Here is a 71,199-nt window from a genome sequence, read left to right as displayed (position 1 = left end):
ACTGTGACTGTACTTGGAGATGGGGCCTCTAAGATAGTCATTAAAGTTAAATGAGGTCATAAGGGTGAGGTCCTGATTGGTTAAATCAGTGTCATTATAAAAACTAATGTTTTTGTTTTTTTACTAAAAACCAGAGTGCTTGCTCTTTCTCTCCCACCTCTCACATGCGTCAAGGAAAGGCCATGTGAGCGCACAGCAAAAAACGTGGCCATCTGCAGGCCAAGAAGAGAACCCTCATCAGCCACCCAATCAGCTGGCGTCCTGACCATGGACTCCTAGCCTGCAGAACTGTGAGAAAATAAATGTCTATTGTTTAAGCCACCTGGCCTGTGGTATTTTGTTATGGGGGCCCTAAGAGTCGAGTACACCTTGGTTCCCTTCTGTTCCTCTCCTGAAAAACCACTTACCCAGGAAGCAGTTGAGAACATACAAGGCCTGGACGAAGCTGGGACAATAAAATGGGAAAAGAGGAAAAGCCCAGACTCATTCCAAAGGAAACCAGACAGGGAGACGAAGAATAGATCACGTACCAAGGATAAAGGAAAGTAAACAGTCACAGATGACCCCAAGGTCTCTTTCTAGCCTGGGAGACCAAATAAATCACTGACAGAAATGGACAGGTGTCAAGAGGAGATGATTGGGGAGAAAAAGAGAAGACAGTTTTGCATATGTTGCATTTAAGGTGCTAACAGAACATCTAAATCACGAGGGCAGCTGGAATATGGAACATGAATAGGCAAAGATTTCAGAATTCAAACTTAACAGTTTCACTCACTCAGGGAAGCCCAGAATATTATGGTCAGAAAGAACCTGAGAAATGATCTAACCCAATCCTTTAATATTTTTTCATGAGAAAACCAACACCAAAAGAAGTTAAGCTCATTAGAAAAATGGTAGTAAAGGAAGAATGAGAGCAGAGATCTTTTTAACTGTTCTTTCTGCTACATACTTTCAATATTCTCTCACAGATGAAATTAAGGCTTTGGAAACAGCCACAGCTGGAAGAACAAAGGAAAACAAACAGAGATGGACTAGAACAGTAAGGGGAACAATGAAATCCAAGGAAGGAAAGTGTCAAGAAGGGGGAGTCAAGTGTGCTATGTGACAGAAAGGTCAGGCTGGATGGGAACTGAGGAAAGGCCGTTGCATTTTGCAATGAGCTTATTAGTTACTTGGCAACAAGCTGTTCTTTCTAATTGTGCCTATCATTCCAGAATTCTCTAAAATGTTTCCCTTGACGTCCTTGCAATTGGAACACCTCAGACATATAATCCACATGCAATGAGGTTCTCTTATTTCAGTAACTAAATTACCTTGTACTGAGTCCAAAAACAACCAGTTTACGTGAATTTCAAATCTAGAGTGACTCATGTTAGAGCAGGGTTCCAGTTTGTTCAGGCTCTCATCTGATTCTATTTTATCAAAGTTCTTAGAGCCTAGCCACACTTTTAAAATTTATAGATTTTATAGAATTCACATGTATATAATCCTAGGAATTTCAAGCCTTGCAGCAGTTGGCTAATTGCTGCATAAAGCTTTCCAAAATAACATTACTAATTATATTGCACAGTATAGTGAAACGCACAAACATGGGGACTTGAAAGTATAAATGCCTGTTTTCTCAAGTCAATGGGTGATGATTTGTAGGCAATTTCTGACACATTTATCCCCAGTTCTGTATCTCCCATTCTAAGAAAGTAAGTGGCATTAAAACTATCTGCATAATGAAAACCACATTATAATACAGAGAAACACGTAGCAGGATTTGTCTAAATGTAGAAATTTTCAGTAACAGCCATCTGGGAAATAGGAACACTAAGAGTGGGGGGGGGGTGCTGTTTACATCATCTGTATATCAGATGACCTATAATCTTAAAAAAACAGGGCTTTTCTATTAGGTAAAAGGAAACATAGTTTTGTCATTTTCGGACTGAGTTTTGAATTTCTTTTTAATTCAGAGTTACAAACTGCATCTGGTAGGAAGAAAAAGAACATGAAAATGGCCTTCATCTGAGTTTTATAGGCATGGTATTAAAATGTTTGAATTTTCCACTTTAACAAAGCTATGTTCACACAAGTATCATATCACTATACAACACACAGATGTTTAACTGGCATATGCATACAGGCTAAACTTTATCTAGAAACAGATAAAGATTAGAAACTGAATTTGGCACTTGAGACTACCCTTCCTGGTACTCTATTACTGTAACAGGAACAATTCAGCCACCCGCCTTCTCCCCTGAGGGCGGGCCTCCCCCAACTTCCTTTTGTTCCCTCTACCTGATCTTTTCCTTCATTTCTGCATAAGTCTTAAACCCACCAATGACACTTAAAGCTAACGAGTCTTCTCATCCCTATTCATGAGAATAAAAATAGATCTTGTATAACCTTGAGGACATAATGAATGTGAAAACTCACATGTGAGTTTTGTAAGGCTATTAGTAGCAAATTCTTAGAGAGCTTTCCATTAATGCTGTCTACTCCCTTTTGTATCTGTGCAAGCAGTTCAAGCTGGCTTGGGTTCTCTGTGTACCTTGTTCAAATCACGCCTAAACTCAAGTCAAGTAGAAGTAAACCGGATATTCCGTTATAGATTGTTCCGGGGACAAAGTTCAGCCACCTCTGCTTAGAAATGACAACAAGTTAAAGGGTCTATCGTGAGGAGACTCCATCTGAATGTAATGAATGCTGTGGGAGAGCCCTGTTCCCACCTAACCCAAATCGTATCCTCCCTTCAAAACTCAGCTCAAACAGCACCTCCACCATGGAGCCCACCCTGCTTTCCCCCCCTCATCCTGACACCTACTGCCTCAGAACTTTCATCAATTATTGCCACTACTCATTTTAGTCCTTAGTTATATTCCATCTTATATTGTTATTTAATATATCATCTTGGGATTTATTTTAAGGTAGCCTTAAGCTCCTTAAAAGTAGGGCCAATGTCTTAGATGGTTCTGGATCCTCCACAGTACCTCACACAAGCAGTGACTGAATATGGTCAATTGTGGAAAGCATGAATTAGGCACCAAAAGAATGAAATAACATTTAGCTCTGGAAAGTGGTTATCCTCTTCACCTAAACTGCTTTCATTTCCACCACCTGCTCATATTCTCCCTTTCCATCCCTCCAGCTCTTTCCCGTTGTGAGCTCCTTAGGCACTGCCCGAACTGCAGGAGCGGGGGGATGTCAGAACATCATTGGTTTGGGCTTCCAACTAAAGGCCAAGAGGGGACAGCTACAGGGGCTTTTTCCTGAAGGAATGCGTATTGCATGTACAGGGCCGACCCAGCAAGGGGAGGAGCTGCGGGGTATCTTCCACAGCCCCAGGAGTTCTGCCAACAGAGAGGCCCGGATCAGGGTAGCGCAGACCTGCATTTGGCTTTTAGTCTCTCTGATTTAGAAAACTGTGTTTGGCTTCTTTCTTTGCTATTTTAAACAGCTACATGCTGATGTTATTGCCATGTCTATTTCCCTTTTATGGGGTCATTTACTTTACTTCCTGTAATATTTTATCTATTGCTTTATTCTTGGAAATGAAGAACAGGGAGTGAGTTAAGGGGATAGTTCTACGGAAATAGCTTGACCCCAAAGAGGGGGGCTGCAGCGGGTTTTGCCTCCACTTAAGCTCCTTCCCTGGTATCACGGGTAGGACCTTCATTCTGCCACAATGACTCCCCTTGCCTCAAAAATCAGCTTGCCGGGAAAAGCTGACAGCGCCCCATCCGCCCTCAGTCACCCATTCTTCCTGGCAGTTCAGCTAAGCAGCAAACTGAAACTGACACCTGTTCTGGAGTTGCAACAAGCAGCTCAGGACGACTGAAGGAACATACCACCCTTACGTAACACAAATAAATAAATAAACAAAAAGTTACAGTAACCCAAAATTCATGATGCTCAGTATATATACTATTCATATTGTTCAAGTCTCTCAAGCAGTTTGTATTATGTCGAAAAAAGAACATATATTCGTATCAGGGGATAATCCTTTCGAATTCATTTTAGAGCAAAACTCAGTGTACCTGAACATCCCCATAAAACTCCATGGCAGGGGCGCCACAGAGAGCCTTAATGAAGTGGTTTACCAGTCTTATTCTACGGGACACTCCAAAGTGCGTGGCATAATCCTATGGCACCAATTTCTAGCAAACGTTATTTCCCCTTTGTTCATGGGTTATCTTTAATATGAAATCAAGCTTTGGAGGGAAGAAGTTAGAGTCAAAAGTTCCACTCCTGTTCCCAATTACCTGGGAAAAGAAAGAAAACAAAGAGGCCTAAGAGAGAGATTACACACTCAGTATAGGAAACTAAGTTAAAACTGAGAAAACAATCAACCATCATATGCAAACTGGACGAGTTAAAAGGCTGTGACCCTACAGTGTCTTCAAAATGGCCTGAGAAAGGGACGTAAGCAATGAGAAAGTTTACATTAGTGTAAGACTGCCTTCCAGGCTAGCCAATGCCACCACTACATTTTTTATTTCTGAAACCACTCATTTAATCAACAAAAATATATTAAGCATCCAGTATATATGAAGCATCTTGCTATGAGCTGAAAATACAATGATTAGTATGACACATCCATCAGACTCAAGGAAAAGATACAGAAAAAAAAAAGACTTAATGATCTTTACAGAAAACACAATATATGCATAATCTAAAATCTTCCAGTGAAATTTCTTGGTAACAATTTCTTTTGGAACTCAAATACCACTTTATTATTACTGGAATAAAAACATCAAAGATGCTTAATTCTCAAAAGACACCTTCTCTTTACTAGGGAATTTAAGGAGGTACTCATTCTCAGGGTCACGCTAGCACTGGCTCCGCACTTGCACACACCTGAGAACACACGCCTCCTTAAATTCTGTGCCCCAAGGGCCTCATTCCCTTCACCCTGGCCCTGGCCCTGCTCTCCACCTCTACACTCAATGTCCTCCCGGTAGACAGCGAGCTACTTAAAAAAACAAAAAAACTTAAAAGCATCATGCTAATAGCACACTGGGATTTTCTATAAAATGCTAAGAAGAAATCTGACACAAATGGCTTGAAGACAGAACAAGACTTTAAGACCCAATGGTAGATGACCATATACTAGACGCAGAACACTTCTAGACATCTTTCTGATATGCAGATAATAACCACCTCAACTCCATACACCCCCAGCCCACTGATTTATTTTCTCTTCTAATTAGGATTTTGTTGGATGAGAGAAAATCTATAGACTATGGAAGAGAAAGTCTTAAAATTATGGAAAAATATAATAACATGCTTCTTAAAAAACATTTCAAAAAATTTTTAAATAATTTGCATTTTTAAAAAACCTCTACTTTAAGGTTTTTCCCAAGCTACCTTCTTTTAAATAAAAGAGATCCAAACATAATCCCCATGTTTCTGAAGCATACAAATAAATGTGTCTACTCAGAAATATCCAAGTACACTCACCAATTAGCAAATAAGAGTTTATGTTTTCCTACCTCTTCCGGCAAAAATAACAGCAATAAGTGGGCAGGCATCCCAGGATGATCATGCTGGTCACACTAAGCACAAACATCTGGAACATCTGGATATCCTCTGTTGGGGTAATTATATCCTGCTACTTTTATGACTTAAGCAAGAGAGGCAAATCTGAGCTCTTTCATACAGTCTTTATTTAAAAAACTATTAGTTAATAAAGTAAAATAAGGGGGTATTCTTATATGACAGGTAAATATCACTGCTACTCTGTAAGTAGCAGGCGTTTATGACATGTTCTTGATTACACATCCTCCAATGGAAGTCTTAATGAAATGATCCTACCGTTTTTGTTATCAGATTATTATGATTCATACTACACATTTCTTCCCATGGCCTAAATGTGTTTTCTTCTCTGCACATATGTTATACATCCTAGAGCACTCAAGGAGTGAATTTATCTATGAATAGTTAACTTGATGAAGGAATGGCTTCTTAACTGTTTATTTCCAAATTATAAAACATTAAATTAAACCAGAAATCAAAAATTTGCAGGTGAATAAGCATACTTTATTCTTATATTAATTTGGAAATACATTCTAATATGATGTGGGAATTGTAAGTCACGGTTCAATTTTTACCTCTACAAGAACCAAATGTGTCTTCACACATAACATAAAGACTACACTGATGAATGAATTATAAATACCATGTGACAGTGTTAACACTGTAATACTATATTCATGATCAGGTTTCAGTTTCCATTTTTAATACTAGATGCTCAACACAGAGCTGTAATTGAATAGGGACTTTATTAACCTAAGGCATTGTTTTGCATGCATCCTTTTGTAGTATTTGTTGGTGTTTAGTCATATCAAATAAGTCTATCATGGAACCAACCGGTAATACATCCCCACTATCCAAATGAAGGAGCCAAAACAGATGGTCTAGTTCTCAAAAATTTGTGGAGGAAAAAAGTTTTAAGAACCTAATTCAAAAACAATAGAAAAAAAGAGAAACTAATAAAGAGACTTCAAGAAGAAACATTCAAGTCTACAGTCCCATACTGACATGCTGAAGACAAGTTAAATAGGAAGACTTCTCCTCAGGAAGAGAAGATGGGATAAGTAGAAGATGAGATAAGGCATGCCCAATGCTGTCTTCTCCCAGGCGTTGAGAATTACATTTCCTAGAGCCTGGAATCTTTGGGACAAGAGAGATGATAACCAAAGCAAGAGAAAAGAGACTAATTTCAAATTGCCCAAGTCACATTTAAGGGCTAAGCAAAAACTGCTCATGAATAGCGGCCTAAGCACATCAGGACTTCCTACAGACAGCATTGCTGTAGGGCTGGTTGCCCCCTTTAAGTGGTAACCTGGGAGATAGGAATTTAAACGTAAACCACTGTGAGCTGTTCGTCAGATTTTCTTAAATAGAACGATAAGAAATGTAAGAGGATGAACTTATCATCTTTTAAAGGGGCAAAACATCTGAAGCTGCTGGTCTGGGATGATGAATAACGGCATTTCTCTCTCAAACAGTCACACTTATTAAGATCTTTTCTCTCCCTGCAAGGCTTCGCCGCCTGACTCCCCTTTGGAATGCATGCTTCTGGAAACAGAATCCAAGAAAGAGAATCAGCACAGTTAATAAGTACTTTCCCTAATGAAATAATTACTGCAGGACAAAACAAAAAAGAAAGAAAAACATTTAAGCTGGGCACACTTAAAGAAGTGATTGAATGGCGTATACAAACAGTGATGAACGCTGAAAAAATACAAGCTAAACAAGAAATTACCACAAAGTTATTTAACATAACATTTTCAATTCTAGATGAACTGCAGAAAAATATAAATTGTTAACAGATCACTGGTAAGTTAGTTTTAAGTGAAGGGATGGAAAAAGATATTTCATGAAACTAATAGGGAGAAAAAAGCTTGTGTTGCAGTATTTGTGTCAGACAAAACAGACTTCAAAACAAAGAAAGTCACAAAAGACAAAGAAGCACATTATATAATGATAAAGGGGTCAATCCAACAAGAGGATCTAACCATTAGAAATATCTATGCATCCAGCACAGGAGCACCTACATATGTGAAACAAACACTAACAGAATTAAAGGGGGAAATAGAATGCAGTGCATTCATTTTAGGAGACTTCAACACACCACACACTGTAAAAGACAGATCAGTCAGACAGAAAATAAGTAAGGAGACACAGGCACTGAGCAACACATTAGAACAAATGGACCTAACAGACTTCTACAGAACTGTACACCCAAAAGGACCAGGATACACATTCTTCTCAAGTGCACATGGAACATTTTCCAGCATAGACCACATACTACGCCACAAAAAGAGACTCAGTAAATTCAAAAAGATTGAAATTCTACCAACCAACTTCTCAGGCAAAAAGGCTCACAAACACATGGAGGCTTAACAACATGCTCATAAGTAATCAACAGATCAATGACTAAATTAAAATAGAGCTCAAACAATATATGGAAATAAATGATAACAACAACACGAAGACCCAACTTTTGTGGGACGCAGTGAAAGCAGTTTTAAGAGGAAAGTATATAGCAACCCAGGCATATTTAAAGAAGGAAGAATAATCCCAAATGAATAGTCTAAAGTCACAATTATCGAAATTGGAAAAAGAAGAACAAATGAGGCCTAAAGTCAGCAGAAGGAGGGACATAATAAAGATCAGAGAAGAAGTAAACAAAATTGAGAAGAATAAAACAATAGAAAAAAATCAATGAAACCAAGAGCTGGTTCTTTGAGAAAATAAACAAAATAGATAAGCCTCTAGCCAGATATTAAGAGAAAAAGAGAATCAACACACATCAACAGAATCAGAAAAGAGAAAGGAAAAATCACAACAGACCCCACAGAAATACAAAGAATTATTATAGAGAATACTATGAAAACCTATATGCTAACAAGATGGAAAACCTACAAGAAATGGACAACTTCCAAGAAAAATACAACCTTCCAAGACTGACCAAGGAAGAAACACAAAATCTAAACAGAACAATTACCAGCAACGAAATTGAAGCAGTAATCAAAAAACTTCCCAAGAGCAAAACCCCCGGGATAGATGGATTTACCGTGGACTTTTATCAGACATACAGAGAAGACATAATACCCATTCTCCTTAAAGTTTTCCAAAAAATAGAAGAGGAGGGAATACTCCCAAACTCATTCTATGAAGCCAACATCACCCTAATACCAAAACCAGGCAAAGAACCAAACAAAAAGAAAATTACAGACCAATATACCTGATGAACATAGATGCAAAAACACTCAACAAAATATTAGCAAAACGAGTTCAAAAATACATTAAACGGATCATACACCATGACCAAGTGGGATTCATCCCAGGGATGCAAGGATGGTATAACATTCAAAAATCCATAAATATCATCCACCACATCAACAAAAAGAAGGACAAAAACCACATGATCATCTCCATAGATGCTGAAAAAGCATTCGACAAAATTCAACATCCATTCATGATAAAAACTCTCAACAAAATGGGTATAGAGGGCAAGTACCTCAACATAATAAAGGCCATATACAATAAGCCCACAGCCAACATCATACTGAACAGCGAGAAGCTGAAAGCTTTTCCTCTGAGATCGGGAACAAGACAGGGATGCCCACTCTCTCCACTGTTATTCAACATAGTACAGGAGGTCCTAGCAATGGCAATCAGACAAAACAAAGAAATACAAGGAATCCAGATTGGTAAAGAAGAAGTTAAAGTGTCACTACTTGCAGATGACATGATATTATACATAAAAAACCCTAAAGACTCCTCTCCAAAACTACTAGAACTAATATCAGAATTCAGCAAAGTTGCCGGATACAAAATTAACACACAGAAATCTGTGGCTTTCCTATACACTAACAATGAACTAATAGAAAGACAAATCGGGAAAACAATTCCATTCACAACTGCATAAAAAACAATAAAATACCTAGGAATAGACCTAACCTAGGAAGTGAAAGACCGATACCCTGAAAACTATAAGACACCCTTAAGAGAAATTAAAGAGGACACTAACAAATGGAAACTCATCCCATGCTCCTGGCTAGGAAGAATTAATATTGTCAAAATGGCCATCCTGCCCAAAGCAATATACAGATTCGATGCAATCCCTATCAAATTACCAACAGCATTCTTCAACGACCTGGAACAAATAGTTCAATAATTCATATGGACCAAAGACCCGAATAGCCAAAGCAATCCTGAGAAGGAAGGATAAAATGCGGGGGATCTCGCTCCCCAACTTCAAGCTCTACTACACAGTGACAGTAATCAAGACAATTTGATACTGGCACAAGAACAGACCCACAGGCCAGAGGAACAGAATAGAGACTCCAGACATTAACCCAAACATATATGGTCAGTTAATATACGATAAAGGAGCCATGCACATACAATGGGGAAATGACAGTCTCTTCAACAGATGGTGCTGGCAAAACTGGACAGCTACATGTAAGAGAATGAAACTGGATCACTGTCTAATCCATACACAAAAGTAAATTTGAAATGGATCAAAGACCTGAATGTAAGTCATGAAACCATAAAACTCTTAGAGAAAAATATAGGCAAAAATCTCTTGGACATAAACATGAGCGACTTCTTCATGAACATATCTCCCCCGGCAAGGGAAACAAAAGCAAAAATGAACAAGTAGGACTATATTAAGCTGAAAAGCTTCTGTACAGCAAAGGACACCATCAGTAGAACAAAAAGGTACCCTACAGTATGGGAGAATATATTCATAAATGACAGATCTGATAAAGGGTTGACATCCAAAATATATAAAGAGCTCACTCACCTCCACAAACAAAAAGCAAATAATCCAATTAAAAAATGGGCAGAGGAGCTGACCAGACAGCTCTCCAAAGAAGAAATGCAGACAGCCAACAGACACATGAAAAGATGCTCCACATCGCTAGTTATCAGAGAAATGCAAATTAAAACCACAATGACTTATCACCTCACAGCACTAAGGATGGCTACCATTCAAAAGGGAGGGAAGACAGGGAGAGAAGGCCTTCCTGGGGGATCTGAGGGAGGAAAGGCCTTTCTGGGGTCACTCAGGGAGGGAAGGCCTTTCTGGGGGAGCTGAGGGAGGGAAGGCCTTTCTGGGGGAGCTGAGGGAGGGAAGGCCTTCCTGGAAGCGCGGAGGGGAGAGAGGGAGGGGCAGGGAGGACTGGGGGTGGCGCCCGGGCAGCTCGAGGCCCCCCTCCCCCCTTCCCGCAGAGGCCGCCCGCCATCCGTCCTGGGCCCACACTCACCGGGTCCCAGGGAGTAGCCCAGCAGGGAGACGCAGATGGCGGCCACGAGCAGGCAGAGGTGCCTGCGGGCCCACATCTGCGACAGATGGCGTCGCGCCGAAGCCCTGAGGCCCTGCCGTGCGGCAGCCAGGAAGGCCTGGCGCCGGGGCCCCTTGCGCCCAACGTGCGGCCTGGGGCCGGGCTGCTCGGCACTGCCGATCGCCTCAGGGTTCATCCGCCTGGAGTGCACTTCTGCCTGGGCGTCCCACCAGGAGTTGCCCTTCCACAGCTCTCCGTCAGAAGGCATGGCTCAGGGGCCCCTGGGTGAGGTGCCGCCTCAACACTAACGGTCGACCTGTAACCCAGAAGCCCCCGCGGCTGGGACGCCTACGTGGCCCCACCTCAGCGGCACGTGCCAGCAGTCAGCCCAGGCCCCGCCCTTTTAAACTTTCACCTCGCTCTCGTGCTCCCCCGCCCCCACTCAAGGCCCGGCCCTTCTAGTGCTTGTTAAATGTCGTTGAATGAATGAATGGGGCCTGAATGAATGAGCGGGCCAGTAGCCCAGTAGGGTGACTTCTTGTCACAGACCAATAAAAAGTGCTTACTGGAATTCAGATGTAAGCCATGGCTGCTAAATCCTCCTCAGATTCAATCCTACGACAGGAACTGTAGCGCTATGGTCACTGCAGTCAGTCACTGGGTGCTTCCCACAGGAGGCTCTAGCCAAATGTGGTTAGTTAGATGCAAATTTTAGGTATACTTAGACAGAGTTAAGGAATCAGTTCCTCAGTCACACATGTCAAGTCCTCAACAGCCATAAGTAGCTCATGGCACCACATTGGACAGTGCAAATATGGAGCACTTCCACCGCGGCAGAAGGCTGTGTTGGGCAGCACCGGATGTGCACAGTGACTAGGAAATGTGGTAGATGCTCAAATGTTATGATGAAGTAGGAGCTTTTAAGTGGATCAAAATGGTATTTGCCTTCACAGACCTTAAGGTTGAGTTACAGTTAAATGACACAATAGGACACTCTGAGAACAAAGAGCATGTGAGGAACACTCAAGAGTGACTCAGAACATTTAGGTTGTGTTCCCATCATTTGCCAACAGTGAACTGGAGGGGCCTTCAGTGCTTTCCTCCTGTTGAGTGTTGGGGCTGCATGGGTGACATGAGAGTTAGCATTAGCTGACTACAGTTAACTAACTTTATTCTAGTGTTCTTTCCATGTTAATTCCACAGGGGGAAGGAGGAAGATTTCCTATGCAAATAATTCTTGAAACTTAGCACACTCCACCCCATGCCCACATCCAGAAGCAATTCATAATGCTCTTGAGTTTATTAAAGGATCTGACAGGAAAAGAACCTACTTCCCTTTCCTTTCCTTTTTTTAATCATTCCTTTTTTTTTTTTTTACCTCAGCTGTTTCAAAACTAATTAGACCGAGGACACCTGTCCCACAAAACACTAACAGCGTCGGAAACTACTGCTTGCCACCGTGAGAAACTGTGAGGTATTATCTGAGATTTTACTCTACTTGCTGGTGACAAAGTAGCCTGCTGCAGTTTCATAGATGCTGGCACTACTGGGTCAAATGCAGGACTACCAGGTCAGAGACAAAGGACAGAAGCTCCCTGGAGACATGCAAAAACTTGAGAGACCCATGAACAATTGCTTCCCCACAGCAACCTTGTTCATGTTCATAGCACATGTGGAAAATGCTCACGGTCGGACACCATGCAATCACCCCGAGGGCCCATGGAATTAAATCAGAGCACAGGAACTGGGGACTCAGCTTCCAACCACCTCATGGGTTGTACTCTCTGAGCCTTAGTTTCCCTTTCTGCAAATTGTGGACCGAAGAACCTGACAATGAAGGTTCCTTTCAGCTCTGGCTTTCTATGACTTACACTTAACTGTGGCATTTGGGGTTGCTGTAAACAGGCAAGGCACGGCAGTCTACAGCAGTGCAATAGTCCTGAGCAAGCTACATTATGCCATTGGAAACCCAAAATACTAACAGGAACTCGGGGGCACAAAATCCCTAAGGTTAGACCTGAGCACTCCCTGGATTACACAACACTAATTTGAGATTGCGGCCGCCAAAAGCTCTGTGAAGTGTTCATTGGTAGATGAGCAGATGCAGATTTAAAATCCTGCACTGGCTGTCTTCTTTTATCCTATATCCTTTAAGGGAGCTAAATTTGACACTGACCAGCCTAGACCTAATTCGGGAGGAAAATCTGTTGCATGGGCATGAATGCAAGAACTGCTTCATGAGATGGTACATAGCATTGTTCAGAATGGAACTACTGTTTATGTGAAAAACTGGGAATTGACAAAATCTTTTACATATCGTTACAGACAGACATGAAAAGGTGCTCACCCTCAGGTAATCAGGGGAATGCAAAGTAACCAAAAATGAGGTGTTTTATGCTTGTCAGATTGGCAGAAACTACTAAATATTTACAAGAATGTGCAGAAATAGGAATTCAATCACTGTTGGTGGATGTGCAAATGGGTGTAAACACTTTGGGGAGCAATTTGACAGCACTTTGTAAAGTTAAATATCCACATACCCTGTGACACAGAAACTCCACTTTTAGGTATCTTGTCACCCACGAGTACAGGGAGACATGTGCAAGGATGCTCATTGTTCACCATTATAGTGAAAACAGTGTAAATGATGCCTCCGTAGAGAAATGGAAACAAACTGTAGTTCATTCCTATAGTGAACTAATACATGGTACTTAATCATGCTCGGGACCCATCACTCTAACCAACATAATAACTCTTATTTTGTTGATTTGCGTGCAGCGGCATGAGGTGGCCGACTCAGCTTCTAGTTCAGTTGTTGTGTCCCCTGAAAGAAATATTCTTCTCTTGGATAATAAGTTTCCAAAATAGCAGAAACCAGAGTTATAAGAATGAGAAGCAAAATGAAGGATGTCTGCAAGTGGGTCATTACCTATCATCCTCCCCATGGCCTCTTAGTTCTTAGCCCCATGTATCGTGGCATGGGAGAAATTAGTTTGACCAAAAGACACCTGTCCCACAGAACACTTTTTAACAGCTTTGCAAACTACTGCTTTTAACTGTGAGGAACTGTGAAGTGTCTGAGATTTTACTCTACTTGGTAGTCACAAGGTACCCTGATGCAGTTTTGTGGATGCTGGCAGAAAATGCAAGACTTTACATGCTTTATGCTGATTACTGACCCGAGTTCAGAGTGCACAACACATCTTGTGGGACAGTACCCCAAACTCATAGGGCATTTTCTCCTTCGTGGTCTCATAACTAGGTTATCGACAGAGGGTTTCATCATTCTATTAAGTCAACCTCCTTTGAGTTTTGAGGTGTAATTGACAAATAAAATGGTAAGATATTTAATGTGTATATGTAGTGATTTGATATGTGTATACATGGTGAAAAGATTCCCCCCACCTCATTAGTTAAGACATCCTCCTTAATTAATAGATAAATATATTCACTCTTTTTTAAGAAAACATTTAAATTCTACTCCGCTAACAAGTATCCATTATACAATACAGTGTTATCAGCTAGAGTCACTATGTTTTACATTAGATCCTCACACTTTATTCATCTCATAGCTGAAAGTTTGTATCCTTTTACCAACCTCTCCCTGTGTCTCCCATCCCAAACTCTGGCAACTACTTTTCTATTCTGCTTCTATTTCTATGAGTTTGACTTAGTTTTCTTTTTTTAGGTTCCACATATAAGTGTATTTGTTTTTCTTGGTCTGGCTAATTTCACTCAGCATAATGCTTTCAAGGTCCATCCATGTTGCTGCCAATAGCAGGATGTCCTTCTTTCTAATGGCTGAATAATATTTCACTGTAGCATATATACACATCCTTTTATCCACTCATTCCTTGACGGATACTTCGGCTGTTGCCATGGCTTGGCTCTTATGTATAATGCTGCAATGAACACGGGGGCGCAAGTATCTCCTCAATACTCTATCTTCACTTCCTTTGGATATGTACCCAGAGTTGGGATTGTTGGATCATATGTAGCTCTGTTTAGGCCAACTTTTTCTGGGTGCTGTGGCGCATGGTAAAACCAGTGAAACCAGCTGGCCTCAGTCCCCTGTTTTACTTCTACTGGAGTAATGTGAGTCCCCTTCATGGAGGCCATGTTATGTGACATACAGTGGTGGCACATAAGGTATTCAACAAACCTATGGATAGTTAGGCTAGCAGAGGTGTGGGGGGCAGGAAAGCAAATCCAATCCAGAGGGAGAATCTATTCCAGTAAAGAAATAAAATCACTGCCCATTACACAATAGAAGGGATCCAATGTGATCCGCCTGTCTCATGGCGTCTGGATGCTACCTGTAGGTCATGATACCATTTCAGGGACCAAGGGCTGGAGGCTGTTGCTGGCAAATTGGGTACTCACGCAGCAGTGATCATCAGTAGCCCGTATTATGGAGCTCTACATGGCTTTCATCACTGCCCCCGTGGCCAGGACACGTGGGCCCAGCAATCAAGCACAGGATGATGGGGAAAGTCTTACGGACCTAATTATTTAGCACCTCTTCTATGAAAAAGAGAAACTTTCAGTGAATATTCACATGCAAGACAGATGTTATCAAAAGCTATTTTATGTCAATTCACCTCCTTCTCTCTCAAATTTCCTTGTTGTCAATCCTGCAAACCTGCTCCTTCCAAGACCCTGACCATCCAGCTCAACAGCAGCCTCTGCCAGGTATCAGCATAGAGCCTTGCCACAGCCTCCCTTTCCTTCTGGGCAAATGGAACGACTTTCAGGCCAAGGGGACAGTCAGTTCTGCTGCTCAAAGTTCTGCCCACTAAGAAGACTTCCCTTGCCTCCTATCCTGTTCATCACTTGTGAGTGGAGCTAGAAAGCTGCAGCAGTCCCCTTACTCTGAAGAGAGAAATATTGTCTTCTTTTCCTCAGATCACTGATGCTTCTGGATGAGCTGCAGGCTTCTCGTTACCAGTATAAGGATGAAGTCAATACAGAGGACGGCAGAAGAGGGGCACAGGAAAAACCTGGGTTCCCCAATGACATCACTGAGCCAACCACAAACTTGACCCATATTTGAACTTCCGATTAGGCAAGATAATTACTTGCCTGATAGTTTTAACTGCTTTGCATTAGCGTTTCTGTTTCTAGTAGCAAAATGCCTGACTAATACAGTTGTCCATCCTGTCTCACAATGAAGGATAAAGCAACGTGTACCATTTGATCACATAGCCCAGATTCAATGCTAGCAATAGAAAAAGCCCTAAATTTGAACACAACACAGATATAACTATATTACAGAGATCCATGTTAAGCATTTGTTGAACGAATGAATGAGCAAATAGGTAAATAAATGTTTTCAACAGCTATTGCTTTAAGCACATATCTCTGTTCCTCACTGTGTTAGTTAGGGATTAGCTGTAGATAACTGGAACTCATTCTAGTCAATTCAAGCAAAAACGAATTAAATACAGGGGAACAGGTGAGTAGGAAAGGCTGGAGGAGCAGGATCTCAGCTGGGTCTGGTTGGGGGGGAAATATTTTCCTCTACCCATCAAGGTTCTACTAAGTGGGCCTAAAAATTAAATCGACGTGAGACGGATGAACCAGAGAAGGTCAAACTGAATTACGTAGAAGGGGGAGTCCACAGACAGTGGGGCACAAGGAGGCCTGGCTGCCACCCCGGGCTAAGGAGCAGGTGGTGGGGCCTGGCCCTTCACAGGGAAGGAGGGCAATTCACCGGAAGATGAGAAAGAGAAAGAGTAAAGGTGTGATGAGCAGGTGCTCGCGGGGCCACACGGCAACAACGGGACCTGTATACAAGAGGAATTTCAGCAGACTTTGCTGGGCTCCTCCCTGTCTACCACCCCAGTGCTTCTTGTAATGGAGTCTTCTAGAGCAACAGCTCTCTTGCAGGGGCAGGTCCTCTAGCTAAACTCTTTTCAGGCACTCGGGGAAGGTCAAAGGTTCTTTCTCAATATTCTGGGCCTTCCTGTTTTCAGCTCCTAAATAATCTGCATGCCAAAGTGGCACATTTCAGGGCGGCCTGCCCTCGGCCACTCTGTGACTTCCTAGATCACCCCATTTGGTCACAGCAGCCCGAGGGACTAAGGGAGGGGGGCAAGGGCGCTGCCGGGAGGCGGACACTTGGAGAGGGTCTCCATGTCCAAGCGATGTCGCCCAGAAGCTTGGGGAGCGGCTTGTGCTCTCAGAAGCACAAGGCTGCACCTGACCTCATTGTGGCCGGCGTGGGGTGACGTTCGCTGGGGTACCCAGAGCAGGCAGGCTCTAGGTGGCCAAACATCTGCTAGTCTGTTTGGAACACTCAGACGTGGGAGAATGTGAGGTGGGTGACGACGGTCTCTGATACAATAGGACTCAGCCTGCAGTGACGCAGCCAATATATGCCGCAGAACAATATATGCCGAAGCCCAGAATCCAGTGATCAAAAGGGAAGGTGCCAGAGCAGACCGAATCAGGAGCGGGAGGTCAGAAACCCGAGGGAGCAGAAGCCAAACTACTCCGCCACAGGGAGGAAACTGGGCTCCGGGATGGAGGCAGGCCGCCAAGGGGTGGGGGGGCTGGAGCCGAGTGTCTGGGGCAGCTGTATGGAAAGGGCCAACGCAGGTGGTCCCCAGGCCAGCACGTCTTGGGCAGTGAGAAGAGGCTCTATGGGGAGGAAATGGCAACTAAAGACAAGTGCGTTGTGATCTGCAGAGGGACGAGATCTGGAGGCAAGCAGAGCTCAAGGGGAGCGTGCTAAGCACAGCAGAGGCACGGGGCCACCCGAGCACACGTCGGCACTGGGGGCCACCGTGGGTCTGAGGGGCTGTGGCTAGCACCGAGGTCGAGGAGCTGCAGGAGCTCTCCCGCCCTGCTCGGCACAGCCCGACTCTGCGGACAACGTGACCCCAGGGGCAAGACTACAGGACTCTCTGTTTGGGCCCAACTCTGGTGTGAGCAGCACCGACCAAGCAGCAGGAGCAGATGAGCCGATGGAAGAGACCAAGCGGGGTGGCTTGGCGGGGGAGGGGAACGCGGGGAGAACGGGCGAGAGTAGGCTGACCTGCTCGTTGGGACCGCCACCCCCGGGAGGCACAGGACCCCCGGGACCCAACCGCCGTGGGCGGTCTTGGTGGTAGCCACGCTAGGACTAAACAGGGCCTGGCCCTTGAGCAAAGCAGAGAAGGCAGCAACAGTACTCCCCCACCTCTAGGGGTGGGAGTGGGCACGGGATCATGGATTCCCAGCCCAGCTGGGTCCCGGCCTGTGAATGAAACTGGGTGCCTGGCAGCACATGGGAGCCCCCTCTGGGAACGCCAACCACACCACGCGAGGCTTCTCCCAAAGACTGAAGTGGGGCGCCCCACACCCCTCCCCTCCCCCACTCAGGGCCAGGGCTCCTCTACAGGCCGGCCGGGAGCCACCTTTGTGACATCACGTGGCAGCCAGAGGACGATGACCTAAGCAGCGGGTTGCCCCCCTACCAAGACTCTAGAATGTCGTGGGAAGTATTCACTGGGCATCCCCGCTCTGAGCCAAGGCATTTCTGACTCGAGCGTTCTGGGGTTAGGTCTCGGGTAGAAAATGCTCCTGATCTAGATTACTTCCATGGCTAGCCAGAGTACCGACAAGGTACACAAAGCCAAGCCGGCCCTGGTAGGTGACGGAGAGCCGGACACAGGGGTCCCCCGATTCATGCCCGGATACACGTTTGGGTTCCAGGGACACTGTGGAGCAGCACGGCGACCAAGCCCTAGGCCCACACCCAGGCACCACCAGCATGGGAGACATCAAGGACATTCTCAGGCTGCCCTTGCCAAGAAAGCTGTGGCTGATAGTGCAGGATGACGCCTTCACGTCTGTGCACTGGAACGACCATGGAGATGCTGTGATCATCGAGCAAGACCTCTTCCAGAGGGAGATCCCTCACCGGAGTGGCTCGGACAGAATTTTTGAAACGGACAGCCTGACGTCTTCCATCCGCCAAAAGAACCTGTATGGATTCAGCAAAATACGCCCCGACGACCCTTGTGCGTGCTCTCCAGGGAACAAGAGGATGATGGTAAAGTAGAAAGTCCTTCCGTTCCCCGTGTTGTGTCACTCCCACCCCTCCCGAGTAGACCCGGGGGACCGTCACGCTCAGAGGGTTTAGCTCCTGAGGGTGACTTTTTTTCCTCGTGAGACGTTACTTACCGAGAGATGAGACGGTATGGATGGATCCTCAGGTTACACTACAGCCCCCTTAGAGATGACCTGCAGGTGTGACCACAGGCTGAGGCCAGTTAACCCCAACTAGTGACAGTAACACCTTAACTGCTGCATTGCTGATCTTTAGCGTACTCAGGCCGTAAAGCCTAATCCAACTTGCCAGCAGTTTAAAAAAGATGTCTTCTCCAGAGTGAAATGAGACCATTTGGACCGGGGGAGTGTGGGAGGTGGTGCTGTGGGGATGGGGGGAAGGATGGGGAGAAGGTGACGGTGGGGGAAGGTGGGGAGGGAGGGCAGATGCTGGGGGAAGGTGGGGAAGGAGGGAGTGGAGAGAGGGGGTTGGGGAAGAAGGAACATTCTCTCCTGGAATGACTGAAATAATTTTGTTTCAGATCTATTGCAACTCCAACATTCAGAGAGACAAGCCTCTGCTGGTGGAGAATATGGTCCAGAGAAAAGATTACCCGAGGAGCGCCACCCAGTCAGGGAGATGCGCTGCAGCTCCAGAAAAGCCGGTAGCCGCTGTAAAAAGTGGGATTAATCCCAGGGATGCAAGGATGGTACAACATTCGAAAATCCATCAACATCATACACCACATAAACAAAAAGAAAGACAAAAACCACAAGATCACGTCTAGAGATGCTGAAAAAGCATGCGACAAAATTCAACATCCATTCATGATAAAAACTCAGCAAAATGGGTAGAGAGGGCAAGTCCCTCAACATAATAAATGCCATATATGATAAACCCACAGCTAACATCATAATGAACAGCAAGAAGCTGAAAGCTTTTCCTCCAAGATCAGGAACAAGACAGCGATGCCCACTCTTCCCACTGTTATTTCACAGAGTACTGGAGGTCCTAGCCACAGCAACTAGACAAAACAAAGAAATACAAGGAATCCAGATTGGTAAAGAGGAAGTTAAACTGTCACTATTTACAGATGACATGATACTGTACATAAAAAACCCTAAAGACTCCACTCCAAAACTACTAGAACTGATATAGGAATACAGCAAAGTGGCATGATACAAAATTAACACACAGAAATCTGTGGCTTTCCTATACACTAACAATGAACTAATAGAAAGAGAAATCAGGAAAACAATTCCATTCACAACTGCATCAAAAAGAATAAAATATCTAGGAATAAGCCTAACCAAGGAAGTGAAAGACCTATACCCTGAAAACTATAAGACACTCTTAAGAGAAATTAAAGAGGACACTAACAAATGGAAACTCATCCCATGCTCTTGGCTAGGAAGAATTAATATAGTCAAAATGGCCATCCTGCCCAAAGCAATATACAGATTTGATGCAATCCCTATCTAATTACCAACAACATTCTTTAACGAACTGGAACAAATAGTTCAAAAATTCATATGGAAACAACAAAGACCCCGAATAGTGAAAGTAATCCTGAGAAGGAAGAATAAAGAGGGGGGGGGGATCTCGCTCCCCAACTTCAAGCTCTACTACAAAGCCATAGTAGTCAAGACAATTTGGTACTGGCACAAGAACAGAGCCACAGACCAGTGGAACAGAATAGAGACTCCAGACATTAACCCAAACATATATGGTCAATTGATATATGATAAAGGAGCCATGGACATACAATGGGGAAATGACAGTGTCTTCAACAGATGGTGCTGGCAAAACTGGACAGCTACATGTAAGAGAATGAAACTGGATCACTGTCTAACACCATACACAAAAGTAAATTCAAAATGGATCAAAGACCTGAATGAAAGTCATGAAACCATAAAACTCTTAGAAAAAACCATAGGCAAAAATCTCTTGGACATAAACATGAGCGACTTCTTCATGAACATATCTCCCCGGACAAGGGAAACAAAAGCAAAAATGAACAAGTGGGACTACATCAAGCTGAAAAGCTTCTGTACAACAAAGGACACCATCAATAGAACAAAAAGTTACCCTACAGTATGGGAGAATATATTCGTAAATGACAGATCCAATAAAGGCTTGACATCCAAAATATATAAAGAGCTCACTCACCTCCACAAACAAAAAGCAAATACTCCTATTAAAAAATGGGCACAGGAGCTGAGCAGACAGTTCTCCAAAGAAGAAATTCAGGTGGCCAACAGACACATGAAAAGATGCTCCACATCGCTTGTCTTCAGAGAAATGCAAATTAAAACCACAATGAGATATCACCTCACACCAGTAAGGATCACCACCATCCAAAAGACAAACAACAACAAATGTTGGCGAGGATGCCGAGAAAGGGAAACTCTCCTACACTGCTGGTGGGAATGTAAATTAGGTCAACCATTGTGGAAAGCAGTATGGAGTTTCCTCAAAATGCTCAAAATAGACATACCATTTGACCCAGGAATTCCACTTCTAGGAATTTACCCTAAGAATGCAGCATTCCAGTTTGAAAAAGACAGATGCACCCCTATGTTTATCGCAGCACTGTTTACAATAGCCAAGAAATGGAAGCAACCTAAGTGTCCATCAGTAGATGACTGGATAAAGAAGATGTGGTGCATATACACAATGGAATTATTCAGCCACAAGAAGAAAAGAAATCCTACCATTTGCGGCAACATGGATAGAGCTAGAGGGTATTATGCTCAGTGAAATAAGCCAGGCAGAGAAAGATAATTACCAAATAATTTCACTCATATGTGGAGTAGAAGAACAAAGAAAAACCTGAAGGAACAAAACTGCAGCAGAATCACAGAATCCAAGAATGGACTAACAGGTACCAAAGGGAAAGGGACTGGGGAGGATGGGTGGGAAGGGAGGGATAGGGGCAGGGAAAAAGAAAGAGGGCATTACGATTAGCATGTATAATGTGGGGGGGGGCATGGGGAGGGCTGTGCAACACACAGAAGACAAGTAGTGATTCTACACCATCTTACTATGCTGATGCTGAAGGACAGTGACTGTAATGGGGTTTGTGGGGGGACTTGGTGAAGGGGTGAGGCTAGTAAACATAATGTTCTGCATGTAATTGTAGATTAATGGTAACAAAATAATAATAATAATTACAGTTCAGGATGGACTAATTATCTCAAGCTGTTGCCACTTTCATCAGAAGAGTATTTACCTTCTGAAAAATGCCACCAAAAAAAAAAAAAGGCAAACAGGTCAGGTCAGAAGTGATCACTGTGTAGACTTAGTCTCATGGTCGTCTAAGAAGACACATTACAGTTAGTGAGCAAACCCCGTACACTCACCATACTCACCCGTTCCAATACCCATCCCAGCAAGTTTGATGCAACGTACAAATGCCTGAACACTGGGATGTCTGCACTACATAATTGTTGACCATGAGATGTTTCTTAACCACACATATTTCACTGCTCTAACCCTAGGTAGATTGTGAACTCACTTCAAAATCTAGAACTAGGAGGTTCCAGCAGCTACCAGAGACATGGCTTATTAGTTCAAAATTATGTACACATAAGTCAAAAATATTAAATCTCTAAATAAAGATCCTGAAAAGCATTCAGAAATGGCTTGTGACAGGTAATTGTTTAAGCTATACCAATCAAAGACAGTCTCAGAGCCACACAAATGCAGAAGCCCAGCAGTCCCCTGAGGTGGAAATTCTATTGGACCAACCCACCAAAATGGTCGCTTTAAAAGACCCCAAATTTCTCCAACGTAAAAACGTCACATATTCTTCCTTAGTTTCTGTCCTTTTTATTCAACCGCAGCAGACAAACAAAGCTGTTGACTGCACCCTGTTCCTTCAAGTCAAATAAGCCAAATAACTAAGTGGACAACCAGAGCCAAGTGCTAAGTTTGGAGACAAATGCAAAAAATTTACAAATTGGCCCCACACAAATATGTATTAAGAGTCATAATGTAGAATTGTTAACATAAATTAATATTCATATTCCCAATATCCCAAAACAAGGTATATTACTGAGTAGCACAAAGATTCCAAACAAGTTAATTTTAAAGATTTTATAATTGGCCACCCTCAATTTCAAACAGCTTAGGCAACAAATATGTACCATATGAAACAGGGCAGTGTACTATTGAAAAGACAAAAAATAGCAAGTGCTGGTGAGGATGTACAGAAATGGAAACCTTCCTACACTGTTGGTAGGAATTTAAATTCGTGCAACCACTGCGGGAAGTATGATGGGGATTCCTCAAAAAACTAAAAATTGAAATACCATTTGACCCAGTAATTCCACTCCTAGGAATTTAACCAGAGAAAACAACATCCCCGATCCAAAAAGACATATGCACCTCTAGGTTTATCACCACTATGTGGAATAGCCAAGATATGGAAGCAAGCTAAATGCCCATTAATAGATGAATGGATAAAGAAGAGGTGGTACATAGACACGATGGAGTATTACTCAGCCATAAAAAGAAAATTAATCCTGCCATTTGCAACAATATGGATGGATCTAGAGGGTATTACGCTCAGTGAAATAAGCCAGGCAGAGAAAGATAAATACCATGTGATTTCACTTATTTCTGGACTATAAAAACAAAGCAAGATAAAATGAACAAAGCAGGAGTGCACTCACAGACATTTGAGAAGTGACTAGTGGTGACCAAGGGAGAGGGGTTGGGGTGGGTGGGTGAGGAAGTTGAGGGGGATAAATGGGCACGATAATTCCCAATCACAGTATAAGTTGGTCACGGGACTGTAGTACAGCATGGAGAATATAGTCAATGATTCTGCAAAATCTTTCTATGTTGATAGATAGTAACCACACTAGAGGAGGTGAGCATTTAATAATGTGGGTGACTGGAACCACTGTGTTGTACATTTGAAAGATTGTGTATCAGTGATACTTACATTTTTAAACAAGGGGAAAAAAAGCAGTATACTCCTAAATTTGAATTAGAAATATCACTATGAACTCTTGATAAATTATCTCCAAAAAAAAAAAAAGGATTTCCTAGCTCTGTCCATTACAAAAGCCTATAAACAATGACCAACCCATTAGCAATGGGCATGCTGGCACAGACTGTGGTCTCTAAATCCCATTTCCTATTACAAGAAACCAGCATCTTTGGGAAGAAAACATACCAGGTCTGGGGCAGGAAATATGTAAGATGAGCCTAAAACATCAGTCCATAGCAAAAAGCAAGGAAGCTTTCAGAAACTACCAGAGCACCAAGGAGCCAGCTGAAATGGGCGCCCACTGGACAACTCTGGGACAGTTTGGGCATCAGAATAAACGATGCTAGTAACAGACTACAACTCGTTTACTAAAATAAGAATTCACGCATATATACTGAAAAGAAAAAAGAAAATCAGACAAAGCTTCTTCCTGCGGCAGAACGCTAATTACGTAATGCCAATTCATATAGAAAAACCAAATGAAACTTTTATCACGGTTTTGCAACCATCAAACAGTAACATTTGATTCTGGCTTACTAAAGCTAGTAGCTCAAACTTTGATGAAAGAAAAGACATTAAGGAGATCTTAAAGTATCATCTCCTCACATATTATTTATCAATTAGAAGGAAAAAGTAGTAACTGCAGAGTGGAGAAACCTGGCAGATACTATCGTAACCAAGGGATCAGTGTTGAAGTCAGTATTCTCGTTATCTATTGTTGCCTAACTTCTACAAAAGGGAATGGCTTAAAACAATTTATTACTATGTTTGATGGTTCTGCAGATTGAGTGGGCTCAGCTGAGATCGCCCACACAGTTACAGTCAGATGTTGTGTGGGACTTATTTTCATCTGAAGGTTCAGTATCAGTTTGGTTAAATATCCAACATGGCTTCATACTCAGTTTCCTGGGGGCTGGAATGGCCGGAACGGTTGGGTGGTAGCCAGGCATCTCTCACCAAGCCGCTAACCTGAGCTTCCTTACAGGTTGCAGGTCTCAGTCAGACTTCTTGTGGCGGCTGCCTACGCCTAGAGGGAGCATTTCAAAGGAACAAACATTCTGAAGACAGCATTCCAAGAAACCAAGTCAGAAGCTGCAAGGCTTCTTTAAGCCTAGCAGAAGAAACACGGTCACATATGCCTCATTCTATCAGTTACCAAAAAATCACAAAGCCAATGGACACTCAATGAGAGGAATATGTGAAGCCATGAAACTTGGTGATACGGTTCACTGAGGAGCTTAGAGACTCATCATCAGTGATGACAAATATGTGCCAGTGATATGTGATCTATAATAGGAAACAGATATTTGGTTTGTGACCCCTGTTCCTGGCACACAGCTCCTAAATCCCTTGGAATTTTCAAAGTAAAGAGAACAATAAAGGTGTCTTTTGTTGCTTAACCAGGTGACTTTGTACCGCAGCTAAGGATGGGAGCTGGTTGCCAGTGGAATCAAACATGTAATTGAGAGGGTTGGAACTTCCAGTCCCAAACCACTACCCCCATCTCTGTGGGAAGGGAGGGGCTGTAGGTTGAGTGCAACCAACAGAGGCCAATGATTTAATCAATCATGCCTACGAAATGAAGCCTTAAAACCCCCAAAGATGGAGTTGAGAAAGCGTCCAGGTCAGTGAACATGTGGCGATTTGGGGAGAGTGGCATGCTCTGAGCGCACAGAAGCTGTACACCCTCGGCCACAGTGTGCCCTATGCGTCTCTGCCATCCGTTGTCCCTGAGTTATACCCGTTTATAATAAACCAATCCTCTAGTAAGACAATCACTCTACAGGGACTGGGGGGCGTCCTTACCCCACTGCTAACACAGGGCCTGCAAGTGAGCACAGGACCAGGGAGTGCCTGGGAATCATTTGTCAGGGAGCAGGGGTCTTAACTGCCAGCCTTACATGCCTCCCAGGTTCTTGAACACAGCAAGCACATTCGGGTGCCTGCATGTATTTTAGTTCTGTCAAGTGACAGATGAGAAGGAATCTGGAGCAAGAATTAACCAACTGTACTTTTATTTCTCCATTTCGGGACACCGTCCATTTTACTGCTAATTTCCATCACTTTTGGGAGGGAGTGGCGAGGCCGATGCCATGTGACCTAGCTCTGGTCACAAACTCAGATGGAAGGTGTCCCCATGTGTCTACAAAACAGCAACGCACTGAACTGGTAAACTGTCCAAACATACATGGGATACATGTCATACAGAAACAGACGATGAAGCTAACCGCCCTTTCTATGAAAAGGAACAACAGGGGGAATCACACCAGAGGTAACAGAGACCCACTTCCATGGGGTCGGGGAGAACAGGAGCCCAGAGGCTCCAGCCCACGTGGCACAGAACCTGCGCTCCTTAGAGTGCTGGCTGCTCTCTCTCCTAGGCCAGAGGGAGAAGGGGCCTGACTGCATGCCCAGCAGAAGCGCCTGCCTGACGGGGGCTTGGCCTGGGCCTGGCCCCCCTCTGCTCAGGGACCCTGTTCCTCATTGGTCCTAGCCTCCTCAGATGGGCACAGGAAAGGGCCTATAGGTGTGCTAAGGAGCCTGAGCAAAAACTGCTGGACCTGCACCCTGCTGGCCTCTGCGTGGGCCCTGGGGCCCCAGAGCAGATGGAAGCGAGCAGGATTGCTGTCGGGAACCTGCTGGTACTCCAGGTACTGCTCCTGCACCCAGACCCTGGTGATGAGCTCCCTGGGCTCCCCGAAGATGCAGTGCTCCCTCCCGGAGTACACCCCCCTGGCACTAAGTATTTCCCACATATACTTCTCTGGGATCCGGCCCCCCCACAGGAAAATCTTGCCCAGGAGCAGCGCCAGGAGGCCGGTCTTGGGGAGGCGCTGCTCTTCGGTCACCCCATCCCAGGTGAGGCCCAGGGTGGGGACCAGGACATAGGAGTGGCTGCTGGGATCTACTTCCTTTACATCAATGCCGTAGGTCAGCTCCAAGGACAAGGAGGCACGGCTGAGGATGTCAGGGAAGTGGTCCTGGTGATCCTGGGCGACCAGCTCCAGCATCTCTGCCTTCGTGGTCGGCTCCTTGGCGCGGTACTTGTGGAGCAGGAAGGTCACCAGTTGGATCTCCTTCCTGCGCAGCGCATCTTGGAGAGAGGCCCTGGCATCCCCTGCGGCCTCGTCCCCATGGCTGCTGGAGCTATGGGCGTGGGGCTCACTTCCCAGGGTGGCTGGCCCATCCTGAGACGAAGGCTGGGCCCCTTCCAGGCCCTGGGCTTCGCTCGCCTCCTGCTGGGCCTCCTCCAACAGGCACTGCACACTCCTCGCGCCCAGAGGCATGCTGACGCTGCTCAGGGGAATGGCAACCTGCAGGGGTGATGGGGGGAAGTGGGCACCGGGGACCCTGGGGCTCTGCTTTGGGGGTGGGCTCCTGCCTCCCAGGGGTCTCCCCTGCTGGGCGGGCAGTCTGTCCATGCACAACCCAAAGGATGAAATGATGGGTCCCTGGTGGTGTGCCAGCCGAGCCCGAGGATGAGGGACTGGAGGCTGAGGGGACCCGTCCCGTATGCAAGAGCCCTGAGGACACATACAGGTCGGGCGCCCCACCTTGTCTCCTGGCTCAGCCTGGTCCTCCATGGCTCTGCGACCTCAGGACAGGTGCCGCAGGACTTCAGCTGCCGTTTCCTGATGTCCCTGCCAGAGGACACGAGCAGGCATCTCAGGGTGAGGTCCGCCAGCCCAGCCCTGGGCGCCCCGTGCTGACAGGAGGGGTGGGCCTGCCTCTGTGAGGTCTCTGCCTGGCCAGGGAAGGTTGCCCCCTCCTGGCTCGCTCAGGGTCCACACCTCCCACGGATGCTGGCCTGAGACAAAGCTCTTGGAACAGGGCACACACGCCCAGAAGGGATCAGAAGGAAGTGTGGGGACCACGCGTACCCAGGCCCGGCCCAGGGCTGGCGATGCTCCTGGCATGGAGAAGCCTGTCGGGGCCTGGGGTGCTGTCTCAGCTGGCCTGGGTCCAGGCGTCACTTACAGGCCCTCCCCTCCCTGAGAACACCGACCCAGACATGAGGAGGGGCTCAGCCTGACAGGCACTGCTGGGATTTCCCAGGCCTCACAGCAGGGCCGGCCCTCTCTAGGTTCTGGGCATCGGGGTACACTCCCTGCTCCCTCAGGGTCCTCACCATGATATTGGCAGGACCCCAGACTCCTGCCTCTGTGGCCCCGCTGCCCCTCTTTAGACCTCCTGACCCGGGGCACTCAGACCAAGGTCCTCACCTCCCTGAGAACTCAGAGATGTGTCATGAGGCCCCACATGCACACTCCGTGAACCCCAGCAGGATCCCAAAGGCTGCCATTAGGGCCGGCCCCTGTCCTGGTGGGGGGGCTGTCGGCCTCCCGTAGGTCATCCCTTCACCCGTGCCGGGGCCTGCGCTTCCTCCCAGCCCCCACCGGGCATAGTGGGCATCTCCTGCTTAGACTCAGACCTCACGACCCGGGGGACTCTCCCCCTTCCCGCCCATGCGACGAAGGAGCGTGTGACTTAGGCCTTCCGCTCACTATTCATTCCAGGGCTGAGGAAAGAGGACAGCTGGACTCTCCGGAGTCCTTTCCTTTCTGAGTTGGGGATGGGGGTATGGCCGGTCCTCAGGAATGTCCTCACACTGACACGCGGCACAGCCTGGGACTCCTCCCTCTGCTGACATGACGGATCCCAGACCACCAGGGTACTCACCGTCCCCGCCCATGCGGCGGAAGGGGGAGCCTGCCTCAGACAGCCAGCCCTGCCCGGTCTCTGCACAGTCCCTCCTCCTTTCCGGGGAGCCAACCTTCATGCCCTCCCTCCTGCCGAGGCTACTCTTCCTGAGTCCCGGCAGATGCCGGGACTCCTCTCTGGCGGGACCTGGCTCAGCTCCCTCTGCCCCCTCACGTCGCCCCTCAGAACAGGGCCCACCTCCCTCAGAGGCAGAGACAGAGGTGCCAGCGCACCCCTTTAGGCCACCCCTGTCCCGGGTCTTCAGGGATCATGCCGGCAGGGCCGATTTCACGGTCCAACCCCTCTGGCTGGAGTGGGAGTCCCCTCAGCGTCTTCAAGGGTTTCCTATTTACCCCTGGCAGGGCCTGCAAAGATCCCTTCTGCTAACGTGAGGACGCATCCTGCAGGCCAAGGCCACCTTCCTGCTGACACCCGTCAGGAGCAAGTGGGGACGCCATCACTCCTCCTGACACCTGGCCTGGCCTCCCAGGATGGACCTCAGGGGCAGATACGCTTGGGGTCCCCCATTTCCTAGACAGGGTCCGTTCAGTCCTCACCCACGTTCCTGGGCACCCCTCTGTCCACCTGAAGCCACACTCCTCACACCACGGCCCTCACCTCTGGAAGAGTCCCCGCGGCAGGGGACAGGGAACACCTCATGTGCTTATCGTGCTCTGGGGCCTTCCAACACCCCGCCCAGGGGCCCTGCCGCCCTACCTGTTTGGGGTCTACGGTCCATAGGTGTTCCTCAGGGTCCTCACCTTGCCTCCCATTTGGACCCGGTCCTCCCCTCTGCCGACCCCAGGACCTGCTCCTTATGCAAGTCCCCAGTGCCGTGATACCCGGATGAGGAAGTCAGGGCCAGTTGCATAGGTTCTGAGCACCCTGGAGCTTCCCAGGCAGGCTCTTTTCGGGGGCCCAGGATCCCTCAGTCCTGCCGCGGGCTCCTCATCATGACTTCCCAGCAGGGCCTGGGCCCTCCTGTCCGATGACCCGAGGGCCTGCTCCTTAAAGCCAGTCCCAGTCCCTCTGAGGCCCGGAGGAGGAAGTCAGGGCACACCGCGTGTAATCACTCCGCCCCGGGGCCTCCCATGGCTGACAGGCAGGGGCGGCTCCTCTGGGGCCCCTTCCCCTCCTCCCTCAGGGTCCTCACCACAACGCGCGCACGGCCTGTGATCCTGTGAATGTTGATGGGGGCCCGTCCCCTCAGACCAAGGCCCTCCCTGCCCCTGAGACACTCCTGGGTGACGTCTGCGGCCGTCCCAACAGGTCACTAGGCCCAGGAGTTCCCAGGGCGATGGAAGGCAGGGCCTGAGGTCGGCTCCAGGGGCGCCCTCGGCCCTCCCTCCTGGCCTCCCGTTGACCCCCGGTGGGTCTGTGCCCCCGCCCTCAGCCCACCTGGGTTCCCTCCTCAGACCAAGGCCTTCACGCTCACGATTCAAAATGGCGGGAGGGGACATGGGTGTGGCATGTGGGAGGCGGAACCCAGCCTGAGGACCCTCCCGGGGCCTCCTTGGGCGACAGCATGGGCCCCCTGAATTCTTGGGCGGGGGCCCTCAGGCCTCCCGTGCGGTTCTACCTGGAGTCCTTGTGCGTGACCTGAATCCGGCGTCAGACACTGAGGCCGTCCCGTCCCTCAGGCCTCCCAGTCGGAAGACTAATGACATCACATCCGGAAGCTGGGTCGGAGCGCCCCCTGGAGGCTGCCGGGTGGAGCGCACAAGGATTCGGGGGCGGGGTGGGGGATCCTCGCTCCTCCCTCTGGGCATCCCTTAAACCCCGCCTTCTCCCACCTGCTGCAGCTCACGAGGCCCAGGGCTCTGCCTCCCCAGGTCCCTAGTGGATGTGGTGCGGTGGTCGGATGCGGGGAGGTGGGGCAGTGGGGGGAAGAAGGGGAGATGTGGGGGGCCGGATGTTGGGAACATGGGGGGAGGTGAGGGTGCGGGTGTCGGGAGGTGGGGGGGTGGAGGTGGGGCTTGTGGGAGCTGGGGGTTGTAGGGAGCTGTGAGGCGGGGTGAGGAGTGGGGTTTGCTGGGGGTGGGAAGTCAGTGGATGGGGGAGATGGGGGCAAGTTTGGGGGCGCGACAGTGAGAGGTGTGGGCAAGTGTCTGTGGAGGGATGTAGTAGTGAGGCGGTGTCCAGGTGGGGTTGTGATAGTTGGGGGAGTCAGGGAGGGGTGCGGGAAAATAGGGGTTGCAAAGTTTGGGGACAGGAGGTGGGGTGGTGTGCAGCAGGGCGAGGGTTTTGGGGAATGGGGATTTCGGTGGATGGGGCGATGCGGGGTGGAGGGAGGGGGGAAAGAGGCAGTGGAGAGGGGTAGTAGTGAGGTGGAGTGATGGGGTGGGGGAGGTGCGGCAGTGGGGGGAGCGGTGGGGGTATATGTGGGGTGGGATCTTGGTGCTGGGAGAGTTCTGGGGGGGTGTCAGCAAGGGCAAGTGGGTGGGTTGGAGGGAGCTGCGGGGAGGGGGGAGGGGTGGGGGGAGCTGGGGGCTGGGAAGTGGATGGGTGGGGGCGTTGGGGACCAGTGTATGGGCGCGGTGGTCAGAGGAGGGGTGGACGGGGCCGTGGGAGGTGTAGTAGTGAGGTGTTGTTGGGGTGGAGTGAGGTAAGTGGGGCAGGCGGGAGGGTGCGGGAAGGTAGGCGGTGGGAAGCTGAGGGTGTGGGAGTTGGGGTGGTGGGGGACGGGGGAGGGCTGTGTGGGGTGGGAAGTTAAGTGGGAGGGGGTATTTGGGGTCGGGTGTCGGGGCGTGCTGGTGGGAGGTGGGGCGGAAGGGATGGTGCAGAGGGTTACTAGTGAGGTGGGCTGGGTTGCCTCGGTGCCCAGCCTGACGACTGTATCCGGAGGACCATCCCGGAGCCTCAGGGCTGCTGGCGCGTCGGAGCCGGTTTCCATGACCACCAGCATCCAGCGGCTCCAGGAATCGGCAGCTGAAGTCCTGAGGAACCTGTTGTGAGGTCGCAGAGCCACAGAGGCCCACGCTGAGGTGCGCAGACTGGGGGAAAAGGACCAGGAGCGTCAGGAGCTACAGAGTAGCCAGGAAAGAGGGGGCCTGGAGAGGCTGGACTCGGCCACAGGGCACTCACTCAGTGCCAGTCCCCACGGTGTGCAGCAGCTAGGCAGGGAGCACAGGGCCAGCACACCACTGGGTCAGGGAGCCTTTCTGTGATAACAGCCAGAGACTGAGAGGGCTTTGCTGCTGTCCTTTTGCTTTCCCTTTCAGATGAGAGATGGAAGTTACTAGACAGTGTGTGCATCAGTTCGGGAGCAAATGCTCAGAGGATGCAGAAGTGGAGAGGGTCTGGGGCAAGCATGTGGCTGACCTGCCCAGGACAGGCAAAGGGCCCCAGTGACTGCTAGAGGAAGGGGCGGGAAGGGACGCCACGCAGACAGGCAGCTACCGGCTACATGGGGGCAAAGAGGGGCTAGCTCGGTGCTTCCCACCATGCTCCCATCCTCCTCCTCCAGAGGAGTCTTCTCACACATCTTTTCCTGAATCACCATCCCTCCTGACTTCTGCATACCTCTGGTAAGGGCGGGCGGGGGGGATGCAAGAAGTGGCTGACTGTGGAAGGCTTGGGGAAGTGCGCGGAGGGGAAGTGGGCCCTTAGGGCGACTGTCCGCCCAGAGTCACTGGGGCCTAGCAGCCATTCCCACCTGTGCCCTTTCCCCCGCCGTGCCAGAGGTGAGGGATTGCTCTCCTGGTCAAGGCCAAGCCCTTCCTGGTGCTCAGGGTCCTGTTCACTCTGGTTCCCATAGGAACTTGCTCCCTCACCCTCCCTGTCTATAGTGCCTTCCTCTCAAGCTTCCCATACGATGAGCCACTCCCCAGCTCCTATGCTGCCTCCTAGCCCAACTGCGGGCTCCTTCCTCTACTTGAACCTGCACAGCTCAAACCAAACATCCCAGCATCTGTCCTCCACTCCACCTGTCTGTCTAGGCTGGGGGCCCTCAGCTTCTACGTGGTTTGGTGCCCAGGCTTTGGAGTCACGCTGGCTGAAAGGGGCTCCTGGCCCTGCCTTCCAGGAGTGGACAGGAACACATTACCTTCTGGAAAACAGGGACGGCGACTACACCTACTTTTCAGGATGGTTGTGAATCTTTAATAAGATGCCAGTGTACGTGAAGTGCCTAGCCCAATGCCTGGCCTGTGCTACGTGTTCAATAAATGTGATCTGCAATTGTTGGCATCACTAGTATTACTATTGCCAGTACTGTCTTTTTTATTCATCTATGTATCCCCTTTATCTAAGCAAAAAGGGCTTAAAGCTAGCCAGTGAGCAGCTGAAGTGCTGCTGGATCTGGGGTCTGAGGTGGTGTGGGGGTGAGTTTTCTGTGTCAGTTTGGCTGGGCTATAAAGTAGCCAGTCATCGAATCAAGCACTGATTCAGGCACCGTCTTTAAGTAAAGGAGGTCACCCTTGACAACATGGGTGGGTCTCATCCAATCAGTTCAAAGGCCTTAAGAGCAAAAAATGAGGTTTCCTGGAGAAGAAATTCTGCCTCAGGACTGCAACATCAGCTCCTGCCTGCCGGCCTGCCCTAGGAATTTCAGACTTTCCAGCCCCCATGATTGCACAAGCCAGTTCCACTACGATAAACTTCTCCCACCATCCTATCAGTCTGTTCCTCGCGAGAGGGCTAGTACAGGTGGGTAAGGAAAGACACGGAGCCGGCGGAAGCCTGACGGCCGGGGTAAAAAGCCCCTGTTCTTGGTCAAGGAAGAGAAACATGATTATTGCCATCGTGTTTTGTCCCCTCACACACCATGACCTAGAGTTAATGGTCAATCTAACAAAGGGCAAGAAATCGACAATACCATAACCCACCAAGAGATTTTACTTTTTACAACATTCTTGAATATATGAACTCTCACCTCCAGTGACCTGTCATGTCAAAAGCCCCAAACACAAGCTGCAACCGAAACCGGGGAGACAAAGAAGAGCGGCATGAGGACCAGCAGCCAGAAGTGGCTTCCTCTCTCGATCCTGTCACAGACCAAGACTTCGAACATCAACAGGAGCAAGTGGATGCCCACTGCGATTAACATGGCTTTAAACTCCACACACGTTTCTCCTTCTGCTCTAAAAAGGGACATGGAAAAAGAAGAAGACACATTCAGTTCCGAATTTCCATGCTAAGCAAGCAGTCCAGGGCAAATACCAACTTCTGTTGATATGACGAACTACATTTGTAAATTTGACAAAAAGTGAAGGGAAACCAGGTAGAAAGGTAACCTGAATCTTTCATAGACAAGCTTTCAAATATCAAAGAACTGTTACATGACAACACATGAACATTACAACCAAACCACACTTAAAGTGTTAAGTGTATAAGGATATTCTCAGAGGTAATAGCCAGTAACTGTTTCCCTGACGGCATATAAACACTTCTGCTCATAACTTTAAATTCAACTACTTCCACAATTATTCAAGCTGATTGCATTACTGCTAAAAACTGACAAGCATCCCTTAAGTCTCCTCATCCTCATCTCCTAACGGATTAAAGACCACGTAAATCACATTCCATGCACTACTATAACTCCAGCTTTATGAACAAGCATGGGTTATACTTCAAGAATATATGGCAACTATTGTCAGGTGCTATTTCCTTTCTTTTCCATTAGGATGAATTAACGCCTGCAGATCAAAGAGCAGTTAAAATTGTTCTTAAACTAAATCAGTTTAATTAGCTGTTTAGGTATCATAAGCATGAACTTAAGAGATCAGCAACTGAAAAATAATAAGGCTACTATCAGGAAAATATTTAAAAATGCATTTGGAAGGCCTACGATGTTTCACTGAAATAAAGATGAACACGTATGATGTATCCTTTTGGTGACAAATACACCTGAGTTTAGGGCACACTCCTCATCTTCCTAGTGAAGGTTTCGAATAGTCCCCCAAGCTCAATTCTGCCCCACCACCCCGTTTCCTTTCTGAAGTTCCAGTCTCTGCGAGGGAGAGAGGAGAGAATCTCAGAGGCCCCAGCAGCACCAGGCTGCACAGCGGAGGGAGCCAGCGCCAAGATCATGGACCGGCTGAGGCATCCAAGAAGAAAGGCACAGAGGAGTTGAAGGTCAAGTTGCCCCCCGCTACCTGGCCCCTGAAGGCTCTGCTCTCCTTCAGAGCATCTGGGCTCCATCTTTCCCTGTCTCGGAGACTCAGCGGCAAGCTACCTCCCCCACACGGCTAAGAGTCCTAAGACCCAGGACTAGGAGACTGGGAAAGGGGAACCCCAGTTCCAGGGCTGGAACAGAAGGGCAGAGCCCTGAAGACCAGAAATAAAACTCAGGTTTGTAAAATTGCTCCTACAAACACGACAGTTCTATCCTTCCTAGTCCAGTATGGTGGAACAGTTCCGTATTTTGGATGCCTTTCGGATTACACAGGCTTTTGTGGGCTGGCTAGGAACTTAAGCACCCAAAAGAACACTTTTTTTTGGGGGGGGGGTAGGTGGAACGCCTCTCAAATACCTAATTTTTAAAAACTCAGACCAGAACTCAGTTTGCCTATATTATAGTTCTTATAAAACCCCAGCTAGGTAGAAATGAAAATAGTTCTTACTTTATCAAAAGTCAAAAACAAGGCATCACTGCCTCGGGGAAGAGACCAGTGGGTTTTATAACGCACTATTACCGATACTGGGGATTTCGTGCCCAGACTCCAGTTCCAACCGAGGCTCCGACAATGACCATTAACTTCCACAGCCATATTGGAGCAAAAACAGCCCAGTAACTCCACTGAATGATGCCATCCAGACGAAGGGCCAGTAGCACAGAGAACAGCAGCAAACAGGCATAGATGAGGAATTTACTAGGAGAAAAGTAAAACGGTTAAAGAGGATTCACTTTTATAAATATGTGATAATGAGTTGGGGAGTAGTAACAGCAGAATTTTTCAGCACATGAAATGAGGCACCAGTTCAGTTATTTATTGAAAAGTTCTATGTAGTAACGCTGTGTTAGGGATAAGAGAAACATCCGTTCCCTGCTTTCCAGGGCTGCCTGGTAGGAGGGTGTCCACACAGAAACATAATCACAATGGAGCCTGTTATGTGCTGGAACGGTGCTAGGGCAGAGGGAGATGGGAAGCCAGAGGAGGAAATAACACAGGTTCTGTGTGAGGGCACTGGGAAGCAGAGAGCTGACGACCCTGGAGCTGGTTCCAGAGGATACATGGGAAGCTGCCAGACTGGAAAGGACATGAGACGAGGAAGCATTCCAAGCAGAAGGAACTAGCCATACCGTGACATGGAGACTGAAAAAGGCTGACGTGTCCAAGATATGGTTAAGTTCTGGCTGTGACTAATTATTTCATTCTGTTTTTAAAAAGGCAGCAGCTGCCATGTTCAAATACAGTCACATTCTGGTACATGTATTATACTTTTCATGACTGAATAAATCACTCTCTTTCTCTCTCTCTCTCTCTCATACTTCACATGAAAAAGGGACTTTCTGAAGAGGATGTTCACATTCATTAGAAATTACACTGCTGAGGACATCTATTTCCAGCTTTGATGCAGTAAGAGGAATGGGGTTTTCTCCTTCCCATCTTAAACAAGAAACAGCAAAAGACATGAAATACTTTTCAGACACTAGGCAACAGGCAGCGGAGAACCATGATGGCAGAAAGAAAGAAAACGAAGGACGTAAACTCTATTTCCCCAGCTCACTGCCTGGAGCTGCAGGAGTTCCCAGGCTGCAGCAAGAAGGTCGCTAAAACCCAACTTACTGACAATAACAGTAAATGCAAATGTTCTAAATACCAATTAAAAGACAAAGACTGTCAGACTGGATAAAAAAAAGCAAGACAACTATAGACTATCTATAAGAAATACTCTTTATCTATAAAAATCAGAGATTAAAAGTAAAAGGGCAGGCAAAGCCATGCAAACACTGACCAAAAGAAAGTTGGAGTGGCTATATTAATATCTGTTAGTCTTCTATGGCTGCTGTAACAAATTACCACAAACCCTGCAGCTTAAAACAATAGAAACTTATTATCTCACAGTCATGTATCTCAGAAGTCCAGACAGGCTTGGTTGCTTTCTCTGCTCAGAGTCTCATAAAGCTGAAATCGAGATGTCAGTTGGCTGGGATTTTATGAGTGACTCTGGGAAGAATCTGCTTCTAGATTCATTCAGGTTGCTGGCAATCTGTCTCTCGTGGTTGGAGAACTGAGATCCCAGTTTTCTTTTTGGGCTGTCAGCTGGGGGTTGCCCTTAGATCCTAGAGGTCTCTGATCCCTGCACAAAGCCCTTTACATCTCAAAGCCAGTAACAGCACGTTGAGTCTTTCTCAGGCTTGGGAGTTCTTCTGACTTCCCCTTCTGCCATACTGCTCCTCCTCCAGAGAAAGTTCTCTGCTTTTAAGAGCTCGTGTGCTTAGACTGGGTCCACCTGGATAACACAGGATACTTTTCCTAGTTTAAAGTCCGTAACTGTGGTAGGCAGAATTCTAAAGATGCTCCCAAAGATTTCTGTCCTCTGGTTATTCCAGTGAAACATTAACCTAGGTACGACCATGAAAGGACTTTGCAGATGGAATTAAGGTTACTAACCAACTGATGGTTAAAATAGGGAATGATCCGGGTGAGTCCAATGTAATCACATGATCCTGTAAAAGCAGATGAGGAAGGCAGATGAGTAAGAGGGATGTGACCAAAGAGGAGAGATGAGGCAGAGGGGGTGAAGTCAGAGACATTCCAAACCTGACGACTCAACAACCTGCCTTTGCTGGCTCTGACTATGGAGGAAGGGAGCCATGAGCCAAGAAATGCAGGCAGACTCCAGAAGTTGACAATGACTCCCGGGTGACAGCCATCAAGGAAATGAGGTCCTTAACCCGACGACTTCAAGGAACTAAATTCTGAAAACAATCTGCATGACTTTGGAAGTGAATTAATCCCTAGAGCCCCCAGAAAGGAATTCAGTCAGGCCAACACCTTGACTTTGGCCTTATGAGACTCTAAGCAGAAGATTCAACTGAGCCATGCCGTTCCTGCGTCCCTGACCTACCGAACTGTGAGAAAATAAGTCTGTGTAGTTTTAAGACACTGAATCTGCGGGAATTTGTCATGGAAGCAATAGAGACTAATACTGTAACCTTAAATACATCTGTAAAGTCCCCTTTACCATGAAACACAACATATTCGCAGGTTCTAGGGATTAGGGCCTTGATATTTTGGGGGGTCCATTCTGCCTACCACAATAAAAGGTGTATTTTTGAACAAGGATTATTACCTGGAACAAAGAGGGGGAATTCATAATGATAAAGGGGTTAATCTGTCAAAGAGGATCTAACAACTCCAAATATTTGTGTACCTAATAACAAAGCTTCAAAATACATGTAGAAAATATTACTCTTTAAAATATTAGGGAGAAATAGAAAAATCAACAATTCTTATTGGAAATTAACATTTCTCTCTCAGGAACTGACAGAACACATAGAAAATTACTAAGGCTATACAAAATTATAATAACACTATCAACCACCGTAACCTAACTGATAATGATAAAGCATTCTTCCCAACAAAAGCAGAATACAAATTCCTTTCAAGCGCACGTGGAACATTCACCAAGACAGACTGGATTCTGGGTCATGACACAAGCCTCAATAAATTTAAAAGGATTGAAATCACATGAAAGTGAATCTCTACGCACAATGAGATTAAACTAAAAATCAACAAAACATATCTAAAAAACTCTAAACATTTGCAAATTAAACAATACTCTTGTAAGGAATTCATAGGTAGCAGAAAAATAAGCCACAGGAACAATTTGAAAAATTCTGGACTAAATGAAAGTAACAAAACAGCACACAAAAATTTGTGAGATATAGCCAAAACACTGCTTTTGGGAAATTTATAGCATCAAATGCTTACATTAGAGAAGCTCTGAAGTCAATGATCTAAGATTCATCTTAAGAAACCAGGAAGAGAAGGAAATTTTAAAAAAAGTGAACAGAAGAAAGGAAATGATACCTTATAAGCATGGAGAAATTAATGAAAAACAGTAGAGAGACACTAGGGAAAAATCAATGGAAGTAAAATCTGGTTCTTTGAAAAGATCAAGAAAATAAGTAAACCCATATACAACCAGAGTGAACAGGAAAAAAAATAGTTGACACAAATTTTATTAGGAATGAAAGCAGGGATTTCACTACAAATCCTAAAAACACTACAGGGATTATGAACAACTTTACACAAATAAATTTCTTGAAAGAGAGACATTACCAAAGTTCACACAAGAAGAAATACATGCTTTCATATCTCTATACCTACTTAAGAAACTGAAACTGTAGTTAAAATCCTTCTCACAAAGAAAATGTCAGGCCCTGACAAAAATCTACCAAACACATAAGGAAGACATAGCACCAATTTTCACAAACTCTGGCAGAAAAAGATGAGGGGAGAAAATCCCGATCTATTTTATGAGACCAGCATTGTCCTGATACGAAAACCTGACCAAGAAAAAAAATACAAATCAATATCCTTCATGACACAGATGCAAAAAACTAAGAAAAATTACCAAATTGAATCTAGCAGTATATGAAAAGGATATTACATTAAGGCCAACTGTAATTAAACTAGGATTGTAAGCTTGGCTTAACATTTGAAATCAACTAAAATAACCCACTGTATTAATAGAATGAAAAAGAAAAACCATAACAGTATCTCAATAGTTCCAGAAAAAGCATTTGACATAACACAACCCCAGTGAAAATCCCAGCAGGCTCTTTTGTAGAAACAATGTAAAACCTATATGAAAATGCAAAGGACCTGGAATGGGCAAAACAACTGTGAGAAAAAATAAAGTTGGAGAAACTACGTTACATGCTTTTAAGGCTTACTTATAAACCTACAATAATCAAGATAATGTGGTATTATTAGCACAAGGAGACGCACAGAGAACAGAATGTAGTTCAGAGACAGAGCCATCCAAGCACAGTCAGCTAATTTTTGATAAAGGTGCCAAGGCAATTCAATCAAGATTTGTGTTCCAACAAATGGTGCTACAACAACTGGATAGATGGGAAAATGCACCTAAACGTAACCTCACTGCATATACAAAAATTTACATGAAGTGGATCACAGACCTAGATGTTATTGCCAAAACTACAGAACATCTAGAAAGCACAGGGGAAAAAATGCTTGTCACCCAGGGTTTGTCAAAGATTTCCTACATAGGATACAAAATTGGACGTCCTCAAAATTGAAAACTCTTCCTCTCTGAATGACACAACTCAAAAAATGAAAAGTCAAGCCACGAAAAGGGAGAACATATTCTGGAAACATATTATCTGACAAAGTACCTGTATCCACTATGTATAAAGGACTTATATAACTAAAAACTGAGAAATTATCCAATTTAAAATGGCAAAGGAAACCCCAGGCACTTCATCAAATAAGCTGTACAAGAGGCAAATAAGCACATGAAAAGATACTCCATATTTTCAGACATTAAGAAAATGCAAATTAAAACAACACTGAGGTAAAACCACATACCCTGATGGCTAAAATTAAAATGATCACCTGTGACAATTGTGGCTAAGGATATGGAAGAACTGGGCTCAGACCTTGGGAGATGACTCCCCTCTGGGCCCGCCGGGGTGAAATAAACCTCAGCACCCCAAGACCTCCGAGTGCCGCTTGGTTCTTCCGTCAGTGATCCAGTCCAGGTTTTCCAGTGTTCTCCGTGACAGTCCCAAGAGCAGTGAGGGCAACACGATGGGTGACCCAAGGGCACCAATTAGTGACAGCCCTCTCAGCTTCAAGCTCTCGTGCACAGAAAGAGAGAGTGCCCGGGAAAGCCAAGGGGGCACCAGGTACACTGGGGTGGGAAGGGGCTATGCTGACCACAGGTTCAGCCCCAATGGGCTATACCCAAGGCCAATAAAGACGGTGGGTGGAGCCGAGGGGAGCAGCTGGGTTCCAGTTCATCACAGGATCCCAGGCCGGAACTTGAGACTCTCCTCAGAGGAGCTGTAATCTGCAGCTTGGACTTGGCCAAGGAGAAGGGGCTGAGCCCCACTTGGGAATTTATACCCAAAGCACCGCACAGTGAAGTGAGACAGCTTGGAAACCTGGCAGGCATCAGTGGGGTTGGGCCCTTGCCATCAATTCAGAAAAATCTTGTCCTCCTTCAGTCACCTTGCTCATCTCTGAGCACAAATTTTTAAGAGATTAAAGATGAATGTAGGCTGGGGATCCACCCCAAAGACTTAAAGGCAGAAATTCAAACCAATATGTGTACACCCATGTCCACAGCCACATTATTTTCGTAGCCAAAAGGTAGAAACAACCCCAGTGTCCACTGATGGATGAATGGATAAACAAAATGTGGTCTTTCCATACAATGGATTATTCAGCCTTAAAAAGGAAGGAGATTCTGATACCGGCTACAGTACAGATGCACCTTGAGGGCATTATTCTAAGTGAAAGGAGCCAGTCACAAAAGGACAAGTGCTGTAGGACTGTCCTTCTGTGAGGTCCCTAGAGTAGTCATATTCATAGGAACAGAAAGTCAAACTGATCGCCAGGGGCTGGGGGAGGGCAAGAACGGGGAACTAATATTTAATGGGGACAGAGCTTCAGTTTTGCAAGAGGAAAAGAGTTCTGTGGATGGATGAATGTGACAGTAGCACAACGGGGATGGAGTCAGTGCCACTGAACTAACAGTTAAGATGTTACACCTATCATACCACAATCTTTTTAAATGCATACAAAAATTTGAGAATTTCAGTAAAAAAAAAAAAAGGTTAACGTGGGAAAGGGTGGTACAGCCATTACAACTGCTACGCAAGCACCATCAGTGGCTTGGACAGTCATGCTGACGTTGAGACTGAAAAAGCAGGACACAAGATTCTCTGTGGTAGATTTCAGCTGTGTAAAGATAAAAACGTCCATATGTGCGCATATATATGCAGGCATGAAAAAGAGCAGGAGAAGATACACAAATGTCAATAGTGGCTATACTCTGGAGGGCGGGCATCTTTTCATCCTGTTAGGCAGAAAAATAGATATGAGCAGGTGGAGGGAGAATAAGGCCAGGAAAGTCCACTGAAAGGGACTCAAAGAGTTAACCAGATAAAACCAGAGAGCCAGAAAGGACTTACAGAGTTCATGAGTTAATGAGTTGACGCTCCAAAGGCCAGGAGTACCTTAGAACGCCCGGATATTCCCCAGATAAAGAAAAGCATCCCAGCACAGCCCCGCATCTTCGTTGTATCAAGTTAGATCGTGCCATTGTAACATTTACTTTAGCCTGCTAAAAGGCCCAGCTTATTCTCTAACTTAACCTATTGCTGTTTTTTCCTCTTCCTCCAGCCCCTAATCGAGTAACTTTGTAACCAGGGCAGGAGACAGACCTAGGAAGTGTAAATAAACCTATGTGGACAAAGAATACCGAAGTCCCAAATCAACACAGTCACCTAAATAACCCTATTCTTGAGACAAAAACTCCAAAGGAATTATGAATCACCCATACACATCAAGCCTTATGCTGACCCCTCCCCCAAAAAGCCCTGTAAAACCCGACCCTAAATCCTTAAGCGCATCTCCTCTCTGCGGTTGCCCACCCTCGCCTTTCTTGGACTGTGTCGCTTTCCCTGTCCTACTTCGGATAAGTAGGGAGGGGCTACTGAGAGCTGATTTGGGCTTGCAAATTCCTGTCGCCTGGGTGACCCGGACAGAACTGCAGCTGTTACGATCATACTCTTTAGTAGCCTGCCTGAAAATCTCTTTTCTTTGCCTTTGGGAACTTTCCAGAACATAATCTCACTCCGTCCAGTGCTCTGCGGAGCTCTCAAAACCTGGGGTGGTGGGGGCCTGGCTCCCACGCCGTGCAGACCCAAGCAGACACTAGACGCCACGTGACACTGGCCTTAGGAGTCGGCTGGGGTGATGCCCTATGCCGAGCGGCAGTTCCATGAGCTTCCCTTTCCTCCCTCGGTGTTTCCTTCCATTCTGATTTATTCAAGAAACCTGCCTTTGTCTACCTTGACTCTGGCTACCGCTCCTCCCTTGGAAGGTATTCAAAGAAAAAAAACTCTGACTCTGCTTCACTATTGTGTCTGTGCCCTTCAATTCTTTGTTGTTGCAGGGACAAGAACCAAGAACAAACGCAGCCCCTCCATAACAATCCTCAGCATTTTCCACATTTTCCAAATCTTACTTCAGGAGCATCTAGGACTGATAGTGGGGTGAAAAGCAGGGCAAATTAAGTGTAAAACCAAACCACAAAAAAGCAAAGGGAAGTGAGGATTTATTTGATCTCCAGACTGGGAGGGGTCCCCATGTTTAATAGGAAAAGAGTCATTTGTTTTCATGACTTAAAGAGTAAAACCCATAAGCAAAACTTCAAGGCAGATTCACACAACTGGAAGTACAAATGCCCAACAACCATACAGCGACAACGATGATCAAGGTCACTAACAAATAAGCAAAGCATTCGAAGGGATAGCAGGATGCCACTTGTTCACCTGTTCTCATCAGGGGTGGTTGGTTTGGGCTTGGTTTGAAGATTTTAATTATTTGTACGCTTGTTTGCTTTATTTTTTCCACTGTCCAGATCAAGATATCAAATATGTATGTGCTTTATTTTTAATTTGACTCTCTGACGGTAGCAGGAGAATGGGGAAAGGGGTCAAAATAGAGAAGCTTTTGACAATTTGGTACTGAGAGGCCAGCCTAAGGGAGTAATGTGAAATACATAAAAACACTTTATTCACAAAGTTGTTCGTCATAGCATTATTTACAATATTGAAAATTTGGAAATAATCTAAATTCCTACTAATTGAAAGAAGGTCAAGTAAATTACGATAAAACTGCACAACGAAATGTATTAGTAACAGCATAAAGTATCTCTGCAAAAATCTATCACATACAATACTTACTGAAGAAGTAAGAATAAAAAAATTCACGAGGAAGCATAGAGTATGATCACAGCAACGTAAAAATTTCACGCCCCAAAAAAGACAAGATATTAAGTGACTGCCTTGGGGTAAAAAAGACGGATGCGTTCTCTCAGCATTTACTACATTTCCGTCTTCCAGTTTTTCTATAATTGGCACATTAATTTTATGATCAGAAAAAAAATATGCTTTTCAAGTAAGGTGACCACAAGGTCCTTTAGTGATGTTCATTTCATCCCACCATATAGTCTAGGTTCACAAGCCCTCAGCCTCTGGAAGGTGGGGGCCTGGGAGCAGAGTGTGAAGGATGGTCATGAATGGATGACGACGGGGGTGGGGACAAGGAAGGTGAGTGGGGAGGCAGGAACTGGCAAGGGAGAGTCAGGGACCAGTACTCAAACTGGTCAGCCAAGGAAAGGGGACTTGTGGAGTCAGGGAAGACTCTGACTGCTCAGTGAAGGTCTGTGTGGACCTGGTAGTAGGCACTGACGGTGTTCTCAAAGGGCAGGATCAAAGGGGATTTTCAGGAAGACACGTGGATTCTGGAGGGTCAAGGGAGGAAAGAGGAGGGGAGGTAAGCTACTGGGGAAGGAGGTAAGAAGGGCTGGGGTGATGGCCACGGAGTGGAGAGGAAGAGGCTGATTGCCAGAGTGAATGCCCTACGCTCTGCTTAAACCAAGGATCCTTCACTCACCTCCAGACCAGTCTTTCTGGGCAGACACAGGGTAGAAGGTCAGCCCACAGGAAAAACTCGCCAATAGTCAGGCGGATCCAGCTCAAGTTCAGTCAGTCTAGGACAGCTCTGTTCAACCAACCTTCTGCCCTGACAGAAAGATGCTAGACCTGTGCTGCCCAGTATGGCAGCCACTAACCACATGCAGCTATTAAGAACTTGAAATATGGCAAGAGCACTGAGACTCTGCTTTTGAAATGTTTATTTCATTTTAATTAATTTAGTCAATGCGAAAATTGGCACACACCTAGGGACAGTGGTTCTCAAAGTGTGGTCTTTGCGGGCACAGTGACAAGAAATGCAAATTGTCAGGTCCACCCCAGCGGTACTGAATCAGCACCTCTGAGCGGAGGGTCCAGCACACTGGGTTTTAACAAGCCGGTGAGGTGGTTCCAGTGAACCTGACAGCTGCGGGTCTCTGCATTAGGGCTACTCAAAATGTCTGGGATCACTAGTTCTGGTTTCAACTGAACTGCATAAAAGCACCCCTGCTCAAGTGAAATGGGTGAGTTTTCCACAATCAGTGAATGGAGAGCTATTCATAAAACATTTCCAGCTAAGCGGTACTGGAGAAAGGTTATGCGAAGCAACGAGGATGCGGTTTCTCTCTAAGCCAAGTCAAGATAAGGAAGGTAGTCAGCTCTGACATCTGAAAACTACAAAGAGGCTGTTCATCCCAACGGGTTGCAGACATGCCAAAGGACACAAAAAGGGGCTCCAAATTGGGTTCAGTGTCAAACACACAAAAAGAAGCCATAACCCGTAAGATGATTTAGAAGAGCATGCCATCAGGTGTGAAATACAGCCCTTGCTTCTAAAAGGAGAGGTTTGTAAGGGGGGGCTGAGCAAAACTGAAACCTAAGGAGCGCTGGAAGTGCTCTGAGGCTGTGTTCTCACACAGAAAAGAAGAGACAGGAGCGCTTCCAGTAGAGACACACCAACGCACGGTAGTGCCCCGTGTAGACCCGGACCCGTTGTGGCTCTGGTGAACCACTGCCAACGTGGCAGCTGCATATCTGACGTGCATGTCACTTCAGCCTCCTCTGGCACAGCTCTCAGCTTACAACTTCAGCAAGTGAAGAACTTGGAGATTTTTGATACTAAAACTGTGCTTCAAGAAATAAAGCGAGAAAAAAATGATCAAGTATACATATCAGAGCCAACAGGAGCAACAAATGGATGTGAAATAAGAGCCTGTGGTAAAACTTTAACTGTGCAGTAGGAGATAAAGCTAAATACACTGAAAATACGTCATGAGGACTTTACAGACAGGATTGTTAAAGTCTTAGTGGAAATGATGAGAGTGATAACGAGTAGAAAGGAGAAAGAAAAGACAGAGGGAAGCCAGCTACAAGCAAAGCTGAGGCTTCTGGAAGAGAGACAAGCTTCAGGATGAGGAAAGACGAAGGGGGTCTCAAGCAGAAATTGTTGTTGCCACACTACTAAATCACTTCATCACTTAGAAGATCAAGGGTTACTATATGTACCCCGATTGCGGGCTAACCAGCGGGGGATTAAAAAAAAAACAATCTGAAATTTTACTGATTTGAAGGAATCTTCTAATACATTATCTTGTCTTTTTTGGTTCCACCTTAAAACACTGCAGTAACTTAACCTCATTTGCTATATTTTTGTTTTACAAACATTTACCTTTAAAGACTGAAGCACTCATAAAGAGAGAATTCCTAAAACTTACTTTGATGCAGGACTGCATTAAATGTTTATTTAGAAAGCAGCTGACCCTTCTGACGACTACTGATAACTGACTGGCTTCAACATGTCAAAATGAGCTGTGACTATTCCACCAGTTTTAAGATAACATAAGCTAAGCTTATTACTACCACCTACCTTTCTGGATACTTTCATATCCGGGCACTACAGAACTACATTCTGGGGCATTAGAAATAACCAAATATTATACTCATGAAAAGCTTTCACAGGGCTCAAAATAATTTAGACTTTCTTGAAATTGATGTTGTCTTTAATCATCAACTGAAAGAGTATTTCTTGCCCCCTAGATAAATGAATGTCTGCAGCCAACCATCGCTACGGAACACTCACAAGGTTTTGAGTGGCTCAATTCTCTGAATGTTTGCCATTGTGAATAACAGTGCCTTTTCTTAGGTGGCCTTTGGGTTCAACGATCATATTATAACAAATTATGATTTGGGTCAAAAAAATCTCTGGAAAATTTTACCTACATGTCCCATACATCACATGCCCCTAGTTCACTAGTTTACATTATTTATTATTTGATGTGGAAATTCCACATGAGTCACTTCATGCATAATCCTGCTTAGGATTTTGAAACTTTGCAATCTTAGAAACAAAAACTGAAGATAAAACGTTAAGACCTTGATATCTAGCATTATTATTTAACTTTACATGTTAAAAGAAACGTGAATTATAAATGTTGACATGTGTTGAATATATTGGGCTCAATTATTAAATCATAAGCAAAAGAACCAGGAACTTAGTGTTCACTCTAGTTTGATAGATGATCACTTTTTGACATGCACTAAGTACCACAAATAATCCAAGTCTTTCTTGAGTACAGGGCTATGTCTGGCTATTACGGTCTTAACATGTCATAAAGGTACGACAATTTCACCGTGCTCACTTTGTACTCACTCATTCAGTACGTAAGCTATGACGGTTTTATCAAAAGGAAAGAAAGGTTCAGCCCGGCCCCACTGCAATTAGACCAATCAGAAATTAATAAAGACAAAAATCAAGAGGTTCGGCGGTTACGTACTCTGGACCAAATTGTTGATGCATGTTTTGACTGCCTACCCCTCAGGTTGCTTCCATTATTATGTGTAATCACAAAACAACCAGCTCTAACGCCTTCTCTCACCAGCTGGAAGGGAGTGCGTAATATACGCTCTGGGTAGTTGGCAAAACTCAAGGCCTCGGTGGTCCAGGAAGGTCTCTGCCCTGGGAGTAATTATACATGTTGTGATCCTGCAAAGGGTCAGAAGCTACAAAATACAGTTCCCCTGCATGGATGTCAGAAAAGTTAGCCAGAAATTCATGGGGACTGAAGCCAACCCACACAGTGTACCTGTAGTCTATTGTGCGAATGGAATAGCCCATGATCTTTATATCTTTTAAGCTCGGCTTATCAGAATTCCACTGAGGAAAGTCTGCAGGCCGGGGGTACTGGCTATATGCAATCGACTCACGGGGGTTACCATGGGGATACGTGTCCTCTTCCAGGTCATCGAATTGAAAATGCTTCCAAAGGTTCTGGCCTTCTCGGCACAGCTCGACGTGAAAGGAGGGAACAGGGCAGCGAGGTGGAACGTGCAGTCCCGTCAGTGCTGCGAGCGTGGGGAAGAGAGAGAGAAGTTCTACGAGGTCCACAACTTGCCGGCCTGAAACAGGAAGCGACCCAGCAGAACAGGTTATGTTACAGAAACCCGCTGCAACTGGGCAGGAGGAGTAGAGGAGCCTGGCTAGGCTCCACAGGACTTTTTCCTTTTACAACATTTAATTTTAGCAAATTTTAGGAATGACGCCAACACAGCACCTCACCCAGCAGGAGGATGTAAAAAGAAGGTGCCCTCAGCCTGGACACTTAAAATATGATTTGATATTTGGAACCACTCCGGTAATCACTGATCCAGGTCAGGATCACCAATGGAGGTCCACAGCACTGGGTGAAAGTCTGTTGAGGAACGGGATACTCTGACTCTCCCAGATCGCCCCACAGATTACTCTTTTCCGACGTCTGCGTTGACCCCTCTCCTTTTTACTGTGATGATAAAATACAAGCATAGAATTTCCCAGGTCAACCATTTTTAGTGTCCAGCGCAGTGGCATGAAGGGCACTCAGACTGTTGTGCTACCATCCCCACCATCTGTCTCCAGTACTCTTTTCATCTTGTAAAACTGAAGCTCTGTCCCTTAAACACTAGCACCCCGTGTCCTCCTCCCCCCGGGCCCTGGCAGCCCCCACTCCACTTCTGTTTCTATGACTCTGACTCCTCTAGGGACCACACAGAAACAAATCAGACAGAGTACTTGTCCTTTGGTGTCTGCCTGCTTTCACTGAGCACGTCCTTAAGGTTCATAAACGTTCTAGCACGTACCAGAATTTCTTTCCTTTTTAAGGCTGAATAATACTGCATTGTATGGAGAGACCCTATTCTGCTCACCAACTCATCTGTCAATGTACACTTGGGTTGCCCCCACCTTGTAGCTATTGTGAATCACCTATGAACATCCAGGTACAAGTTTTTGTTTCAGGATCCGTTTTCGATTCCGTGGGATATACACCTAGGAGTGGGATTGCTGACTCACATGGTAATTCTACATTTAACTTTATGGGGAGCCACCAAACCGTTTCCAACCGTGGATACACAGTTTTCCACCCCTACCAGCAATGTGCCAGGGTTCCAATGTCCTCACATCCTCGCCAGTGCTACTGTCTACTGTGTATTTTGATAACGGCCATCCTAAAGTGTGTGAAATGATACCTCACTGTGGTTGATCCATTTAAAGTCTAAATCCTGCAGTTTATATTGATCCCTGTTAAAATCTATCTTGGCTTCAGACCATCATTCTAGCTTTCCTGGATCTTTAGGAGTTTGTGCTTTATACTACCTGATTTTATTTCCCATACATGTGATTTGTAAGTAAAGTAAAAAAGAAAAAAGCAAAGAAAGTTCTAAAAAGATATGTTTACAATGGCAAGGCCTGTAGGGCATGACCACCTTAACCAGGTGATCAAATTTGGCATCACTAATACTGGCACAGGCCGGCATACAGTGCCCCCAATGGGGTATGATGAGGTGCTCCTGGTTGAGGGCATACCACCTCACACGTACCACCTCACATGTAGTCAAAAATGCTTACCCTGAATCTAGTAATGAAGAAGCAATTGGACCAATCCGGGTTGTGGGCCCTTGCACAAGACATCTGCCCTGGATGCTTGTGAAAAGATGAGGTCAGGGAGACAATGGGGCCCCAGATCACACTGAGCCTTGTCAACCCCTGAAAGAACTTTTACTCAAGACTGAGAGGGGAGCATAGGAAGCAGAGCAGGGCTGTGACATGACCTGACTTAGGCTTTCACAAGATCACTTTGGCTACCGGGAAGAGGAAAAAGCAGGGGACCAAGGACACCATAAGCAAGCCGTTATAATGACCCAGCAGGAGATGGTCGTGGCGTGGTCCGAGATGGCGGCACGAGGTGATGAGAAGTGGTACGGACAGACGGTGAAGGGAGAGCGCAAGGCCTGCTGACAGCCTGCACAGTGCACATGGAGCACCAGAGAATGACGGGTCGAGATGGCTCCACAGTTCTGTGGCCTGCATTACTTTGCCATTTCCTGAGAAGGGGAGGAGGGTCAAAAGAAATGCTTACTGTGAAAGGTATGAAGCTCAGCTATGAGCATGTCAGACTGGCCAAGGGGAGTGGGCGGTTGGTGGTCCAAGCCCAGAGTTCAGGGAAGAGACGCAGGCTAGAGATAAAACTTGGAAATGACCGGGATGACGACAGTGCAATTACATGAATTTACAGCTTGTTTAACACTTCCCAACAGAAGTTTCAAAAAAGATTCTCAACCTGTCAGAAGACAGACAAAGGGCGCTCATCATGACTCGAAACTGCTTAACCTTTTCATCGACGACATGAAAGAAGTCGGAGCACGCAGCACACAAAAATCAAGTGTGCAGAAAATAAAGTTGGGTAGTGCAAAGCAAACCCAGAAAGATCCAGAAAGGCCAGAAGGATGGGCCAGAACCAAGGAAAATTAAACAAAGAAGACAGCTTTTTTTTTATTTAAAAAATGTAAGCCGAGAATCAATATAAAAGGCAAGATTAGATGTTAAAGATGGATTAAGTGCAGAAGTCCAGAAAGGGCTCAACTGGGGTTAGCAGAGTTCTGGAAAAAGTGCCCCCAAAAGTACGAACGTCACCTGAAATATATGACTCATCTCTGCAGTGAGCAGATGGAGTCAGGAGATAACTCACAAAGAACCTACACAGGCCGCCCACATGGCACGGAGGGTCTTCCTGTCCAAGGGACACTCTGGAAACGTTCTCTCAAACTAGAGCTTTCTGGAAGGCAGAGACCAGGACACCCAGGGGTCTAACACTCCCTTGGAGGAATGGCTGCAAGACCGGGTTTTCAGCGTAGACAAGAGAAGGCGTCAGTGTTGTTTGCAAAGCCTGGAAGGACTGGCACATGTCCAAGTAAATTTGCCCTGCACTATCGGGGAGGACAGGAGCAGCGCCCCCAGGTAAGCTTTACAGATCTAGTGGTTCACGAGATGGCTGAGCTGCCAAAATGGCATGTGCCCGCCTCACAAAGGACCGAGGCCCTGCCAGGACGTGCGGCTAATGGGGTTCTGCTCACGTGCAGGGGGGCTGCGCCTGCCAGGCAGAGTCCGCTGCCTCTCCTGCGCTCCAGAGCATACTGTTGTTACACCCACCATGTGATAGCCCCCCTAACCCTGGGAATGCCGCCTTGGCGTCCCCTCTCCAAGGCTCCTCGTGGACAGGCACCGGACTCGTCAGCTCTGGCCCTGACGCTCCTCCCTGACCCAGGTGCACTGGGTAAGCCCCCACGCTGACTAGGCGAGGCGGATTACACATAAACTAAAGGGCCTATGAGTGTCAAGCAACATCAGCCCAGAATATTTTAATACCTGGTTCCACCAATTCCGAGATGGACTCAAATGGGTCGATGTAAGAGAAAAACTTCTCTCCTGCCTCAGGAAGTGGAGCTGTCCTTCCAGGAACATAGAACATCAGTGGCACACGAGTAGTGACATCAAAATTGCTGTATTTGGCCCATTCTCCATGTTCACCTAGAGCCCACCCTGGTTCATAAAGAAGGACAGAATGACAGAAAATGAATAACCACATCACAGCTTGTTCATTCTAGACACCATTTCATTTCCTGTTGTAAAAACCAGGAGAAGCAAAAACTCATCTGCTAGAAGAAATTCCTCCAGAATTACCACAAAAGGGTTGACTTCACTTGAACACTGCTTTATTTGAAGTTAGAGTTTTGTCCCAAGTGAGGAAACCTTTACAATAAGTACATGCTCTGATCTAATATTGTCCCATTTCATACTTGATAGCAAAGAATTCTTTTCCTCTTTCCAGGTATGGTAACAGTAGTATGGTTATAAACCCAAAGAGCCAGATTTTTTAGAGATACTGTTCAGAAAACTGAACCACCTGAGATTTGCTTCGAAACAATTCAGGGCAGGGGAACGGGTGAGGGTGAGACGAACAAGACCGCCATGAGTGGGTCACGGGAGAGAGCAGGGAGATGGGGACCAGGTGGCGGGTGCTGTTCATTCTCTACTCTTGGGCGTGTTTAAAATTTTTCAAGCAAAGAATTTTTTTAAGAAGACATTCCCATTGTTGGAGAAAGGAGAAAGCTGCCTTAGAAGAGACAAAGAGATGCGGACTCTAGGCTCTTGGCAGAGAGGACAGTGGGGCTAGGGTGCAGGGGAGGAGCCAGGTCTGAGGGCCTTGGTGAGCTCTGCCAGGGCTGTCCTCGGTCCCCCCTCTAGGTTAGAACTGGGGGTCAAAAGGGCCCCACACACAAATGGAGGGTTCCTGCTGAGTTCACTGAGGGAAGGGAGGTTGCTCCGAGGTCCCCCCCACCTGCCCATCCACCTCCACCCACGCATCCAAACGCTCCTCTGACCCGAAAGAGGCCCCTCCTCCACGCCGAGAGGGCCCAGAACTAACAAGGTGATCGTAAAAGCACCCCAAAACCCCAGACTCAGAGCACTGGCCATTCCCCAAAGAGGACACGCCTGGGTTCAAGGCAATCTAGAAATGCATGTTTCACCGGAAAGTCCAACTCCTTCTGGGTGCCTTTCCAGGGCATTTCAAAATGCTCACCATGATCCGAGGTAAACACAACGATCGTGCTGTCGGCCAGCTGATGAGCATCCAAAGCGCTCAGAAGGAGGCCGACCTGTGTATCCAAGTACGACACGCAGGCAAAGTAGCTCTGGCGGAGTTTCCGCTGCGAATGAAGAAAACTCAATGAGGGTGGCTGCGATGTGCGTGGCTGTGGAGTGGCCCACGCAGACACACCGCAAGCCTGCGCCTCCGCCGATGCCCTTGACGGTTCTCTCAGCTGACACAGCATACGTGTTTCCCGACCTCGGGGTCCCCGCGCCCACACGTTCACAGTGAAATCTGGACACAGACCACAGCGGATGGACGGGCCATGTACTATTCCTTCCTGCTTCTTTCACACGTTCCTACGGGTCTCAGGAGATGGCCACGTACTCATCCCTCAGTCCCTCCAAACCCTGCTGAGGATCATGCCAAAGACCCCACACAGCTGTATTCACGGCCTGGGGCAGCTGTAACAAAGTACCACAAACTGGGGGCCTTGAACAACCGCAAAGTCCTGTCTCCCAGTTCTGGGGGCAAGATGTCCGAAATCAAGGTGTTGGCAGGGCCACACTGTCTCTGAAGGTGCTCAGGGAGAGTCCTGCCTCTTCCCGGCTCCTGGTGCTGGCTATCAGTCCTTGGTATCCCTTGGTTTGCAGGCGCCTCCACTTCAATCTCCACCTCCGTGGTCACACGGCCTCCTTTCTATGTGTGTGTCTCTTCTTCTTCTTGTAAGGACGCCAACCACACTGGATTAGGAACCCCCTACTCCATCACTTAACTAATTACATCTGCAACAACCCCACACCCAATGAGGTACGGGCCCTCTGTGTACGGTACTTTCTATCTGGCCTTCTGAAAAGAAACAACTTGCTAACTCCCTCACTGAAGTGTTACCAAGTGGTACTGCAGGATAATGGGCACCCATGTGCTGGCTGACTTTTGTGTTGCCTATGCCCAGCACAGGGCCTTGCTCTCCACAGATAATGGTTTATTGACCATATGCGTGAAAGCTAAGTGAGTATAAAGGAAAGATTCTACACTAAGAACTTGGGCTCCGGTATCATTTATGAAAATGGCCACTGGTGGGTCTCTCCTCTGCCCACGTTCTAGCCCAGCAGAAGGTGGTAGCTGCGTATCCCCACAGACTGCGGCTGCCACGTGAAGCTCATTTCTAACAAATTCCCAGCAGGCAGGAGAAGAGCAATGGAGGGATGGGAAATCAGTGTACCCTCCACTGTCCCTAAACCCCAGAAGGCCTTCGGGAGCAGCCAGGCTAAGGACTGACAGGAAGAGCCGTGGCCCCTTCTGGGCTGACTCTACTCCCAGCCTTGCTCACAGATGTGAAAGAAAAAGAAGACTCCCCCACTCCTACCAACGTTGAGCAGCAGAGAAGCCCCAGGTCTATCAGACCAGCCCCAGCTGCCACCATGTGCCCCTGGCCTCTGGAGAGAGGGCAAGAAACAAGTGTGGTCCTCACCCTCAGTGAGCCACCTGCCCACTGAGGACACCGACACGGAGACAAGAAAACACACGTATCACAGACGGGGCCCAGGGACGACACAGGACAATGAGCCCTCAGAGCCGGCCTGGGGAATCAGGGAAGGCTTCACAGAGGAGTCGGCATTTGAGAAGAGACGCTGGCAGTCAGGAGAGGTGAGGGTGGGACACTGTAAACAGGGGCTGCAGTTCATGGAAAGGCGTGGAGTCAGCACACAGCAGGGCGTGTTTGGGGCGAGTGAGCCAGCCAGCGAGCGGGGCTGGACAATCAAACGGGAGGGTCAAGGTATGGGAGAAGTTGCTGAAAAGTCAGAGCAGGGCCCAACAGTATGGGCCTGCCGGGCCCATCTCAGGAGTGGAGGTCCAGGCTGGGCCAAGGAGGCACTGAGGCTGTTCAAGGCAAGGAGCCAAGGCAACGTGAGTGCAGCTGAGTAAGAGCCCTCCGGCAACAGCCCAGAGCCAGCTCCAGGGGCTCAGCGTGAAGCAGCACTGCATCACTGCACTGGCAGGCACACAGAGGAGGCGCTCAACAGACACCTGCTGAATGAGCACGCCAACCCCAGACCCACTGCATGTTCCAGAACAATGTGTCAAAGGAGCAAGAGACAGTGAGGATTTCAGAGGAACCTAGGGAGATCAAGTAGGAGTGGGGAGAGGGAAGAAGCAGACACAGGGAAAAAGATGAGGGCTCCAACAGCGAGCCTAGGTTTCTCATTCCGCTGGTGGCACAATTCAACGGCATGGGGTGGGGGGCCACAAGAGGAGGAGGCAAGGCAGGCAGGACAAGAGGAAGAGCAGGCGTGCTGGTACGGTCACACGGGGCCTATGCAACGGAGGTCTCCGTGGGCACTGGCCTGGGGATGGCTCTTGCAGCCAAGTGGACGAATGTCTGCAAACCAGGAGCAGGGCTGTGGCCGGAAGGGTCATTCCAGGAGTCAGCGTCGGCAGGGCTCAGGTGAATGCAGCTGGGGAGCAGGGGCCAAAAGGACACAGTGGGGGCCCTGGGGTTGACCCTGGGGAGCAGCACCTCCTGAGGCAGAAAGAGGGGCCTGCCATGAGGACTGGAGCAGAGAGGACCCAGGAGGGCTGGCAAGGACTCCCAGGAGATGGACATTTCCAGAAGGGGTGGTGCTGGTCAACAGCGAGAAAGCAGTAGGGACTCAGGGAAGGTCAGGACCCAAAGAGTGGGTTTTATTTGTCAGCAAGGTCAGCGCCGACCCGGGCGAGAGAACTGCGAGTAGGCTGGGGACGCAGAAGGCGGGGCACAGGTGGGTGAAGAACACGTGGGTGGTGAGGCCATGGATGCAGCTAGAGCAGACCACACTTCACTCTTTCTCCCTGGAGAGGCAGGCAAGGGAGTGGGAAGGGAGGAGAAGCAGGCAGGGGCAGCAGAGCAGTACTTCTGAGGACGGGGGCAGGGGGGCCGTGAGCCGCCGGAGAAGCTGGATGGAAGTGGAGGGGGGTGTCCTGGCCCACAGATATGGGAAGGGGGAGGAATGGGGGCACACAGGGTCAGGGCAAGTCCCTGCTGTTCTCTTTCGGAGACTAGGGAGAAGGCCACGAGCCCAGCACACGCAAGCACAATTCGGGCCAGCAGTGAGGGAGATGACTAAGAGTGCTCATTCGCTCAAGACTTGCTGGGTGCCCTCTGCTCCTCCTAAACCACCCTCTGAGGTGGACACGCCCATTCTCATCTTACACGGGAGGACTCTGAGGCGCAGATAGGTTCACTAACCTGCCTAGAGACACAGAGATGGCAAGGGGCACAACGAGGGTCTGTGCCCACGTCCGTCCTGTGCGTTGCACTCCCGCGGGCCCTCCGTCAGCCCGTTTCTGAGATAGGAGCGCAGTCATCCGCTGAGATGGGCAGAGGGGTGTAAGGGGCCGGAGAGGGGTGGCAAGGGTTCAGAGCAGCTGCGGAGGGCAGAAGGAAGCCAAGTGGAGAGCCCACACGGGCTGCCGGGGCTGGACGCTGGGCATGTGAGCACGTCTCCATCTCAGAGCTACACGGACTCCGTCCAGCAGCCTCAGGACTCGGGCTGTGAGAGGGGGCGGCTGGATCATCCTGTGGTCAGGGCATTGCAGGTGGGGGCAAGCATCGGCACTGAGGGGCTGCTGAGCACAGTTAAGTAATCTACCCCGAGCCCTCAGCTCCCCGGGGAAGGGGTAAAGCCCAGCAGTGACCTGGACACAGGGAAAGAGTCGGCATCCACACCCTGCCCTGGAGTGTGGGGAACGAGGGCACGAGTGAGGGAGCTGCACAAAGAGACTGTGGTCGGGGTGGTGATCAAGGAGGAGGGGCAGGCCTGGGAGGTGACAGACTACCCAGCATGGCCCCTGAAGTCGCTGGCTCACATGGAGCTCAGTGAGAGGGCTGGGGACTGAAGAGGGCACAGAACTGAAAGGCTCAAGAGTGGAGTGAGAGGAGACCTGGGCACAAATAGGCAAAGCTGCAAGAGGATGGTAAGCAGGGTCCAAATTCAAGGCGAACGTAGGACAGGGAGCCAGCACACAAGCACCAGGGAGGCCCTCTGGGCCACACTGTCAACTCTGTGTGTCCGACGAGGCAACTGTACCACCGACAGGCAGGGTGTGAGGAGCGGACAAGAGAACCTGAAGGAGCCCTCACCACGCAGCTGACACCACCCTAAACACGCTCTCAAGTTTGCTATCATATCCACTGGAAACCTCTGACGCAGATGTCATCGCAGAAAGACTTTCTGCAGCTCATTTCCATTTTACCGATCAGGAAACTGACGCTCAGAGAGGTACAATGACTTGACAGAGGCTGTGCAGCAGGGATGGAACACAACAGGAATTCAAACCCAGACCGCTCAGGACGAACCAAACAGACCACAGGGCTTCAGCACTGCATGTCCCGGGGTGTGCGTCCTGGCTGCCCCGGCACTACCTGTGCGATGTGAGGCAAGTCACCGCACCTCTGTGCCTTTAGCTTCCTCACCTGGCACTAGAGAGAGCAGATGCCTCTCTAGGGTCCCACTGGGACCAAAAGAGATCACACACACGGGACACTGAGCAGCACCCTTCGTGGCACACACTCCATTTCAAAGGGTCATTTTAAGCGGCCTCATTTGCAAGGCATCCAGGTGCAGCCTCGGAGCTGCAGTTCACACAACCTGGCTCCCGGAAGCCCTGCGATGGGAAGTTCAGAAGCGACAGCCTGATAAAGGCACCGCTTTGTCAATTCTTACCGCCGCCACCCGAAACTCAGGAACCGAAGCGATGTTAGGGATGCACACACCTCACCAGCTAAACTCCTCCCATCCAAACCCAGAGACCATGTACGTGTGGATAGCCAGAGACATCTGTTCTGTTTTGTTTTAAACTCTAACCCAAAAGCGGTGATTCTCAAACTTCATGCATGCCTCAGAACCACCAGCTGTGCTTTCAGAAAAACAGTTTCTGGGGCCCTACCTCCAGCTTCCAATTCTCTAAGTTTGAGTGGAGCCAGCATTCTGTGCTTCTAACAAGCCCTTGTGGATATTCTGGTGCAGATGGTCCGGGAAGCACACTGAAAATCCTGCCCTCTTCCTACTACTACAGACCATGTTGTTGGCGGTGACATGGTAACAGAAGGACAGGGATGCATGTGGAATATTCTGGAAATAGCGTTGGTCGATATGTCTTCTGTACTCCAGGGTGAGGGTGGATGATGAGTCAGCATGAAGATTTGGACTCTGCGGCTGCTCCACCCCCACGTCACGGCAAAGGGACAGCCCCAGCTCCCTGTGTACCAACCAAGGCTCTGCTCACTAAGCCACCCCGAGAGTGATGGCTGCCCGTGAGGCTTTCCCACAGAGGGGACCTTCAGGTACCAGCAAACCCAGCATTCTGGGCTGCGCAGGAGGTGTCCCCCCACTCTAGCTGACAGACTGACACCTGGAGTAGATACCATCCCACATGAGTTAGTGACAGTCACCCAGGCCTCTTCCCCACCCCTATGCCCACATCTAGGAAAGTCACCAAATCTCTGCAAGTGCAGACAGGTGACTGGGAGACTCTTTACCTGACCAGCACTTCCCATGTCCTAACCTCCTCCTGACCACCCCCGTCCCAGCACTTCACAAGATACCTTGCACGGAGAAGGTTCTGAGTGAGACATGACAGAGGGAGTAGTGGCATCACCAACGACATCATGCCATTCAAGCCCAATACTACCCTAAAGTGTATCCTTGGTACCTGAAAGTCCACAGGAACTGGGCCATAGGGCACACTGAGGTTTAAGGCCTGGACATCCTCCCGCTGCCTGATATCCATCCAGGGGTTGTAGGCCACAGGAGGGAGGCCAGCAGGGACCTGGGGATCGGGAGCCAGCGGGATGCTTTCCAAAGGATACAACTTCTGGAACTCCTTGGGGGGGAAAAGCACACGAAGCCACCAGGATGTCACTCTTTTGGCAAAGGCACAGGGCTGGGACCCTACCGGTGTTCACACTGCCTTTACTCTAAGTCTGTGACACATCCCCCAGTGCCTCACTAACACTCCCCAGGTAACTCACCCCCCCTGAGAGGCCACTCTCACGAGACGCCAATGGTAATGACATCACGCAATCTTGTTTCCTACACACTGGGCAGCAACAGCTCTCTTCCCTCATGCAAACTGACGCCCTCCTGTGCCTGTCCGCACCTCCCCGTCCAACTAGAGAAGGTGTAGAGAGGTGCTGCCGCTTCCCAAAACTACTCTCAGGATCAGCAATTCACCGGGAGAGCTCACGGGACGCGGCACAGTCATCCCCACAGCTGTACTACTTACAGCGAGAGGATACCAAACACCATCAGCAAAGGAAAAGGTGCATGAGGTGAAGCCTGGGGGGATCCAGGCAGCCACTTCCTGCATCCCCTCCCATTGAAGTCACACAGGATGTGCTTAATTCCTACAGCAGCAAGTTGCAACAATACTGCGGACACATTAGCAACCACCAAGGGAAAGCTCATTAGAGACTCAGCACCCAGGGTTTTTAAATGGTGCTGGTCACCCAGGCACCCTCTGCCTGCACACACCCAAATCCCTGACTCCCAGCAGGAACGCAGGGGTTTACATAAGCAATCCAGGCACAGTGAGCCACTCAGCAGTTGTGGAAATGGTGGGAACACTCCCGAGATCCAGATTCCCAGAGGCCAGCCAAGGGCTCCCCTTGTAAGCCAGCCTTCCAAAGGAGACAAGTCAGGCACGCTAGGATGACTCTCTTCTGTACAAGAGGCAGGAGAAGTGAGTCTCACTCTGTCCCGGAGGCTGACAGCTCATGTTAGGAAGGTGAGATTCCCCTGGGCCAATCAAACAAGATGCCTCCTGCGTCAAAGAGCTTACCTTCCAGTCTCCAGCCTCATCTCACATGACAGGCATTCTTTGTGATGTCAAAAGAATGGACTACACGTGACCAGGGAAAGCATGACAGGGGAAAACTGAAGATTTTTCAAAGGGACGTGACTATGTGCTCTGAACGATATATATGCAGGCACAGGATTTGAGCGTCCAACAAGCACAGCAGTGCCCTGGCTTTACGGGGTCTCACCTGACAGGGTCGGGGAAAAGACTATCACAGAAGAGGGCTCCACATTTCCTGCAATTGTGTCCCGAGGACCATACCTTACTTCCGCCCGCTCTGCCTCACTTCTCTATGATGACCTCACCGTCCAACCCAACATTTGCTCACAAAAAAAGGTCAAGGAAAGGAAATAAAACCCTCCAGCAGAGGGAAGTAGAGAGCCAAGCGTTTCTAACAAAGATTCTTTCATGTCCTGAGCCTACTTCTTAGCCTTGATCTCTCAATCCCATCTTTACACCACTGAGTCCGCTAGCGCCATCAGGCATCTCCGGTGACCAGGGACAGCAGGAGGTGGCCGCCTTCACTACACAAATCCCTCCTCCCACCACTAACACAGCTGTCATGGCTGTGTTGGACGGATGAGCCCTAAGCCAGCTCTTCACCTTGGGGTATCTGAAGGGGATGTGTGGCTTATGATACCCAATGGCCAGGAAGAAAGGACTCGCTGACGTTTTCATCTTTTCCAACAACCGTACGGCTTGCTCGGTGCTCTGCTTGTCAGGCAAGGTGCCCTCAGGCACCTCTGCCACATCCACGGGGCAAAGCAGGTTGGCATGGAGCTGTCCATCGGGCCCCCTACATGTCTTTCAAAACAAAAACATACAAAGTCAGCTGTTCAGATGCGAGACATAGAAGTTGAAGGTGACACGCACAGCGGCTTTAACATTCCTATTACCAGCCCATTAAGTATCAGCCACTCAGACTGCACAGGCACACAGGAAATAGAGCTGAAGCAGAGAAGTGCTGCTTCTCATCCAGGCAGAAGCCCGGAATCCACCAGTGTTTACGAGATCACAGTTGATTAAAGGAAACCCAAGTCAACTGACGAGCCAAAAAAATATGTGTCCCCAACTCAACAACAAAAAGAGTAAGCCAATTAAAAAGTGGGCAAAGGATTTGAGTAGACGTTTCTCCAGAGGAGGTATCCAAATAGCCAACAAACACATGAGGAGATAATTAATGTCATTTGTCATCATGGAAAAGCAAATCAAAACCACAATGAGCTACCGCTTCATACCCTTTAGGATAGCTACGATTCTTAAAAATGGAAAGTAAGCACTGACAAGGATGTGGAGAAATTGGAATCCTCAGTGTTGCTGGTGGGAATATAGAGTGGCACAGCTGCTTTGGCAAACCCTCTGGCTGGTCCTCACACAACAGTGAAACACGGGGTTATTATATGACCCAGCAATTCCATTCCGAGATACATTACCACAAAAAAATAAAACGCTAAAGCCACACAAACACGTGCCCAAGGAATTTTCCCCAAGAGAAATGAAAGCTTCAGTTCACACAAAAACCCGTACATGAATGTGAATAGCAGCATTATGCACAAGAGCCAAAAAGTGGAAACAACCCAAATGTCCATCAACTGATGAATGGATAAATAAAATGTGCTATACCCACCCAGTGGGGCACTATTTGGCTATAAAAAAGTAATGAAGTTGTGACACATGCTACAACACAAATGAACCTCATTTACTAAGTGAGCAAAGCCAGACATCAAAGGGTCATATATTGTATGAGCCCATTGACATGAAATGTCTCAAATAGGCAAATTCAGGGAGATAGAAAGATTACTAGCTGCAGGGCCTGGAGTGAGGAGGAATGGGGAGCGAATGGTAACGGGTACAAGGTTACATTCTGGGGTAATGAAAATGGTCTTAAAATAAATTTGGTGATGTTTGCACAACTGTGAATATACTAAAAGTTATTGAACTATACACTCTAATGGGTGATTTTTTAATATAATGGTATGTGAATTATATCTCAAAATAATCTTTAAACAAAAGGAAAAAATCTGTTTTTAATTTCAAAGGCAGACTAATAACGCTTGTAAGTGACAGGGTCACAGTCAACTCGATAAGATGACAGTCCATGGAATTTCCAGATCCTCAACTATGCCATGCACAGAAGGAAACCTGCTGCTTTACTTCCCAAGGCGCGGCCATGCTGGCCACAAGGTCAAATCGGTTTTGACGATTTCTACCTCACAAAACCCAAGTGCAGCGGTGGCTGTTGCTCCATCTCAAGGAGGAGCATCCTTCCATGCGCATGCCTTTCTGGTCCTTCCCCTGCCTAGGGCAGCCCACCACCTGCTCACCCTGAACATGCCATGAGGTGCAGCACTGAACAGGGGACTTGGTGGCCTTGAAGATGGATGCGGTGGATGGGAACAGGGGCCTGGCATTTGCCAGCGAGCCCACTAAAAAGCAGCAAGATGGCTTCAGGGAATGGAGGGCCTGAGATGGGCTCTTTCCATCTCATTCTGTTAATACTAAAGCCACAAGCCAAAGGCCAGAGCCCTCAACATTCACTACATTCACAAAGGGTAAGTGGTCATGAATTCAGAGTGCCTCTCTCCACCTTTCCAAGCCTACCCAAGTCGGCACCGTTCTCCACATGATATCTCTAAAACCTCCAAAGAAGATGCCATTTCTCAGTTCTCCTGCTGGTTTTCTGAGTTTCTTAAACATGGAATTTAGTTTGACTGATATACTGAGGGTTCCTCTGAACCAAGATTAAGTTGCTTTGTAGAGCCCTTATTTTTCCTGATGCTCTAAAATTTTAAAACCACAATCAGGGGGCTCAGTAGCTAGACATATCATTAGGCACAAGACAAGACAGACTGACAGATGGAAACAGTGCCTTTCTCCCAGTCCGGGCCGAGGCTCTGGAAGCATGGGTCTCTCTTCTCCCTTCTAGGTGTTGGCATCTCCTATAACCCTCAGCACAGGGCCTCATCCAGAGTGAGCACCAAGGAACCATTAAATACGTCTAACACACTACAGAGCATAAGGTTCTAGAACAAGGCATACCCACCAGCTTCGAAAATGAAGCCACCTCTCCCACTGCACCTAATGCTAAAGATCCTAACACTTGTTTCCATCAAGTTCTCATCACAAGCAAAATCCACAAACCTCACTGCACAGCCAGCGTGAAAGCACAGGCAGTACACACAACAGTCAGCCTGGGTTTGCTGGATGGGAAATGCGGCTCCTCCGCAGAGCAGGCGGAGGACCCCATTCACATCCTCACCTTGGTGTTTTCATACTTTTCAGAGGAGGGATGATAAGGCGGAACAGACCAGCTGTATGGAGAATCATCACTATGATTGGAAGATACTCCTTGAGGGGAAAATAAAGAAAATCATTAAATAAAACACAAGGGTTCCTTCATGCCCTCCCCACCCAAAATTAACACTCTCGTGAACTGGGGAAGCATCACCTCCTCTCCTTGGCCTCAGATTCCTCATCGACAAAGTCAGGAGCTTAGGCCAGTTGGAAGTCCCCACTACAGCCACCTCTCTAGGTCTCTTACTTCAGGACCGAGCATCTGACCTCCCATCCCCGAAGCCCTGACCGCAGGTGCTAGGCTTTGAGGAAGGAACCCAGAAGGGCGACATCAGCCAGCCTGTGAGTGCAATGCAGCCCTGCAGAGCTCTTGCTGGAACCCCTCACCTGCCCTGGGAAGGAGACGGCAGAGGCATCAGCGCCCCCAAGGGCTGGGTGGGGCGGGGAGGCTCAGAGAAGGTCAGTGCCTTGCGCAATGCCAACCAGATTATTAGACGAGTGAGCTAGGACTCAACCCCGTGCCTCAGGCCTCCAGGTTCAGTGCTTATTCCCTCCCCTCATGAAGCAGAACCCCAGCCCTCATTTACCAACTACTGGGGAAGAGAAAATGACATGGGACTCTGAGGAAGGACTGCCACCTGTCTAGGCAGTAGCAGAGGGTGCTGTGTGAGTGGGGCGTGGGGGGCAGACACAGGCATGAGGTGGTCCCGAGAGGGTCGGCAGCGGCGCTTCCAGGGCTGGGGGAGGCTTGTGAGGGACGTGAAGGGAGGTGCTGCCTGTGGGGATGAGCCAGGAGGAGCAGAGAGGGAAGCGTAGGCAGAACCACGGGAGAAAGAGCGTCACCAGCACAGTGACACGTCAGGGCTCTGTGTGCCGGACCCTAGTCCAGGTTGCCCTCAGGTGTTCCCTGTCACACGTTACCACCAGGATGGACATCCCTGCAGGCAGAGGGAACAGCTCACGGGCAGCGGCACCAGGAATCCGGGCCCCTGGGCTCCAGTCCCAGCTCTGCTGCTGCTTAGCCGTGCAGTGGACCTTGAGCAAATCATTCATCCTCTCTGAGCCTCAGATTCCTTCTCGGGGAGGCTGGAGCTGCAGCTGCCATGGTTACCTCCCAGGGGAGCACCCCAATCCAGGTAGTTCAGGAGTGTGAAAGCGTGTTGAAAACCCGAGCTCTCTATGGACGGTACTGCTTATGTTAGGGGCTGTGACTTGAATGTTTTCAGTAGCTCTCCCTTGGTTCACCGGTTATGCCGGCAGGCTCCGAGGCCTCCTTCTGGAACCCAGCTGGCCAGCTCAGGTTGAGGGCAATGTTTGGCTGGGCTGGTAGGGCCCAGTTTTGAAGGTGAACCTGAGTTGGGTTGCTTGGCCTCCTTCCCCCTGATAATTTGATTAGATCAGGCTCTAAGTGCTGGGTCTTAGCCAGAGAACAAAAGCTTTGCCCTCAGTCCTTAATGCAAACACATTTGTCAGCCAGGTCTTTGCTCTCAAGACCTTGTCCTGTCAGAGAACGACCTGTTTGAGGACAGCAGCAGCCACCACTGACCGAGCCCAGGCACAAGCCGGCTGCTGTGTTGACCACCTTTAATCCTCTCCTCAACAGCAAGGGAGGTGCATTTTTCTCATCATCATCAGTTCCTGAGGAGGAAATAGAGGCTGCCAGGGGCCAAGTAGCTTGCTCAGGGTTGCACAGATTCAGGGACAGCGCCAGGATATGAACCCAGGGCTGTCAGCCTCCTCTGCTCTTTCCACCACGCGTGCTGTGGTGATGAGCCCTCCACCCAGCGCCCCCTTCTTTCCCTCCAGTCCTGCTATGTCCGGTGCTCCCTCTCAGATTTCTCTTCTCTCTCCACCGTCCAGAGAGCTCAGGTTTTCAACAGACTTCCACACTCTTGAACACCTGAGAACATCTTGGACTCAAGGACAGTGCATCCGCGTGTTAGACTACTATGTTGTCATTAAAACTGACTTTGCAAGAAAAGTAACTACATGGGAAATGCCAGTGTTTAAAACATTCAATTTAAAATCATACATATAGGAAAACCTCAAATCTGGAAAATATTGTACCCAGAACAAGGGGTCATCAAAATACAGTTCTCCTCAGCATGGTGCGATTACAACTAATACATCCTTTCCTTTTCCTCCCTCCCCCAACTTTTGGTCCAATAATCATGCATTATTTGAATAAGTAAAAAAAAAAGAGAGAGAGAGAAAAGTTTTGAAGCTTGTCTGGTGCTTCAGCATTCTCATTTTGGCATTACAGAGAGCCAGTTTAACAGGCAGTGTTGAAAGTCAACACTGGTGGCCCCTGGCACCAGCCTGCACGCCTCTTTGACCTGATTCACAGGGTGGCAATAGCCGCCAGCAAATCACGGCCTCTTCATTAGGCACGTCAGCACAGCTGCCCTGGTCTCACGTGACTGACAGGGACCACCCCCCTGGGTACAGAGGGTCAGGAGCTGGGCTGGACTCACTCCCAACACTGCCACCTGCCCAGCCAGCGCCCTGCCTTCCACTGGAGCAGAGGGAACCAAACGGCACCATGACTAGTTTCCCAAAGGAAGAAAGAATCCTGCTACCCTTCTTCACTTCTGGTGAGGACATGTAGCCAAGTTGAGAAGTAACATTTTGTGCAAACTCAACAGTGACTGAAGAGATGTCCCCCCAGCCTCAAAAGGCCTCTGCAAGGACAGCCCCAACCCCAGGAGGGGAGCCCAGTACTCAGACACAAAACAGGACAGAACCAGACTTTGGAGAGGAAGCAGTACCAGGGTGAAAGACTTTTCCAACCGACATGGTCACGTAGCCATTCTCCTTGAAGTACTGGGGGAGGGTGGAGAAGTTTCCAGCATGCACTCTCCAGTAGGAGTTGAAGTCATACAGGCGGGTGGTGTCTGGTCTCCTCCCGGTGAGGAAGGACACGCGGCTCGGGGCACACACTGCTTGCTGTGGGGAAGCACAAGCACAGGGAGACCTCCTCAGAAGACAAGAGAGTCTGGGAGCCAAAAGGTAACCAGGCAACCTCCAGAGCCCTCAGCAAACAGCCTGGCAGCTGAGTCACGCAGATCTCAAAGCCAACCAGTGGGACCGGGGCCTCACCCAGATGCTAGAAATGAGTCTGTCTGGAGAGAGGGAGGGAAGGACTCAGGCCCTCGAGCCAGCAGTTGACTGTGTCCTCGTGTGTGATGGCGTCTCACAGGTACACAGAACAACCAAGGCTCCTGGGGGCAGCCCCAGGAGGGGGCTCAGGGAGGAGTACCGCCATGTCAGTCAGCATTAGACCATCCTCTCTCTAGGGAAAAAGCTAGGCAGGGCATGCTGAGCACACCGGGGCCAGGACTCACCCTCCGTCCAAGGAGGAAGGGCGCCCTTGAACGCACAAGCTTCCTTGCCAGCGGACAAGTGGATTTTCTCAACGGCCACTTTCCAAATTAGGCCTCCCTCTAATAAGGAGATGCCTGGCACAATCTGTCATCTACCAACAGCTGAAGGGAGCCCCCCCCCCCACCCTCAATGCACAAGGCACACATCCACACCGAGAAGTCCCCAGACATACCTGGGCAAACGCATTCTGGAAGAGGAGGCTGTGAGACGCCAGTTGGTCGATGTTTGGGGTCCTTAGAAGCGTGTCCCCATAACAGCCGAGGGAGGGGCGCAGGTCATCCACGATGATTAGAAGGACATTCAGAGCATCTGCCCGGCGGGGAGAGAGGCTTCAGTGAGACCACCTGCACTGACATCGAACCCTACCCAAAACCACCCGCCCACAGTATGCCCGTGTTAGGGCACGCAGAGGCCCCTGCACCTTAACAGCGGCCCAGCCAGCAGAGCCAGGGAGGGGGCTCCTCAAGGCCGTGCCTCACAGAGGAAGCGAGGGGGTGCAAAGAGAAAGCCCCGGTCCTGGGCGACAGGGTTGGGCTTTGGCCGTGGCCTCAAGCCTGGATGAGAGAGGGAGAGGGGGACGACACGAAAGGAGAACCGAGAAGGCAAGGGCGGTGGGAGGGAAGGTCAGAGGGAAAGCATTAGGGACGGAGGGAAAGATGGGTCAAAGGAAGAAATGATGAGGGCGGGCGGGCGGGAGGGAAAGAAGCAGTGAGGAATGGAGGCAGGGAGGGAAGGCAGGGGAGAAGGGAGGGAAGCCCGAGATCTGGGCGAGGGCAGCACCTGTGGCCGAGCTGCCAGGCGCTCCGGTCCCCAGGATGGCGCAGACGGAGCCCAGGACCAGGCCAAGCCACAGTAGGCCCCGGCCGGTTGGCATTCTCTCTGCCCCTGCGCGGCCGCTGCGGGACGGCTGCTGACAGTCTGCGACGGGAGGGCCGGGTCCCCGGCTCCGCGTCGGTAACCCGAGGAGAAAGCGCGCAGCGGCCGGACGGAGCCAGCCGCCGGCCCCACAGGCCCGGGGGCGCCGGCCCGAACGCGAGGGCGCCTGCGCGCCCCGTCTGCCGCTGCCACGCCACGCCCCCCCGAGGGCGGGGCCTGATGGCGAACAAGGCCCTCGCGCGGGATCGGCCGCAGCGGGCGGGGCCGCGGTTGGAGCGCAGAGCCCGCACCCCCCAGCGGCCCCGCCCTCCTCGCCGAACCCGCCGGCCTGCTGCCACCTCCCTCGCTGGGGAGCTGCTGCAGGAGTCTTTCCCGGTTGTTTCCGAAGATTTGAGATGCGACCACTGTCCTTAAGCAGCAATTCCCCGCCCCTCTGCATTTGTTTGCGTCATGCCTTTCACCTGGAAACCCTTCCCCTCCTCATCTCTCTATATATAAAGTCACACTTTTCCTCGCAGACCAGACCAAGTGCCGTTCCCCTTCAGTGAGGCCCTTTTGAGAACCCGCCGTCCTCCATCTTAAAGGATGCCTTTTCTATGCATTCGTTCAACAAATAATTTAAGTCCCACAGATGTGTACGCCAAGCCCCGTTGGCGGCTCAGAGTTCTAAGACCCTGCCCTGCCCTGATGGCGCTTGCAGACACTAAATAACCAAATGAACATAGAACGGCACTGGGCTTGCACACTCAGAAGACAAATAGGGCGGGCTGGGGAGAATCGCATGATCCCTACAGGGTGGCCAGGCAAAGCCTCACCGGTGATACCTGAACAAACTTTAAAGGAGGGGTGGAAGAGAGCCACGTGGATGTCTGCAAGAAGGTGCTCCAGGCAGAGGCGACAGCCATCGTGGAGAGCATGCCTGACAGTTTGGGAGGGTGTCCCAGAGGTGGGGGGTCGTGGGGCAGGAGACAGGAAGGAGTGAGGATCATGACTCCTTCCATGACCAGAATCTCTCATTGACTGTCTGCCTGCGGCTGAAGGCGGGGAAGGACACCACAGTCCTCTCTCTCTCCCCCAGTCTCTGATTCATCCCCCATCTCCCAATGAAATGACCTCACACAGTACCAGGCAGACTGGAGATGTTCTTTTTGGAAGCAGGAATCCATTAAGTATTAGTATTGTTAGCAGGGGTCCGTCCCCTGGAGCACCGTCAACAGGCTACTTTTCTCCTCGGAACAGCACCGTGAGGTAGATGCTACGACCATTCCCAGTTTACAGATCCAGAAATTAAAACTCAGAGAGGCTGGAATCACTTGACCCAGGGCACACGGAGGAGCGGGGTGGCTCTCCATGAGGCATGCCTGCTCGGGAGACAGCCAGAGCAGGGTCATGGCATGTGGCCTGTGCCATTGCTGCCCCACCTGCTTTGCTGTTTCCTCAGGCCCCAGCACAGGTGGCTGTTCACACTGGAGCCTGGCTGGCCTCCTCCTGGGAAGGGCCAGGCTCTGCCTGGACTCCCAGGCCAGAGGATACTGAGTCCCTCAGGGTGGGCCAGCCCGAGCCAAGGGCCCAAGCTGCCGGGATTCAGGTGGAGCCTCTGCTGTCACCTGGCCTCCTGACCCTTTTCTTATATTGCTGGCTGCTCAGGCTCTGACCCTCTCCCTCCCAAAAGTATGGCCTTGATGTTTCAGGAAACTCTGAGCCCAGTATATGTTTAGAAAATTGCTCTCACCCTTATTTCCTCTATCCTTGGCATCTGTAGTGTTTTCTCCTAGCAGTACGGGCCTCCTATGAGCTGATATGAGGACCCGATTATAAAGCCACTAGTAGAAAGCACTTCAGTAAATCCCAGGGTTGACTAAAGAAGGGAATGAGACCCAAGTGGCACGGAGTCCCTGCCTCTGCAGATGTCTGCATCTTCTTGTGGACTCCTTTCAAGATGCACCCATTTCCTGAGCACCATCCAGGCCAGGCCAGCCCCAGGGGCAGGGGCCTGTGAGGAATAAGGAGGCAGACTGCTCCTTGCCTGTTCCCGGCCCCTAGGAGTGCAAGACCTGTGGGGGAGGAGGGGCGGCAGCTTAACCCAACCTCCAAACCCCCAGGTGGACTTGCGAGGTGTCAAATTCTCCAAAGAGTTTCTCCCGAGGGAACAATCACATGTGAAGGCAGGACTCAACATGGATGCAGGTCCCCTCTGACAGGTCGCCCAGGTGTTGGAGTACACCAAGCAGGGGCAGCCAGAGAGCCTGTCTGGAGAGACAGCCAGGCCTCCCAAAAGGTACGAGAGACCAGGCGCAGGGCCACAGCTGCACTGGAGTGCCCGGTTCGTCTGCATCTCTCCTGGAGAGCTGAGACTTGAATGAAGGTGAACAGCTGCCACACATCAACAGCTGTGGTGGACACGCTCTAAGGTGACCAGCCAATGAGTGAAGCCCTCGTGTAGTCCCCTCCCTTTGGGTGTGGGTGGAACCTTGCTTCTAGCCAGCAGAATATGGTGAGGGGACAAGGGATGTCACGCCTGTAACTTCGTAAGACGAGTCCATCTTGCTGACACTCACAGAGCTTCCTGCTAGTCTTGCAAAAGCCATATTGTAACTGCCCCTAGAAAGAGCCACAGGGCAGGGAACTGTGGGCATCCTTTAGGACCTGAGGATGGACTCTGGCCAACAGCCAGTAAGAAGCCAAGAACTCGGTCCCAGAACCACAAGGAAGTGGACTTGGCCAGCAACCACATGAGCTTGACAGAGGACCCCAAACTCCAGAGGGGAATGCAGCCTGGTTGACCCTCGATGGGCAGCCTTGTGAGAGCCTGGGAGGAGGATCCAGCTAAGCCATGCCTGGACTCCTGGCCTGCAGAAACTGGGGACTAGTAAATGTTTGTTGCTATAATCCGCTAAATTTGTGGTGACTTATTGTGCAGCAGTAGAAACCGAAGGCAACATTCTTCACTCCTCACACGAGTAGACATTTGACCCACCCCAAGGGCAGATCCCTTGCTAGCGTGACCCACAAGACTCAAGCAGATGCAGAAGTGGCTTCTTAGGGTTATGAAGGCGTCGATGCCATAACACAGTCCCTGAAAGCGGACTTGAATTGTTCCACAGAAACCATGCCCGTAAAGACCAATCCACCAGCTCTGTCAGCGTATGTGGTGGCTACGCAATTCTGGACAGAAAAGATGGCCTCCCTGTCCTCAATCTCACTATGGCCATAACCCAAGAAAAGACTGAGGAAAACCGGGGTGTCTTCCATGCTCCCACAAAGACTAGGAGGTACAGACACAGTGGAGACTGAACTTGCAGGGCAACGAAGAGGCTTGAAAGATGATGATGAAATGCAGTAGAGGGAGATGATGCAGAAGAAGTAAAGGTGAAAGCTGAAGCTGGGCTTTGTTGGGCATAGAGTACAATTTCAGGAACACAAGGCAGCCCGGACTGCTGTAGACCCCCTAGACTTGAATGTTCACCAGCACTGAAAGTTCAAAGCTGACGTTTCTTCAAAGTGCTTAAACACCCTGGCAGCCCAGAGTGTGAAAGCCCTCCTAAGTACCAGCTGCATTCACACAGTAGCTTCGATTCACTGAGCAGTTTTTAAGAGAGTAGACTAACTGCACTAAAAGCTAAAATATTTAGCTGAGAGCATCACAAAATCAGGCCTCCGACATCTCAAGACTGGCACCACTTTGTAGCTCAGTGCCTGCAGAAATTTAACAAGAGCAACCAAAGCACACAGTCCTAATCTTCTATGTAAAATATATACGAGCAAATATTAAATAACTTCCTGGAATATTAAAGAAACTACGATTGGTTCCAATTCCAGTTCAAGTTAATGAACCAGACACATGCAGTTCTTTCCTTATGGTTTGGGTTCCTCAGAAACCCAACTCTAAAACAGAGTTAAGTGTGCAAGATACTTAGTAAGGAGTGCCTTTGGGGAAACTACTCATGGAAAGGAGGGGAAGGGGGCAAGAGTGGACAGAAGGAGCAGCAGATCTGTAATCCAGGCCTTGGCTAACCCCACATGGCAGTCTAGAGCTAGAATAGCCCTTCGGACTTCTCTCGCATTAGGCCGGCACGGCCAGATATTTATACATCACCTTGATAAGCCACTGAATGTGGCTACCCTAGGAGGGGTCTGATCTTGGGCACGGTGGCTTTCTGAGACTGAGGCAAGTCCTAAAGGGGTGGACAGCCCTGAAGGGGGTGCCCTCTCAGCAACTGGAGCCAGAAGGCCTGGGTTAGGCGGCACATGTCTACATTCACCAATCTCTTCCTTTCAAATAATCGTAAAGAAACAGAAACAATGTAACCTGAGAGCAAAAAAGAATGAGAGAACATACGCAAATTCATTAGTTACTAGGCAAATGCAAATCAAAGCCACAGTGAAGTAGCACTTCACACCCACTAGGATGGCTGTTATAAAAAAAAATTAAGAATGGCAAGAATCGGTGAGGATGTAGAGAAATTGGAAGCCTTAGGCATTGCTGGGAGGAACGTAAAGTGATTCAGCTGCTGTGGAAAACAGCTGCGCAGTCTCTCAAGAAGTTAAACATTGAATGGCCATCTGAGTCAGCAGTTCCAGTCTTAGGTACTGGGTATTTGAAAATCCAGAATATCTGAAGAGACACTCAAACCAATGTGTGCACATGAATGTTCACAGCAGCCCTATTCACAATGGCCGAAAGTGGACCTAGCCAAAGTGTCTGCCAACAGATGAATGACTAGACAAACTGTGGTCTACCCAGAAGGGAATATTAC

At 48.3% G+C, this 71,199-nt stretch overlaps 2 protein-coding genes across 6 annotated transcripts; both read right to left on the bottom strand.

The window, feature by feature from the left end:
- Positions 1-25,819: 25,819 nt before the first annotated feature.
- Positions 25,820-33,566, bottom strand: LOC118923992 (melanoma-associated antigen 11-like). Of its 3 annotated transcripts, XM_057495692.1 has the most exons (6): positions 33,396-33,566; positions 31,314-31,467; positions 30,102-30,225; positions 27,703-27,813; positions 27,376-27,462; positions 25,820-27,135 (listed from the first exon to the last, which is right to left on the bottom strand). In XM_057495692.1, the coding sequence occupies exons 5-6, from the start codon at positions 27,403-27,405 to the stop codon at positions 26,287-26,289; spliced, it is 879 nt and encodes a 292-aa protein (XP_057351675.1). In that variant the 5' UTR covers positions 27,406-27,462; positions 27,703-27,813; positions 30,102-30,225; positions 31,314-31,467; positions 33,396-33,566; the 3' UTR covers positions 25,820-26,286. The 3 variants fall into 3 exon arrangements, with proteins under 3 accessions (XP_057351675.1, XP_057351674.1, XP_036764269.1); XM_057495691.1 differs by lacking the exon at positions 27,703-27,813; XM_036908374.2 differs by lacking the exons at positions 27,703-27,813; positions 30,102-30,225; positions 31,314-31,467.
- A 7,549-nt stretch (positions 33,567-41,115) lies between these two features.
- Positions 41,116-66,620, bottom strand: LOC118913109 (iduronate 2-sulfatase). 3 transcript variants are annotated; one of them, XM_057495652.1, is made up of 10 exons: positions 66,347-66,619; positions 65,739-65,875; positions 64,951-65,128; positions 62,148-62,236; positions 59,492-59,692; positions 57,743-57,913; positions 52,040-52,166; positions 50,824-50,997; positions 47,361-47,543; positions 41,116-41,521 (listed from the first exon to the last, which is right to left on the bottom strand). In XM_057495652.1, the coding sequence occupies exons 1-10, from the start codon at positions 66,438-66,440 to the stop codon at positions 41,517-41,519; spliced, it is 1,359 nt and encodes a 452-aa protein (XP_057351635.1). In that variant the 5' UTR covers positions 66,441-66,619; the 3' UTR covers positions 41,116-41,516. The 3 variants fall into 3 exon arrangements, with proteins under 3 accessions (XP_057351635.1, XP_057351633.1, XP_057351634.1); XM_057495650.1 differs by lacking the exon at positions 41,116-41,521 and having other exon boundaries at positions 42,765-47,543; positions 66,347-66,620; XM_057495651.1 differs by lacking the exon at positions 41,116-41,521 and having other exon boundaries at positions 42,765-47,489; positions 66,347-66,620.
- Between the last annotated feature and the right edge of the window lie 4,579 nt (positions 66,621-71,199).

The sequence above is a fragment of the Manis pentadactyla genome, chromosome X, assembly GCF_030020395.1.
Source record: "Manis pentadactyla isolate mManPen7 chromosome X, mManPen7.hap1, whole genome shotgun sequence".
In the NCBI taxonomy this organism is placed as follows: Eukaryota; Metazoa; Chordata; class Mammalia; order Pholidota; family Manidae; genus Manis; species Manis pentadactyla.
Note: the sequence above shows the minus strand (reverse complement) of the source record. Positions and strands in the feature narration are given on the sequence as shown.

Bases quoted from the DNA above. Each gene is read 5' to 3' on its own strand.
- LOC118923992 (XM_057495692.1), bottom strand. From the start codon at position 27,405: ATGGAGGACCAGGCTGAGCCAGGAGACAAG. The intron at 27,136-27,375 runs GTGGGGCGCCCG...TCACCCCTGCAG, and splicing joins AGGCTGAGCCAGGAGACAAG to GTTGCCATTCCCCTGAGCAG.
- LOC118913109 (XM_057495650.1), bottom strand. From the start codon at position 66,440: ATGCCAACCGGCCGGGGCCTACTGTGGCTTGGCCTGGTCCTGGGCTCC. The intron at 57,914-59,491 runs GTGAAGAGCTGG...TTCCCCCCCAAG, and splicing joins TCCCCTTCAGATACCCCAAG to GAGTTCCAGAAGTTGTATCC. The intron at 50,998-52,039 runs GTGAGCATTTTG...TTTATGAACCAG, and splicing joins TGTGTTTACCTCGGATCATG to GGTGGGCTCTAGGTGAACAT.